The following is a 72089-nucleotide window of genomic DNA, read 5'->3' as shown; positions in this document are numbered from 1 at the left end:
GCTGCCCGCTCTCGCCTCTTTTGTTTGACCTGGCATTGGAGCCTCTCGCAGTGAAGATCAGACACACTACACAAGGCCTCAAATTAGGGGACAAGACATTGCATTTGTCACTTTTTGCGGATGACATGGTGTTGTACATCCAAGACCCCAGACTCAACATCCCACTACTAATGGATATTATTAAAGACTTTGGCCTGATCTCTGGCTACAAAGTCAACACTGATAAAACGGAGCTAATATGGTTATCTTATGCCAACGATATACCTGACCTCCACTACGACTTTTGAGTAGCGGGGACTACTTTTAAATATCTAGGAGTTAAACTCTCGAGAGATCCGGCGAACTGGTACGAAATAAATTACGCGCCCCTGAAAAAAGGTGCCTCAGATCTGACTAAACACTGGATGGGACTACCATTGACTGTTTCAGGCAGAATAGCTCTCATCAAAATGGTCTTATTTCCCAAGCTGCTCTACATAATGCAGATGTTGCCACTTCTTATACACAAGAAGGACTTGCTTTATTGGAAGTCACTCTTTCTGTCTTTTATCTGGGCTAGGAAAAAACACAGAATTCACTCCACTAGAATGATGAGCGCAGTTCCCTCGGGAGGTATGGCGGTCCCTAATGTTGAGCTCTATTGCTGGGCAGCACAGGCGAAATACGCTCTAGACTGGTTAACGGGAAATAGTCATTTCACAATGCCAGAACTAGAGCGACAGGTGGTTCAGCCATGGTCGCTCTCTGTTCTTCCACATCTTAAGGCTGATAAGCTAGACAAGTCTCTGCTACATTACCCCCTCATGTCACAGCCTTTACAGGCATGGAGAAAACTATGCAGCAAATTGAAATGTAGTCATGAAATATCGAAGTATTTACCCTTACAGGGGAATCCACATTTCGTGCCAGGCATGACCACGCAGACATTCAAGACCTGGAAATCCTTGGGACTAGACAGGGTGTCCAAGCTGTTGGAGGGCACTGGGAAAACTATATGTACTTTCTCACAACTCCAAACAACTTACAATCTGCCACGTACGCACCATTTTGCCTACCTTCAGGCTAGGCACTACGTCTTGGAGTTGGTTAACTCAGATGATTTCCCTGAAACTAACAGTGCTGTACACCAACTCTGCAGTATATACTCTCAGGGTTGCACTTCCATTTCCCCAATATACCAGATATTGTTGGCCCCCACTAACGGACATACCCTGGAATACCTAGGGGAAAAATGGACTGGGATTCTGAATGCTCCTATAGCCGAAGTACAGATCCAAAATAGTATTGAAAATGTTCGGAGAGCCACCTTGGCGATGAACATTAGAGAATCTCACACAAAAATCTTGCAGTCCGCCTATGTGACTCCCCGCCAATACAGAAAATGGGAAAGGGATCACACGGGGAATTGTCCGAAGTGCTCTAAGGCACAGGAGTCCTTGTTGCATATGCTATGGGAGTGCCCCAGGCTGAAGAAGTTCTGGGGAATGATTTGTCATTGGCTACGTTCCCTGAACATACAAGTGGCAACGCTTACACCACAAATGGTAATATTCCTGGATACACCTGAGCTGCCCAGAAGTAAGACAGCTTTTCTACACAATGTTATTCTCCAAGCGAGGAAAATGATTCTGAGGTACTGGATAGATAGACGTGCGCCAACCCTAGTGCAGTTAAAAAATGAGATACATGCACAGCTGATACACGAACAGGTAGACACTATGGGAGATGTAGCAAACCGCACGGCACGTTTCATGAAGAAATGGGACACTTACTTACACTCACTACATGCTCCACAATTGGTGAGAATTTTATACCCCATTCGCAATTCCGTATATCTGTTGGAAGCTCAGCTACGAGGAGAATGGAAGGTAGATTTTGCAGAACAGTAAATAGAGAGATATCACTTCTTTAGTGAAAACGGGATGGGAGGTGAGCGGGGGGGGACTGACACCCGGGGGGAGGGAAAAGAGCCGCCTGGCTGAGTAATAGGCTATATAGGGGAGGAGGGGGAAAAGGGGGGGGGAAATGTTAAAAAAACTGTGAGAGATATGTCATGTTGATGTAAAACCAATTGATGAATCAATAACAGTTTGATATTCTGTAACAGTATTCTATCCCTGATGACCTCTGACTTCCCAGGTATAGGGAAATGTTTTCTTTTCTTATGTTTTGATTCATGTTATGTCTCTTCGCTGAATAAATAAAGAATTTAAAAAAAATTGTCCTGAAGTTAGAGAGCATCGGGTTTTGCTTGCACACAAACAATTTACTTGCAACTTGTAATATGCATGAGCGAAAGCACTATATGCCATACCACTTGTTATCTGGCCATGCTTTGTTATTTTTTTTTGCACAAAAAAGAAAAGCCCCTGCAGGCTGCCTGTTATCTTAGTGCCTTTTATTAGCTTTTCCCAGCCAGACAATGCTAGTTCATGTGTGCCATATATATATATATATATATATATATATATATATAACATTGTGCTTACTCCCGTGGAATTATGCAGGAACCAGAACTAATTGGCTAAAATGCAAGTTTTTTAAAAAAACATTGAGATAAGGGGGAAGTTTGTAGAGGCTTAGATAGAAGGTAATCGCAGAGGTAAAAAGTGTTTTAATATAATATAACCGTGTCGGTTATGCAAAAACTGGGGAATGGGTAATAAAGGAATTATCTATCTTTTCAAACAATACAAATTTTGAAGTTTACTGTCCCTTCCCCTTTAACTTTCCTATATACCCATATCTATCCCTCTATTTATCTATCTATCTATCTTTTTTTATGCATATAAATGCTCTGATCAAGTATGGTTTTCTGTACCAAACACAAAGGATTACTAGGTACCTTTTTTATAACTGTTTATTTTTGTCAAACTTTTAATACAATTTCAGTAAATGTTCACATTGTTATAATATATGGCTGGCGCTATATTGTCTTGAGTTACTTTCATAAAGGGGGAGTACAGATGCCAAGACTATATGGAGCCTTTTGGTTTATCATACTACAACATAAAATAATTCTCATTTTATAACAAACCTATAGATAGTTTCCAATGAAATGCTTTGTGTACTTTTCTCTGGTAGGTGAATGCCATGAAGATATTAAAGGGACTAAATGGAGAACTCAATTTGGGGCAAATAGCACCAAGATGAAAGATGGCACACATGGAATAGGTAAGTGCATGGGTTTTATGATGCTGATGGTTCCTCAGAGCACTCTGCAACAAAAATTATATATAAATGTAGGATAAAAAAAGAACAATTTTGCAAATTCTTTTACATACATAAATGGTAGGATTATGAGTGCACGCAAGTTAAATTGTGCTCGTATTACAAGTTGAAATTAAATACGAACATCTGTTTCACAAAACTAAAAAGTGTCACAAAACATATCAAATATACATTTTAAAGTACAGTTACACTCATAATAACACCATCTAATAAAATTAATTACAAAAAATATCGCACAAAAAATGTATGAAAGCCCAAAGGTATGAAACTTCAGATGTAAGAAAAAAAGGCATGCTAAGGGCTTTAACATAGATATTCATACATATTTATGTCTAAAAATGTATATATTTATGTATGTATATATATATATATATATATATATATATATATATACTCACAAGCCACTTTATTAGGTACACCTTGCTAGTACTGGGTTGTACCCCTTTTGCCTTCAGAACTGCCTTAATTCATTGTGGCATAGATTCAACAAGGTGCTGAAAACATTCCTCAGTGAATTTGGTCCATATTGACATGATAGCATCACACAGTTGCTGCAGATTTGTCAACTGCACATCCATTATGCGAATCTCCCATTTCACCACATCCTAAAGGTGCTCTATTGGATTGAGATTTGGTGACTGTGGTGGCCATTGGAGTAGAGTGAACTCATTGTCATGTTCAAGAAACTAGTTTGAGATGATTTGAGCTTTGGGACATGGTGCTTTGTCCTGCTGGAAGTAGCCATCAGAGGATGGGTACACTGTAGTCATAAAGGGATGGACATGGTCAGCAACAATACCGAGGTAGGCCGTGGCATTTAAACGATGCTCAATTGGTACTAAGGGGCCTAAAGTGTGCCAAGAAAATATCCCCCACACCATTACACCACCAGCCTGAACTGTTGATTACTGGCAGGATGGACCTGTGCTTTCATGTTGTTTAATCCAAATTCTGACCCTACCATCTGAATGTTGCAGATGAAATCTAGACTTTTCAGACCAGGCAACGTTTTTCCAATCTTCTATTGGTCAATTTTGGTGAGCCTTTGGGAATGGTAGCCTTAGTCTCCTGTTCTTAGCTGACAGGAGTGGCACCCAATGTGGTCTTCTGCTGCTGTAGCCCCAATGCTTCAAGGTTCAACGTGTTGTGCATTCAGAGATGGTATTCTGCATACCTTGGTTGTAACAAGTATTATTTGAGCTACTGTTGCCTTTCTATCATCTTGAACCAGTCTGCCCATTCTCCTCTGACCTCTGACGTCAACAAGGCATTTTCATACTTTGCATGAAAATCCCAGTAGATCAGCAGTTTTTTAAATACTCAGACCAGCCTGTCTGGCACCAACAACCATGCCATGTTCAAAGTCACTTAAATCACCTTTCTTCCCCATTCTGATGCTCGGTTTGAACTTCATCAAGTCGTCTTCACCACATCTAGATGCCTAGATGCATTGAGTTGCTACCATGTGATTAGCAATTAGTGATACCAAGCAATTGAACAGGTGTACCTAATTGTCATGGACTGCTTTCCCTTTAAATTCTTAAGGGCATCTCCCATCAGTTGCCTATAAAGGGATCATGTTTTCCCTATGTGCTTGCTTGATTGAGAGAAATAGGGATAGTTAGTTGTTAGGACTCATATCTCTGTTATCCTGTTATATCTACCTGGATTCCGTTTTTACCTAATTTGAAGCTCTCTTTAGACTTTATCAACTTAGAACTTTCATTTTGTCTAAAGCTTCCACTTTAATCCTAAGTTTGTATGAAGGAAATAGGATCACTGACCATTTCTCTCACATAGCAGCCTGTCAGCTGAAACTTCGTCTCACTTCCACTATCCTGTGACGTCATCGAGCCGCAAACGCTTCACAGCAAACCTCCGACCGCTCACAGCTTCAGCGTGCATCGCACTCTCTCTACAGCCACTAAAATCCGGTTATCCCCTCTGCCTAACTTCATCTGTGAACGTGGATGGACAACCCTACTTCAAGCTTTAACCCAGATTACTGTATTCTTCATCAACATGACTCACTGTCTGAAATCTTCACTTAAACCGCAAGTATCATTAGCTCTGTGCCACAACTTCTTGTCTGCTTGCTTTTTACTGCGGCTCCTCCTCTTGCCAATACCATTAGCTACTTATGCTTAGATGTTGCTTGACATTGTAAACAGACTCTGCTCTATAACAATATCCTGCTTTACCGGACTGTGCTATTAACTAACATCATACAGCTATAATTATTGCAAAAGCATATTATTAACCCAAAGTTGTTCTATGTTTGCAAACTAACTGACTTTCTTGTAAGCTAAAAGCATTAATCCAAAGAGCTTCTATTTCTATATTTAGCCACTACAAAAGGCACATTTATACTTTGTTGCAATCTCGTTCTATAGCATTAGTGAAAGATAACGGATTGTTATAGTAAAAGTGTCAGAATCTTTATACCAGAAAATATTGCTATTTACTCACAATCCTTACTCTACAGTAAAATAGAGTACAGGAGTTCCTAAATAGCTACAAATCTAACTATATTTCGACACTACTCTAAAGTTATAAGACATAATTATAACAGAATAATCAAGCCTAAAAAACAAACCTCATTTTGTAAACGAATATGGATCCTGTGGAGATGAGCAATCAAATTGCCTCTCTAAATTAAAAGGTTGATATTCTGGCTCAGGACCTAACTGACTTACAAAATGAGAATAATACACTCAAAAGAGTTCTTAACGAATTCATAACTCAAAAGGCTACTGAATTCCCTGAACCACAATTAAACCCACCCATCACTTTCTCAGGTGATCGCTCCAAATTCAGAGAATTCAGAAATGCCTGCCTTTTAATGTTCTCTTTAAGACCAAGAACATATCGTAACGATAAAATTAAGGTATGTACCACCATATCTTATTTATCTGGTGAGCCCCGGGCATGGGCTGATAGGTACTTTGAATCTGACGACCCAATGCTTAATTCGCTTGACAATTTTTTTCAAAACCTGGCTGTCTTGTATGAGGACATAAATAAACAACAAACAGCTGAAAACAATCTACGCTCCTTGAGACAAGGAAAAAGAGCTGTAGAAAACTACATTGCAGAGTTCCAACTCTGGGCAACAGATTCAGAATGGAATTCAGTAAGTCTGAAAAACTAGTTTCATCTGGGACTCTCTGAGCATCTCAAAGATGATCTCTCAAAAGTAGACTTCCCTGAAACTTTAGAAGCTCTAATTAAATTGTGTATAACAATGGACCGTCGCTACAGAGAGAGAAGACAAGAAAGGCTACAACCAGATTCAAGCACCAGAAAACACTTTCCAGTCACCCAAGACAGGTCTACCACTTCTTCTGTCCCTATGAAGATAGGTGTTATTAGAGGACCTCTGTCCAATGAAGAAAAGCTAAGAAGACGATTAGCTAAACTGTGCATGTATTGTGCTAATAAAGATCACAAAGTATCAACTTGTCCTCTACTCATCCGTCTAAAAAAGAGTAAGATAAATGTTATGACAGTTAAACCTACCCTAAACAGTATACTCATCTGTCACTTAATTTGTTGGCCATAATTGATTCTGGAGCCTATGGGACATTTATTGATCAAGCATTAATGTCACTTAATAAAATACCTTGTGTGCAAAACACCACTCCACTGTTTGTGCGTGTTGTTGATGGGTCACAATTCCTTAAAGGTCCGATAACTCACCAGACCATACCCATACTTACTATCACTGACACAGGGCATAAAGAATTCATTACTTATGATGTAATCCCATGTTCAGTACACCCAATTATCCTTGGGTATCCCTGGCTGCAAAAACACAATCCCACCATAGATTGGGCAGCTAATAAAATCACATTTAGTTCAAATTACTGTACCGAAACATGCTATCCATATGTTACTATCAATCATATTGACCCTCTTTTACCCACTGAATATAAAGATTTTTCAGATGTTTTTAACCTTAAAAAAGCCAAAGTATTACCGCCACACAGACAGTTTGACTGTCCCATAGAAACTAAACCAGGAGCCATACTACCTACCAATCGTATTTTCCCACTTTCACAAAAAGAGCTGCAATATCTCAGAGAATATCTCGATGAGAATTTGCGTAAAGGGTTTATTTCACCCTCTTCTTCACCAACTGCTTCAGCCATATTTTTTGTAACAAATAAGGATGGGACACTGCATCCAATCATTGATTATCAAGCTTTAAATACTGTCACTATAAAAAAAAAGTACCCTTTACCGCTGATACCGGAACTATTGGAAGGACTGAATGGAGCCACTGTATTCACCAAGCTTGATTTGAAAGGAGCATACAATCTCATCCGAATGAGATCAGGAGATGAATGGAAGACCGCATTTAAGACAAGGTATGGATTATATCAATACAATGTTATGCCATTTAGCCTGACTAAATCTCCTGCAACCTTCCAACATTTCATTATTGAAATATTAAAAGATTTAATGGACATTTGCGTAGTAGTGTATCTCGATGATATTCTCATATACTCTAAAAATATTACAGAACACAGAAAACACGTACGCTGGGTCTTTCTACATTAAGAGAACATCACCTCTATGCCAAAATGGAGAAATGTCAATTCCATAAAAATACCATAAAATTTCTTGGATATATAATCTCCCCGATGGGTATACAGATGGATCCTGAAAAAGTCAATGCTATCCTAAAATGGCCTACTCCTCACACTGTTAAATCTCTGCAGAGATTTTTAGGATTTTCTAACTTCTATAGAAAATTAATTTCTGAATATTCTACTATAGTACAACCACTAACTCGATTAACAGGAAAACAAAGATTCAAGTGGGATGAAGACACTGATAAAGCTTTTCTCCTCCTCAAAGAAAAATTCATCATAGCTCCCATATTATGTTTACCTGATCCAACTCTAACATATATCTTAGAGGTGGACGCTTCCAATGTGGCCATAGGGGCTGTTCTTTCACAACATGAAAAGGATTCCTTGGAACTACATCCCGTAGCCTTCTATTCCCACCTACTTAACTCAGCAGAAAGAAATTATTCTATAGGTGACAAGGAGCTACTGGCAATCAAGTCAGCCTTGGAGCACTGGCGTCATCTATTAGAGGGAACTATAACACCATTTAAGATATATACAGATCATTGTAACCTTCAATATCTAAAGAAGAATAAAACACTCTCGTCTCGTCAAGTACGATGGGCTCTTTTCCTGGATCGATTTAACTTTGTATTACAATACAGACCAGGAAAAAATAATATTAAAGCAGATGCACTCTCCAGATCTCTACAAGCCTTAACAGAGGAGGAAGAGAAAATAAGCATCATTCCATCATATAAAACCCTCCCAGTAATATCAACACTACAGGCAGAGATCTTATCAGCTCAACAGACAGACTCTACTATTCCTAAAGACTGTCTTAAGGATCCTGAAACTGGTCTTTAAACATTTTAATTTATGTACCACCTATCTTAAGAAAACAAATTATGCACCATTATCATGACTTACCGTTGTCTGGACACCCTGGAATAACCAAAACCTATGATCTCATAAAACGTAATTTTTGGTGGCCACGACTAAAACAAGACCTTCATCTCTATGTTACAAATTGTCGTATTTGTTCAATGAAGAAGAAAGAACATAATAAACCTTTCGGATTACTTTCACCTTTACCAATACCTGAAAGACCCTGGTCAATGATAGGTATGGATTTCATAGTGGAACTTCCCCCATCAAATGGTTACACAGCCATTTTAATTGTGATAGATCATTTGACCAATCTAGCTCACTTTATACCTATAAAATAAACACCTACTGCTCCTACTACTGCCAAACTGTTTATATTCCATATCATGAAATTACATGGATAGCCTACATCCGTTGTAACCAATCGTGGATCACAAGTCACATCCAAGTTTTGGAGAAATCTATGTGTACAATTAAAGATCTCTCTGAAATATTCAACAGCTTTCCATCCACAGACTAATGGGTTGACTGAGAGGTTGAACCAAACCCTTGAACAATATCTCAGGTGTTATGTCTCCACACAGCAGGACAACTGGGCAGATTGGCTTTCGATGGCAGAATTTGCCTATAACAACTCAGTCAATAGTTCAACAGGTATATCTCCATTTTTTTCCACTTATGGATATCACCCCACTACCTTCCCGAATATGGGATTTAACTCAAATTCCCCAGCAGTCTTGGACTACTCAGCTAAAATTAGAGACATTTTACTATCCTTACAAAGCCACCTAAAAGTTGCTAAGGATACTCAAAAGTCCTACTATGACAAAAAACATGCAACTCCTCCCTCATATAAAGAAGGGGATTTGGTATGGTTGTCCACCAGAAATATCAATTTCAAGGTACCAAGTAAGAAAGTAGCATCTCAGTTCCTGGACCATTCCCAGTTTTGAGGGTTATTAATGACAATGCAGTGGTGTTAAAACTACCTGACTCTCTTCATATTCACCCTTCATTTCATGTTTCTTTATTGAAACCGTTCAGAGGGAATGTGAACACTACAGTTTCTGATGCATTAGCCAACACATCATTGATCGAGGATGATAAGGAATATGAAGTGAGACATATTCTGGATTCTAGGATCCATCGTCGGACCCTTGAATATTTGGTTCACTGGAAGGGCTACGGCACCTCTGAAGATTCATGGGTTCCTGTGAAGGACTTGTATGCCCCATGTTTGCTGGCAGCTTACCACTCACGTAATCCCCTGAAGCCTGGTCCAGGACTCCCTGGGTTGGGGTCTTGACCGGGGGATCTGTCATGGACTGCTTTCCCTTTAAATTCTTAAGGGCACCTCCCATCAGTTGCCTATAAAGGGATCATGTTTTCCGTATTTGCTTGCTTGATTATTGAGAGTAATAGGGATAGTTAGTTGTTAGGACTCATATCTCTGTTATCCTGTTATATCTACCTGGATTCCGTTTTTACCTAATTTGAAGCTCTCTATAGACTTTATCAACTTAGAACTTTCATTTTGTCTAAAGCTTCCACTTTAATCCTAAGTTTGTATGAAGGAAATAGGATCACTGACCATTTCTCTCACATAGCAGCCTGTCAGCTGAAACTCTGTCTCACTTCCACTATCCTGTGACGTCATCGAGCCGCAAACCCTTCACAGCAAACCTCCGACCGCTCACAGCTTCAGCGTGCATCAAACTCTCTCTACAGCCACTAAAATCTGGTTATCCCCTCTGCCTAACTTCATCTGTGAACGTGGACGGACATCCCGACTTCAAGCTTTAACCCGGATTGCTGTATTCTTCATCAATACGACCCTTGTCTGGAATCTTCACTTAAACCATAAATATCATTAGCTCTGTGCCACAACTTCTTGTCTGCTTGCTTTTTACTGCGGTTCCTCCTCTTGCCAATACTATTAGCTACTTATGCTTAGATGTTGCTGGACATTGTAAACAGACTCTGCTCTATAACAATATCCTGCTTTACCGGACTGTGCTATTAACTAACATCATACAGCTATAATTATTGCAAAAGCATATTATTAACCCAAAGTTGTTCTATGTTTGCAAACTAACTGACTTTCTTGTAAGCTAAAAGCATTACTCCAAAGAGCTTCTATTTCTATATTTAGCCACTACAAAAGGCACATTTATACTTTGTTGCATTCTTGTTCTATAGCATTAGAGTAAGATAACTGAATTTTATAGTAAAAGTGTCAGAATCTTTATACCAGAAAATATTGCTATTTACTCACAATCCTTACTCTACAGTAAAATAGAGTACAGGAGTTCCTAAATAGCTACAAATCTAACTATATTTCGACACTACTCTAAAGTTATAAGACATAATTATAACAATAATAAAGTGTGTGGTGAGTGTATGTATGTACATATGTATTTACTATTTATGTATTTATATGCCTATATTATGTATTTACATATATAAATACATATGTTCACACCCACACCCACACACACACACACATATGTATATATATATATATATATATATATATATATATATATATATATATATATATATATATATATATATGTCAGGGTGCCAGGAATCCGACTGAGACAAGAAGTGCAAAAATAATCACACCTTTATTAATAACAAAACATAATAAAAAAGACCACAAGTAAAATACAAGCCAGGAGTCAAAACCAGAGCTGGTAGTCAGACGAGTCAAGTCAGGAGTCAAAGCAAATAGTCAGACGAGCCGAGTCAGGAGCCAAAGTGAGTAGTCAGATGAGTCAGAATCAGGAAAAAGGAGAACAGCAGAGTCAGGAACAAGCCAGGGATCCGGAACCAGGAGGAACGTCAGACAGCCAGGTAATACACAGGAACTGGAACTCACAAACAGGTCCGATACAACGCAAGGGCAAAGCATACTGAATAGAGGCCCTTTAAATAAAAAGTGATAACATCACAATTCTGAGACTGCAACCTGTCTCACATGGATGATGTACTCAAGTCTGGCCATAGAAGGGTGTGCAGGAAATCAGCAGCATCACACACTATGCACCAGAGTCAGCAAGAGAGGTAAGTAAAATGGCTGACAGCAGCACATGGCAAACAAAGCAGGGAAAAAACCCTGACAGTACCCTCCCCTCAACGACCCCTCCCAAGCGGGAGGACAAAACGCTTATTGGGGAAAGGGGCATGGAAGGCTGCTGACCGCATATTCTTCATAGTTGTCAACAAAGATAGAATGGGGACGAGGCAACACAGTGGTAAACCGATTACAAACCAATGGTTTCAAGAGGGAGACATGAAAAACATTCGAGATGCGCATTGCAGGGGGAAGGTCAAGAGCGTAGGCCACAGGATTGACCCATTGGAGTATTCGAAAAGGACCAACATAACGGGGAGCCAGTTTATTGGAAAGCACCTGAAGGTTCAAGTTGCGGGAGGACAGCCAAACCCTCTTACCAACCTGGTAGGAAGGCGCGGGCTGATGCCTACGATCAGCCTGGAACTTTTGGTGCTGCATAAAGTAATGAAGGCAATCCCGAATCTGCAACCACGTGGAACGGAGTTGTCAGAGATGCTCCTCCAAAGCTGGAATACCCTGAGACATGAATGAATCAGGCAACAAGTATGGTTGAAACCCATAATTCACCATGAACAGGGATAACTTGGAGGAAGCATTAATATAGCACTATTACTATTACTATTACTCTGCCCAAGGTAACAATTCAGACCAATTATTGTGGTGATCTGAGACATAGCAACGGAGGAACTGTTCCAGAACTTGATTAGACCATTCCGCAGCCCCATTGGATTGAGGGTAATATGCAGAGGAGAAGGAAAGCTGTATCCCCATTTGAGCACAAAAGGAACGCCAAATCTGGAGACAAACTGGCTACCCCCGTCCGACACTATCTTCTTGGGAAACTCATGTAAACGGAAGACCTCCCGGGCAAAAATTGAAGAAAGCTCCTGAGCGGTAGGCAGCTCCTTCAAGGGAATGCAATGTGACATTTTAGAAAAACGGTCAACCTCCATAAGGATGACAGTATTGCCATTAGAAACAGGATACTTGTAAATGAAGTCCATGGAAAGATGTGTCCAAGGACGCTCACCATTAGCTATAGGTTGAAGAAGACCCACTGGAATACGTCAAGGAGTCTTATTCTACATTGCAAAAACTTAGGAGGAGGCAACGTATGCAGCAACATCAGAACGAAGACCTGGCCACCAGAATTGTCGAGTGACAGACCAAATAATTTGGTTCTTCCCTGGGTGACCTGCGGCTTTAGGATAGTGGTTTACACACACACACACACACACACTTATGTCGTCTAAATACACCACAACACACTGTTGCAACATATCTCATAGGACATCATTAATAAATTCCTGGAAAACAGCAGGAGCATTACATAGGCCAAAGGGCATTACAAGATACCCATAATGCCCACTCCTGGTGTTAAATGCTGTTTTCCATTTGTGGCCCTCCTTGATTCTAACGAGATTGTACGCTCCTCTCAAATCAAGTTTAACAAAAACCGTAGCTCCCTTGAGGCGGTCAAAGAGTTCTGTAATGAGTGGAATAGGGTAAGCATTCTTAATGGTAAGATGATTAAGACTCCTATAATCGATGCATGGTCTTAACTCGCCACCCTTTTTCTTCACAAAGAAGAAGCCAGCCCTTTCAGGAGAGCAGGATTTGCGAATGACTCCCCGCGACAGAGCATCGGCAACAAACTCCTCCATAGCACAAATGTCCGCAACAGACAGAGGGTATACCGGGTCCCGAGGAGGAATGGTTCCGTGTTGCAGGTCTATGGCACAATCGTAAGACCGGTGAGGAGGCAACGTACCGTCACGCACCTTGTCAAAAACGTCTAGGAACTCTCGGTACTCCTCTGGCAATTTAGATACCAAAGAAGCGCACAAGACTTTAATTGGTTTCGTGATTAACGAGTGCGGACTGAAGGGACCTGCCATCAATGGCCTCAATAGCAAGCGGAACGGACCGAGGCAAAACAGGAATGGAGTGCTTTCATACAAAAGCACTGTCAATGAAATAGCCCGCAGCACCGGAGTCAACAAGAGCCTGGGTGACTATGGAGGAGTCCACCCAGGAAAGGACAACCGTGACCAAAGGTTTCTCCGTTAGCGGTTCCGGGGACGAGGATAAAGCACCCAAGGTCTGCCCCTGACAGGACATTAGGTGTGAGCGTTTCCCGGCCTTGTAGGACAAGACTTAAAAAGGTGGCCCTGTAACCCACAATAGAGGCAGAGACCCTCCCTCCTCCTAAAGGCGCTCTCTGCCATGGAGAGATGCGCGAATCCCAACTGCATTGGCTCAGCAGTACCTGGTGACTCAGGAGGCATGGGTGGGAATGAACACGTAGGAGACAACGGAACAGGGGGCTTCCGCAAGCGCTCTTTGAAAGAGGGCCTCTCTCTGAGTCTGTCAATTAGGATAAAAAAAGACACCAATGCCTCAAGATCCTCTGGTAAATCTCTGGCAGCAACTTTGTCTGTAATTGCATCAGAGAGCCCATAAAAGAAGGTGGCAACAAGGGCTTCCTTGTTCCAACCAACCTCTGTGGCAAGCATATGGAACTCAATGGCATACTGAGCAACATATCTTGTACCTTGCTGAATGGACATGAGTCGTTTAGCAGCAGAGGAGGAGCGAGGCGGAGCATCAAATACCCTTCGAAAGGAGGCCACAAATTCAGGGTAGTTTGAAATCACAGGTTTATTAGTCCCCCACAAGGGATTAGCCCAGGCAAGAGCTGTTTCAGAGAGAGTGACGAGATGAGAAATCCCACCTTAGCTCTGTCAGAGGGAAACACCTGAGGTAACATCTCAAAGTAAATGCCCACCTGGTTCAAAAACCCTCTGCACTGAATAGGCTCGCCTCCATATCGCTGAGGTAAAGGTGCAGAACCGGACATGCTCCTGGTAGCACTAGGTGCAGCAGTGGAAACAGGAGCAGCCATAACTTGCGGGACACTTTGGTCCAAATGTGCAGTGCGAGTCAGAAGGGTTTGCAGGGCTAGTGCCAATTGATCCAAGCGGTTAGCCTGTTCATCCATTCTGGAAATGATGGTAGGTAAAGGTGGATTATTAGCATCATCAGGATTCTTGTTCCTTGCGTAATGTCAGGGTGCCAGGAATCAGACTGAGACGAGAAGTGCAAAAATAATCACACGTTTATTAATAGCAAAAAATAATAAAAAGTCCACAAGTCAAATAACAAGCCCGGAGTCAAAACCAGATCTGGTAGTGAGACGAGCCGAGTCAGGAGAGAGGTGAGTAAAATGGCTGCCAGCAGCACATGGCAAACAAAGCAGGGAAAAAACCCTGACTATATATATAGCCCTTTGTAGTTAAGTAGATGAAAACATGTAAAAGCATATTTATGCAATATTCATATTTAATAAATTGTTATATTGTGTATTTACTGTAAATAGTTCCCTTTCCAATGGTATGCACATAGCAGAATATGTTCTAAGTATTTTTTTAAATAGATATTCATATATATATATATATATATATATATATATATATATATATATATATATCATATATATATATATATATATATATATATATATATATATATATATATATATATCTGCATATATCTATATATAATCATATATAAAACATGGAAGGGAACTGCACTCCAAGACCGGATCAGGTACACATACTGTGACTCAGCAACATCCAGCCCTGGGTGCTAAATGGCACTCCAAAAAAGCTGTGATGTCACCAGAGCCACAGGCAGTTAACCCCAGTCCAGAATCGGTGCAAGAAACAAGGGGGATTACAAATAAAAAGTAATACAACACATAGAAACACCCAGCACTCACCAGCTAGCTCACAGCTAAGATAAAATCACAACTGGAAAGGCTAGTTACCGCATCTGGCCAAATGGGAAAGCTCAGGCACCACGTCAAGGTCCTATCCATTGCCTGAGTCCCTAACACAGCCACATCATCATGCAAGCTCACAAAGCCAAACAAACTGAGAACAAAGAAGGGGTGCACAGGTGGATGTAATCACCCATAGAAAATACAAAACATGGAAGGGAACTGCACTCCAAGACCGGATCAGGTACACATCCTATGACTCAGCAACATCCAGCCCTGGGTGCTAAATAGCACTCCAAAAAAGCTGTGATGTCACCAGAGCCATAGGCAGTTAACCCCAGTCCGGAATGGGTGCAAGAAACAAGGGGGATTACAAATTAAAAGTAATACAACACATAGAAACACCCAGCACTCACCAGCTAGCTCACAACTAAGATAAAATCACAACTGGAAAGGTTAGTTACCGCATCTGGCCAAATGGGAAAGCTCAGGCACCACGTCAAGGTCCTTTCCATTGCCTGAGTCCCTAACACAGCCACACCATCATGTGAGCTCACAAAGCCAAACAAACTGAGAACAAAGAAGGGGTGCACAGGTGGATGTAATCACCCATAGAAAATACAAAACATGGAAGGGAACTGCACTCCAAGACTGGATCAGGTACACATCCTGTGACTCAGCAACATCCAGCCCTGGGTGATAAATAGCACTCCAAAAAAGCTGTGATGTCACCAGAGCCACAGGCAGTTAACCCCAGTCCGGAATGGGTGCAAGAAACAAGGGGGATTACAAATAAAAGTAATACAACACATAGAAACACCCAGCACTCACCAGCTAGCTCACAGCTAAGATAAAATCACAACTGGAAAGGTTAGTTACCGCATCTGGCCAAATGGGAGAGCTCAGGCACCACGTCAAGGTCCTTTCCATTGCCTGAGTCCCTAACAAAGCCACACCATTATGCGAGCTCACAAAGCCAAACAAACTGAGAATGAAGAAGGGGTGCACAGGTGGATATAATCACCCATAGAAAATACAAAACATGGAAGGGAACTGCACTCCAAGACCAGATCAGGTACACATTCTGTGACTCAGCAACATCCAGCCCTGGGTGCTAAATAGCACTCCAAAAATGCTATAATGTCACCAGAGCCACAGGCAGTTAACCCGAGTCCGGAATGGGTGCAAGAAACATGGGGGATTACAAATAAAAAGTTATACAACACATAGAAACACCCAGCACTCACCAGCTAGCTCACAGCTAAGATAAAATCACAACTGGAAAGGTTAGTTACCGCATCTGGCCAAATGGGAGAGCTCAGGCACCACGTCAAGGTCCTTTCCATTACCTGAGTCCCTAACACAGCCACACCATTATGCGAGCTCACAAAGCCAAACAAACTGAGAACGAAGAAGGGGTGCACAGGTGGATATAATCACCCATAGAAAATACAAAACATGGAAGGGAACTGCACTCCAAGACCGGATCAGGTACACATCCTGTGACTCAGAAACATCCAGCCCTGGGTGCTAAATAGCACTCCAAAAAAGCTGTGATGTCACCAGAGCCACAGGCAGTTAACCCGAGTCCGGAATGGGTGCAAGAAACATGGGGGATTACAAATAAAAAGTTATACAACACATAGAAACACCCAGCACTCACCAGCTAGCTCACAGCTAAGATAAAATCACAACTGGAAAGGTTAGCTACCGCATCTGGCGTGCTCAGGTGGATGTAATCACCCATAGAAAATACAAGACTCATCCGGTCTTGGAGTGCAGTTCCCTTCCATGTTTTGTATTTTCTATGGGTGATTACATCCACCTGTGCACCCCTTCTTTGTTCTCAGTTTGTTTGACTTTGTGAGCTCGCATGATGGTGTGGCTGTGTTAGGGACTAAGGCAATGGAAAGGACCTTGACGTGGTGCCTGAGCTTTCCCATTTGGCCAGATACGGTAACTAACCTTTCCAGTTGTGATTTTATCTTAGCTGTGAGCTATCTGGTGAGTGCTGGGTGTTTCTATGTGTTGTATAATCATATATATATATATATATATATATATATATATATATATATATATATATATATATATATATATATATATATATATATATATATAGAGAGAGAGAGAGAGAGAGAGAGAAAGAGAGAGAGAGAGCTATAGATATGTATTGTACCAAAAAAAAATCATATATATATATATATATATATATATATATATACAGAAATATTTATTTATGAATAAATAGCACATGTTCTGCTATGTGAAGAACATTGGAATGTCAGGTTAGCTCACTTGACAATATGCGTTCACCATCTGTAAGGATCTGGCATCTGCCTTCATATGGAACTGGAGCACTGATCGCAGTCTGGTTCTAAATGCGGGCAGATACCTGGAGCTCAGGATCTTAACAGCTGAGACTACAAGAGCATCCTGCAGCTAAGACGTATATATACATTGTGTGGTACGATAAGTAAAGTACCGCACAACATATATATAGAGGAAACATTTTTTAAACAACTTTCTAATTTACTTCTATTATAAAATTTTCTTCATTCTCTTGGTATCCTTTATTGAAGAACCACAATGCCCTACTGGGAGCTAGCTGAGCACATCAGTAAGCCAATGAAAAGTGGTATATATGTGCAGACACCAATCAGTAACTAGATCCCAGCCTAGCTACTAGGTATGATTTTTAACAAACTATAAAAAGAGAACTAAGCAAATTAGATACTAGAAGTAAGCTGGAAAGTCGTTTAATATCATATGCTCTGTCTGAATCATGAAAAACAAAATTGGGTTCCATGTCTCTTTCAATTATCCCCAAAGAAACCCTACACTAATATGAGTTAAAATAAGGTAATCCCCTCATTCAATTCAATAGCTCATGTGTTTATCAGGTGACCATCATGTAGTAATTACCTAAAGGAGTCTTATGAATACATTGTATATGACATAGTCAATAATGACGTCCATTTTAGAGCTAAAACTAACTTAATTTTAATGAAGGTATTTTTTTAGGTATAATGTGATAGACATGAACATGGTAACTACCTTTACACAAAATATTTTTTTTTAGAAGAACTGGACAAAAAAAAGGGATCACAAAGACGTTAATTCCATTTTCTACTGGGATACATTCAAGTAGATTGCTACGAGATGAACAATATGGCAATGACTATAACCTCATAGCACTATAAGCAAATTGAACATAAATAAGGGTTTGGTGAGTCCTTTTCAATCCTGCTTACACTAAAATGATATTCAGCAATAGAGAATACCTTGCAGAGCAAGCAATATTATAGTGATAAGGGTAATACTTAAAGGGACATAAACCCCAACATTTTTTTTCATGATTCAGAAAGCGCATATAATTTCCAATTTACTTCTAACCCACACTGGTTAAGCCAATAACAAGAGGCAAATATGTGCAGTCACCAATCAGCAGCTAGCTATCACTAGGGCATTGTTGTTATTTAGCCTACCAAGGTATCAACAAAGGGCATCAAGAGTCCAAAACAAAAGAGATAATAAAAGTAAATTGGAAAGCTGCTTAACATTGCATGTTCTTTCTGAATCCTGAAAGATTAATTTTGCCTTGACTGTTCATTTGAACAGTTATTTTCCCAATAACATTATGGAAATTAAAAATAAAAGTATGTATAGCAAATGTTATATATCAATAATATTTGATATGCTTATTTAATCTAGTTAGAAGTGGGGTATATACATATACATTTTCAGAATTATTTGTTTGCTTTTCCTTGAAGGTAAACATTCCTTATTCTTTTTCAAAAACTCATATTTATTCTTTTGTAGTGCCATGTAATGTTTATTGTACTCTCCATTAAATGTATTTATGTTAAACATTACTGTAGCTAAGTCAGATGACATCATTTCCATATTTTTAAAATATCTGGGTACAAGGAACAATCACTCTAGCTGCTCATAAAAAGTTACCATAGGAGAATCTGCCAATAGCCCTTACACAGATCTATGGTGGTCAGATAGCATCCCCTAGCAATACGGTCTTGTAATTCGTCTACCCGGGGCATCGGGTAGGCGTCAGTGGTAGTCCTTTCGTTGAGCCGCCTGTAGTCCACACAGAACCGGGTGGTCCCATCTTTCTTAAGTACCAGGACTACAGGCGAAGTCCAAGGGCTATCAGAGTGCTCGATGACTCCCAGCCGAGCCATCTCCTGTATCTCCTTATGCATTTCTTCTCGGACTGCTTCGGGGATACGGTAGGGGGGCTGTCGCAGGGGATTCTGTCCAGGGGTCTCTACCTTATGTACAGCTAGGGTAGTGTAGCCGGGCTCTTGGGAGAATGTCGCCTGCTTCTCCCACAGAAGCTGTCTGGCCTGTACCTTCTCTGTAGGGCTTAACCGGTCCCCTAGCTGCACAAGACTAGTGAGGTCAGTCTGGGGGTCCTTCTCTAGTAAGTCGGGCAGGGGTAAATTCTCTGGGTGATCTGCAGCAGGGGCACACACTGCAGCGACATCCTCTGGCCTCTCCTGATCCTCATTCAGCATGTTCACATGAAAGGATCGCTGGATCTCTTCATCTGCACAGCTGGCTATAATATAGGTAGTATCACACACCTGAGCTAACACCTTATATGGGCCTTGCCAAGATGCTTGCATCTTGTTGGTCCTCACAGACTTGAGCACCAAAACTTTCTGTCCAACCTGGAAGACCCGCTGTCGGGCACCCCGATCGTACCACCTCTTCTGTCTCCCCTGGACCACCTGGAGATTCTCCCTTACCATCAGGGACAGTTTCTCCATGCGGTCCCGGACTTCCAGGACATATGGCACTATGGGGGTCTCCTCCTGCTCTGTCTCTCCCTCCCAGTGTCATCTAATGAGATCCAGTGGTCCGCGGACCCTTCTCCCATAGAGTGACTCAAAGGGAGAGAACCCAGTAGATTCCTGGGGCACCTCTCTGTACCCAAATAACAGATGAGGCAGGAATCGCTCCGAGTCTCTGCAAGCGTCAGTAAAGTTCCTCAGCATCTGTTTGAGGGTGCCATTAAAGCCCTCGTAGAGACTGTTAGTCTGTGGGTGATAAGGCGAACTGACCAGCGGTTTAATGCTGCACACCTTCCACACAGCTGCTGGGTGAGCACAGTGGTAAACTGGGTCCCCTGATCAGAGAGAATCTCCTTAGGGAACCCAACCCTAGTAAAAACCTTAACCAGGGCATCAGCTACTGTCTCTGCCTCTATATTAGACAGTGCTACTGCCTCTGGGTAACGAGTGGCATAGTCCACCACGGTGAGAATATACTTCTTACCTGATGGACTAGCTCTGGCCAGTGGACCCACAATGTCAACGGCTATGCGGGAAAAGGGTTCCCCAATGATAGGCATAGACATAAGCCTAGCTTTTGGGTGATCCCCCCGCTTACCCACATGTTGACAGGTGTCACAAGTACTACAATATACCCGCACATCTCGGTTAAAATTGGGCCAGAAGAAATTTTGGGTGATCCTATGAGCTGTGCGGCGGGACCCTAGATGTCCAGCTAATGGTACATCATGCCCAATCCGCAGAATCTCTTGCCGTTATTTTGCAGGCACCACCAGCAGCCGATTCCGCGGAGGGGCAGTACTTTTTTGGGAAGGTTTAGGGATTCTATATAGCCTATCCCCCATCCCCTCATAATGTTCCCCATCTACCCCCTCTTCTCCAGCATCTGCCCTAGCCCTATACTTCTGAAGGGTCGGATCCTCCCAGGTTTCCCTCCCGTACGTCTCTGGTGTATCCCAGCCTAAGGGGGCCTGATCTAGGGTACAAGTCGGGGAAGAGAGTCTTACCTGGGTCTCAGCAGCAGGTGGGTTGGTCTCAGCGGCATGGGTCTGGGCACGGGTAGTCACAGGGTTAACATCAGCGGGACCCATTGGAGCATAGGCAGAAACAAGGGGGGCCAAGTCATTTCCAAGGAGAACATCAGCTGGTAAGTTCTTCATGACCCCCACATTCACATGCCTAGCTCCCACTCCCCAATCCAAATGTACCCGGGCAACAGGTAGGCAGAACACAGTGCCCCCTGCTACCCTCACAGCCACAGTGTCTCAGGTGTGCTGGTTCTCGGACACCAAGTTCTTTTGGAGCAAGGTCATGGTAGCACCAGTATCTCGTAGACCACTGACCTTCTTCCCATTCACTTTAACCAGTTGCCTGTGCTGTTGTCGGTTATCCCGATGCTTCATGTAGGATGCCCCAGCATTCTTCCTCCTCTACGCAGTGGGCAGCAGGCTGAGGGTTAAGTGGGTTTCCGCCAGCGGGTCTCCTCCAGGACTGTGCTTGGCTCGCTGTGTTTTGGGGGACACTCTGGTCTTTTGTGCCCTAGTTGCTTACATCCAAAGCACCGAATAGGTTGTGAGTAGTCCCGTGAGTTGAACCGGGCTGTCTGAGGATAGTTTGTGGCTGAAGGCGGTGTGGTAGAGCAGTGCACTGGGGGTTGGTAACTGGTAGCTGCTGGGGTGACTGTGGGTCGGTACTCCACTCTGGCAGGGGGCTTAGTGGTAGCAGTGTCCAGTTTGAGGGCATCTGTATACTCATCTGCCAGGCGAGCAGCTTCATGCAGTGTGGAGGGTTTACGGTCCCGAACCCACTCTCTAACTTCTGCGGATAACTTGTCGAAGCAATGTTCCAACAGGAATAGCTGCAGCACCTCTTCCCCAGATACGGCTTGGCACCCCGCCATCCAGTGAGCTGCTGTGCGGTGCACCTTACATGCCCACTCAATTTAGGAATCTCCAGCTAATTTAACAGTGTCTCTGAACCGCCTCCTGTATGTCTCCGGTTTAATCGCATTCCTGGAGAGCAGAGCCTCTTTTACAGCATTATAATCCCTGGCTTCCTCATCTGGAATGGCCCGAAAAGCCTCACTGGCCCGGCCGGATAATTTTCCGGATAATATTGTGACCCAGTCCTCTGCGGGTACCTTGTGTAGTGCACATTGCCTCTCAAAATCCGCAAAGTACCCATCAATCTTTCCTTCTGTTTCCATGAAGTTTTTTAAAGCTGCAAAATGTACCTTTCTCTTTTCCACTGGGGTTGCTGTGACTTGGGCTGCTGCAGCACTGCTTTGGTGAAGTAGGTTGGCATCCACAGATGCTATGACCCGGTCGATAATTTCGGCAGTCGGGTTGGGGCCATAATGTGCCGGTCTTCTTTTAACCGCCCAGTCAAAGCTTGCTTCTTCGGGAGTTCTGTCTGATATGCTGGGCTCATTGGTTCCTTCAGGCCCTGGTACTCCATCCATCTCGGTCAGTATTGTAATAATCTCCCTCTTCAAGAAGTCGCTTTTTTAAGTCCTGTAACAAGCAAACTGTGTTCTCTGTCTGTCTGCTCAGTCTGATTATTGCTGTGTGTGCAGTAACTCACAATTATTCCTTGAAGCAACACTTTCCCTTCAACTTTACTTTTCCCAGACTTAACAGTATAACAACTCACTGTACAGTTGTTCTAGCAGGTCTTTAAGGGTGGCTCTTTTCAGCCTTTCATATTGTATTCCCATTAGGTCCGGATGTGTAGTTGCTTTTCTGGGCTATGAGGACTAACCCGTCGCTTGCCACCAATTGTAGCGGAGAGGCAGTAGGATCCGCTATATCTTTTAGTTAGGCAGAAAAATCCTCATATTAAAAATCTTCTCTAAATAATTCAGTCCAAGTTTAAGTCTAAATCAGCTATTTATTTTGCTTCTAGCCACTGCTTAACCTCTTAAGGACATATGACGGAATTTTTCCGTCATAAAACAATTGAGCAAACAGAAAGCTGTGTCCTTAAAGGGTTAAAACTGGTGCAACAACAATAACTGCTCACAACAACTGTCTAAGACAATACAGTTATTCAAAACTGAAGTTAACCCCTCCAGTACTGTTGGATTTGCACCCTGTACATATAATGGGCACAGGGTGACTTAACATAATGCCTGAATCCATAATCCGTAGGGAGGTTGACAGAGGGGTCTGTCGCAACTCCTATTATCATTTTTTCTTTGTTCTCTTGTTCTCTTTATTTAGAAAGCAGGAATTTAAAGTTTAGGCACCAGCCCATTTTAGGTTTAGCAACTTGGTAGCACTTGCTAATTGGTGGCTAAATGTAGCCACCAATAAGCAAGCGCTATCCAGGATGCTGAACCTAAAATGGGCCGGCTCCTAAGCTTTACATTCCTGCTTTTCAAATAAAAAGAACAAAAAAAAAATTGATACTAGGAGTATATTTGAAAGTTGATTAAAATGAAATGCTCTATCTGAATCATTAAAGGAAAAAATTGTGTTTTATATCCCTTTAAGAAGGGTTGACAGCAATCAGTTAGTGTGACCTCGTTAAGGAGCTATCTGGTTTGGATAAAATACTATATACCTTGATGATATTATTTTCAATGAATGAATTTCAGAAAAAGGATATACAAATAGTTTAGCTTATAAAGAACCTGTGCAATGCCTCCCCCTGCTTTTGAGTGACCAATCATGTAAGAACAGGGCCTGTCAATCACCCTGAGCAAATGTGTTTAGCGTGATTTACCTCTGCTGTCTCAAAATTGACGGCGAGGGTAAGAAGCAGCAGTTTTAGGACTGCTGTTTCTTAAATTTAGGTAGCAGGCTTGCATAAACAAGGACTCCAAAGCAGAATCCGATGGGGCCAATAGCATGCATTTCAGGTGTATTATAAATACAGTACAAAATTGATGATATTTGTTTAAAGGGCTATTAAACCACACGTTTTTCTTTTCGTACTCAGATAGAGCATACGATTAAAAACACAAATTTCCAATGCACTTCTTTATGTAAGTGGAGCAATCATTTTTTGTTATTTGCGTTCAAGGTAAAAAATAGTGCTCTCAGATTAGCACTGGTAATATAAGTTAAAAGTAAAAAGTTTGTCCGCAAGTGAAATACACAACTTTGTCTATCTCCCTCTCCACATAGACTTCTATGGGGCTAAAAAAGCCCTTTATTTGTATTGCTTGCGCACTAACCCCAAACTGCTCTAGACCAACTGTGCTAAAGCCGAAGGTGGATTAGGAATACTTCAAATTCCTATGTTCTTTACTAAGAAGAAGAGATCAGCAGAAACAGGAATGGAAGTGGCACACCCAGGAAGCAGCTTATATAGGATGTTTGGAAAGTGAGAAATAAAGAGGGCGACTCCTAGTGCAGATCAGTAAGTTATATTAACCCACTCACTGTTCCCAACAGATGGATACTCACAAGGTGTAAAGCACACTATAGTGCAAATGAAGCATGCTGGGTATATTGCAGTGGCCCAGCGCACATCAAAACCAAGGTTGTGTTCTGCTCAAGAATCTTTTTGGCGATAAATGATGAAAGGAGACTCTAGTATAAAAGATTGCTTTATAATCCAAATATTACATATTTTATCACAGATAAAATATGCAAATATCATCAGTAAAACACGCTACGCGTTTCTCAGCGCTAACCACGCTGTTTCCTCAGGCAGGTAATACTGATATACTGATATGTGACTGAAGTCTCGTATTTATGTAACTACTAGCCAATGTTGTTACAGAAAACACCCTGGTTACACCCTTTAACACAGGTGTTAATGCGATTAATTACATTACACATTTGTGGAAGCCAATGAATACAATATGTTTTCACTCATTCTAAGATAAAAACAAACTATAAAAACAATAATTCATAGCATTATTTACATACATAATTGTAATTCAAAATATATAAAAACAATGGAACTCTCACTTAGCCCTAAAAACAATAAATAAACGCTTTCAGTATGCACCATATATTATGTGCCGAGAACCACATAAAAATATATATATAGTCACCTAATGTCATTGTTCGTTTGAAGATCAGAACACCTATTATTGTTTAGATTGCATATATTGCACCGAGCCTTTTGTTTGCATTAAGTCACTATTATCTGATTTTACAGACTGAAAATATATCGAAAAATATATATACCTCGGAAATACTTCCCCATTGTAGCATTGTAGCCAATTAGCGTGGCACTACGGGAGGTGTCTGAGCCAATGGTTTTGTGTTTTACGTACTGTTCCGATCTACGCAATGTTACAGATAAACTACTTTTAATCCAATTGTTCCCACCTCAGCCTAAGCATTTTATGTTAAAAAATGCTGACTAGAAAAGAACACTAGTGGGTATATTAGACAAACAAACATGTTGTAGCGCCGTGTTACTAAGGAGTTGCGCAACTGAACAGCCAATCAAAATCGAAATAATGCTAATGTAGGTGTGTGAATCTGTGAATCAATGGCTACACATTCCCAAAGCCGTTCCGTCATAAACAATTGAACAAGTGTGCTTCTTTTGATCAATAATACAGCCACCGTAATTTTAGCACTTGAATTAGTACAGTGCTTCAGTAGCCAAACAATGGTAATAAAATAAACCTTTTAGCCATATAAAAATGGAAACTAAAATGTGGATTCCTGTTAGATATGGAGATATCCCTATCGTCTAAGCTAAAAGAAGTGATCTATGTGAAAACAGTACCAACCTATATCTCTAATCTGACACTTTATGAAGAAAAAAAACCCAATATGAATCAAAAAATGTGCTAAAAAATATATGTACATATGGATAATTGATATCATATCAATAGTGTATCATTCTAAAAAGTAACAAATAAACAACTGACATTAGTGTGTGTGGTGCTATTATGTGATAAATGGTAACCATATGATAACCATAAAAGCTACAATTGTCCTATCTAAGCTATATAAGCCCCTCAGGTAATGGCCATTGGCCAATCACTAAAGTGCTGAAATGATTATATATAGCCGACTATATACTCTAAAGGACAGAATGACCACTATGTGATAGGGAAATTTTAAATAAGCCTAATGAACATATGGAAAGCAAACCAAATGACTAGACACAAATTGATCTATGTCTATCTAGTAAATGGAACGTGGACAAGTATAAAAACAGCAAGTGAAATAATTTTGATAGATAGTGGGTTTAATCTTGCAAATCTCTGTGAGACTTAATACATTAATGTGACTATGAAAAATATGAAAGTATATATATATAAGTATTGGAAGACATGTGAAACTACGTTTAAAAATGAAATGTATGTAGTGTGTTGGTACGCAGATAACCAGGACTCTGGTTATTACAATGTGACAAAAGTGGATGTGGATAACTAAAATAGCAATATGAAACTCATATTGCTATAGTGCAAATATATATATATATATATATATATATATATATATATATATATATATATATATATATATATATATATATATAAATATGTACTAAATCCACTAAATATGATCATAATAAATAATAAAGTATATATATATAATAATAGAGTGTTGACGTGTGTATATGTTTATTGTATTAATAAGATGGCAAAGTGTAAAAAATCATTACTAAAACAAATATGTGATTATCTTTAGAAGGTAGCAGTGTCTATGACCTCATTGAGGCCCTCTGGATACAGATAACCAAATTTACATATCCAGAAGGTCTATCTTTGACGAAGTCTAGACATTCCGTTTTGTGAATTGATCAAAGGAATAGTTTCCAATGGAGTAATGTTCATGAGACATTTGTTTGCGCCATGTATAGTGGAGTGGTGTCTGGAGTGCTGTATTTATCTGATCCTCTTAGAATACATCTAAGATGTTCTGACCATCTTTGTCTGATTTTTCTACAGGTGCGGCCTAGATACTGTAGACCACACAAGCATGTTATACAATAAACAATATATGTGGAATTGCAGGTCATTTTTTGTGTGAGTTCAAATGATTCTCCCGTTCTATTGGATGTGATGATCTTTAAGCCATTAGTAATGTATTTGCACATGTTGCATCTACTTTTATTGCATCTGTACGCTCCTATTAGGGGTGACTGGTTATAGATTGAGAATACCAATAGTGTGTTGTTGGGGGCAATAGAATTTTGTTTGCACATCACTACTTTGCTCAGTGCTAGTTTTTCTTTAATCGTTGGTGCTCGTTTAAAAGTACATTGGGGTTTTTCTCGGCACGTAATATATGGTGCATACTGAAAGCGTTTATTTATTGTTTCTAGGGCTAAGTGAGAGTTCCATTCTTTTTTATGTATTTTGCATTACAATTATGTATGTAAATAATGCTATGAATTATTATTTTTATAGTTTGTTTTTATCTTAGAATGAGTGAAAACACATTGTATTCATTGGCTACCACAAATGTGTAATGTAATTAATCGAATTAACACCTGTGTTAAAGGGTGTAACCAGGGTGTTACCTGTAACATTGGTTAGTAGTTACATAAATAGGAGACTTCAGTCACATATCAGTATTACCTGCCTGAGGAAACAGCGTGGTTAGCGCTGAGAAACGCGTAGCGTGTTTTACTGATGATATTTTCATATTTTATCTGTGAATTGTTTTTTAATATTTGGATTATAAAGCAATCTTTTATACTGGAGTCTCCTTTCATCATTTATCGCCAAAAAGATTCTTGAGCAGAACACAACCTTGATTTTGATGTGCGCTGGGCCACTGCAATATACCCAGCATGCTTCATTTGCACTATAGTGTGCTTTACACCTTGTGAGTATCCATCTGTTGGGAACAGAGAGTGGGTTAATATAACTTACTGATCTGCACTAGGAGTCGCCCTCTTTATTTTTCACTTTCCAGACTGCAGAAAATTTCGATTTCCAGGAGGAGCTGCCCTTGCATTGGTGCACAGTTAACTGGGACACTGCTGAGTTCCCAGACCATCCACCTAGGCATTACCTTTGCCTTCAGAAATTGTGAGTACTATTCTACTGTATGAGAGATTACCCTATTTTTATTGGCTACACTAGGAGGCGTCATTTCTCTTCTTTTTTATAGGATGTTGATTGAGTAACTGCCTGCAGCTGACAAACAGAGCCTGCATCCTTCAGTGGCTCAGGATGGAAGGCAACTGGCTGGAGACCAGAGGTCCCAGTACTAATTTCAGGCACAGGGGTGACAGATACAGTTACTTACAGACACACAGACTAATAAACAAAAAGAAAAAATAGCTATACTGGATATATAGAAGTGACTCCTGACCTGACCGTCTGTGGGTGGGCACTCCATACAGCTTGTTTAAAGTTGTTGTGCTATCGATGGAGGCTGAGATGGTCACTGCCTCTCTCCATGCATTTGCAGCAAAGGTCAGAAAATTTGGCACATTTTTTATTTTTATTTTACTTTCACATTTTCATGACACGTGAGGCTCTACCTCCACTGATAGCACATCCCTGCCGTATATAGCATATTCGGTTGAGGCTGGTTCAGTGGCATCAGTGGCCCTTGGGAGTCACCATTCCCTGAATATTGCTCGCCGTTGCAGTATTTGAAAAAATCTGTGTGTGGTTTTTCGGTCTGGAGTACACTGTTCTTGCAGGAGATATGAAGCTCTGCTGCAGAAATGAGATTCTTAAAATAATCTGTAAATCCTGCATACCTATTACTGTCAGTTTGCAATGGCTGAAGGCTCTTCCCTTTATTGTGTGCTCAGAATGTACAGCCTCTTGATTCCCAGCAGAAAAGGTATGTCAGTTATTAGACTATGGGGCAGAAGCCCCGTGTTTCTGGCGAGCATTCAGGCTCGCCAGAAACACCAGTTATGAAGCAGCGGTCTAAAGACTGCTGCTCCATAACCTGTCCACCTGCTTTGAGGAGGTGGACAGAGATCGCCGCAATTCAACCCGATCGAATACGATTGGGTTGATTGACACCCCCTGCTAGCGCATTCAGCTGCTGGTGCAATGCTGAATGCGGAGAGCATATTGCTCTCCGCATTCAGCGAGGTCTGTCGGACATTATCCGCAATGTCAGATCAGGTCCGACAGGCCTTTCATAAATAGGCCCCTATGTCTGCTTACAAAACTTTGTTTTCTTACAGACTTAGTTTTATTTTTTAGTCTGCTCTGTCTTGCAGCCATGTTTTTTTGGTTATGGGCCTAGAAATAATACAAGCATTTTTTCAATATACATGTATTAGCAAAAATGCTTCTAGTAAAATCTACAGCGGTTTCAAAAGCGTATTCTCTATGCAAATAAATAGATTTCCAGCCTCCAGGATATAATTTAAAAGACCTTTATTTCTTTTTCACAGGGTTCGTAAGAAATACGACAACATTTCAAACCACACACTGGTTCTTAATCATGTCTCAGGTCTCAGGTCTCATGTCTCATGTCTCATGTCTCATGTCTCATGTCTCATGTCTCATGTCTCTGAGACATGATTAAGAACCAGTGTGTGGTTTGAAATGTTGTCGTATTTCTTATGGACCCTGTGAAAAAGAAATAAAGGTCTTTTAAATTATATCCTGGAGGCTGTAAATCCATTTATTTGAATTGGGACTTGGCTAGTCCTGCTCCTTGCCACAGGACAGAAATATACTGGTGCTGTCTCCCACACTACTAATTGGAAGTATTTTTTATGCACCATCCTTTTAGACACAGCACTTGCTCAGAGAGCATAAGGTGCTTGTACCATCTGGTAATGACTCAATTTTTTAATTGCTCATTTATTACAAGCTCTGAGCTGCTGTTTTTAAAATGCTTGTGCGCTAAAAATATCTATCTATGCTTCACATGCACGTGCAGAGAAAAATGTTAACACTAAAACAGTGATAAATATTACTAGAAGCATTTTTACCAATACAAGTTTATTGCAATTATGTTTCTATTAAAATATGTAATGCATCAATGTGGATTTAAATGTTGACCAAAATGTCCCTTTAATAATGCAAGTGCCCTCATTTTTGATTGCTAAGATTGTAAATTTGAGCTGTTGAATTTTCTTAGAAGTGTTTCTTGTCCTTTTATGATTTACCTGGCTCAAGGCTTTAGTCTGTATGACATCTCATCTTAGTTACAAAGGGAGTAAAGCTGTTTAGGTGGGGGGTTTTAGCAAGAATTGCATTTTATGGTTTACCCTATGGGGCCGAATTATCAAGCTCCTTCAGGCTCGCCGGAAACAGATGTTAAGAAGCAGCCGTCTACAGACTGCTACTCCATAACTTGTCTGCTGCCTCTGAGGCTGCGGTCTTCAATTAACCCGATCCTACACGATCAGGCTGATTGACACCCCCTGCTAGCAGCCGATTGGCCACAAATCTGCAGGGGGCGGCATTGCACAAGCAGTTCACAAGAACTGCTTGTTCAATGATAAATGCAGACAGCGGTATGCTGTTGGCATTTATCAATGTCTGGCTGACATAATACGCTACATCGTATAATGTCTGCTCGCAATATGATAAATTGGCCTCTAAAGGTTTTTTCTACAGAGGGTATTATACAATTTTCTTACTCAGCTTGTTCTGAATCATAGCTTAGGATATCCAGGTACATATTTTGACGTCTGTTGTTTATTCTTCTGGTAGCAAGGTGTTTATATTTGGATTTCCTTTTTCTTTCATAGTGGTAGAACTATGTCTGGAGACTGGTCCTCTTCTTTCTCATGTACTTATTCAAGTGTTATAAAGTTTGAATATAGATAACATAATTCCCAATCTATTTTTTTCATCAAGATCTTTTGGACATATACACCTACAGGCTTTGCTATAGGGTTATTTTCATACACTTTAATTACTTAGTGCTGCAAAAGATATTTACCAGTTCTGTATTTATTTTTTGCAGTTCCTGGCTAGAATGAAACATTCATTTTGTTGCCTTCAAAGTTCTCTTTATCTATGTCTTAGGATAATGAGTTTCCTCATAAGACCAAGTTCTGAGCTTATGTCTCACTTTCCCTCACACGTAGGTATTTTTTTTATGAGAACGAGTGTTTTATTTAAAGTCTATGGCTTTTAGCCAGATATTGTACAATCTGAAAGGAACAGCAATATAGCTTAGGAAGTTAGGTGACATGTCTTTTTTGTTCGAATTCTTTTTTATTGAGGAGATGTAATTGCATTATACAGAGAAATAAATACATAAGTAATACAGACGTAGCACAGTATGATTATAGAGCTGTCGAGATAGATGTGACTGTACAAAGTATGCAATTTTTAAAATGAAAAAAAAAATCTGCATAAACCAGTGAAAACCTAGAAAAGTAGTGAGAGATAGACAGTAAAATATGAGACCTTTGTTCTATGCTGATTCAGCTACAGATTTTAGCTAAAGCCCTCATTTTGATTATAAAAATAAAGGGTTATTATACATATATATTGTAAAGAGGATATACAAAGGTTTTTTACATCTCACAGTTAAATCTCCATGATTCCTCAATTTTCACTACATTATTAGAAAACAGAAAAATAGAACTGTATTGCAGCTACATCAAAAATTGAACCAATGGCATGTCCCGTATAGAATTAGTAACTTCCCCCAATCAGTTATTTAAAATTCCATGCCTCTCTTTAATTATACACAAGCAAAGTGGTACAAGTTTGGTTTAGGAGCCTGACTTGCCTCTGAAATGAATAAGTGACTGTAGAAATAAAATGAACGAAACATAGAACATAATATAACATAAAATTGGTATCCAACAGGGCTATAACTGAATAACTTTCACAAATGTGGCTAAAGAAATGAGGGTAGCATATCAGCAAGATTACACAAATATCATCCCTACATTTATACCACCCAGATAAAAATATCAAATGTTTTATATATTAGCTTATGGGTATAGCAAACTGATTTAAGAGATTATAATGGAAAGAAAAACTCTTTAATGAAATAAAGATCTGTCAAATTATTCAATCTGTCAAATTATTCAATCTGTCAAATTATTCAATCTGTCAAATTATTCATTGGATTGTTTAACAAATTGAGTGGCTTTGCTAGTTAAGATTGATCAGTATGGAAAAAAGGATAAATTACAGGGTTCCAGGCTACCGAAAGGCTATGTTTCCCCATGGCAGCTTGTTTACAATGAGAGAACAAACAACGCAACAGTAGATCTCATCTTAATATTAGAAGAGCATTAACATACACTAGTAGGCAAGCCAGATTACATTAAATTTACTGTGTAAAAAATCATTAACAATAACATTGGTTTTAAATTATGAATAAGCAATGTATTATCAGACACAAGGCAACGTGGAGCAAATACCTCCTGCATCTATGTTGTCGAAACCACACATTACCCCACACTGCACCTCATGACTTTACTCGTCTTAAGTAAGTACAACTTGGCGAGAAAAGCATTGTCATTTTCATGGCATAGTTCCTGAGCCTCGCAGTTGTATCACCAAAGAGGTTTTAGAGTAGTGCCTGTAGTCTCCATTGAGATGTGAGCCATTTTTACTGGACCAAGCTCAGAAGAGACTGAGCCACAACAACTTCAGCCAAGTGCTTGAAGCTGAAAACTTCAAAGCTGAGGGCATCTCTGTGGTTTGAGCAGCCAGATCCTTAATTTCCTCCAGGTGATTGAGCACAGTAGAAATGTCAGGTGAGTGATCTCCTTTGTGTGTAGATATTTGGCTAGTTGAAGGTTTAAATGTTGAGGTGTCTGATGGAAGACCTGCCTGAGGATTGAATGACCCTACCGCTGAACCTCCGTTGTTAGCTCTGCACAACAGGTGATCAGCCAATCCACTTAAGGCATAAGAAGTGCTAGAGCTGCCATCACAAGATCTTTGTTGGTATACACTCTGTTGTTCACAAATAAAACCATTGCTTAACTGACAAAAGTTCATGAGCACTTAAAAAAAAAGAAAGTTTTCCAAGAATATTATCCATTTGCAAGAGCACTTGATGGCAGCACTATTTCTTGCCATGTTGTGTTCCAAATGCCTACCTAGGTATCTCTCAACTTATTTTATAATAGAAGTAAATTAGAAACTTTTTAATCTTTTATCTTTTAGACATTGACACTAGGGTCATAGCCTAGATTTTGATAGTCTGACACTCTAACACTTTACTTCTATTCTTAGATTGTAAAGTTCTGCTTTGTTTTTCTGGAGAAACATAACAATACATCCTAAATTTGGTTCTCATATTGTTGTCTGGAGTAAATACAATTTTTCCTAAAGAAATTACATTTTTTCTTTATGTACATAATATCTTTCTTCATGGTAGACTCCTTTATGCTTTGCAAATACTAAATACTTCTTAAATGTTATCTGTTTATATTATTTTATGAATAAACTAGGTATTTTACACTTGACTACTTCAGTCCTCAATTAGATATACAATACATTATCCTATTAACTAACAGTAAAAGGATTGTAAATTTAATCCAGGCAATAGCCATATACTGGGTAGTTTATTTTGTAGCTTGCAAGCAGCATGTTGAAAGTCATTTCATACGTTTTCTCATTACAAGTTAGGCATAGTCCAGTCATCTTCAAAGAACTTTTGTTAGAGATAGATTTTCTTTCATGTAATTGGCAAGAGTCCATGAGCTAGTGATGTATGGGATATACAATCCTACCACGAGGGGCAAAGTTTCCCAAACCTCAAAATGCCTATAAATACACCCCTCACCACACCCACAATTCAGTTTTACAAACTTTGTCTCCTATGGAGGTGGTGAAGTAAGTTTGTGCTAAGATTTCTACGTTGACATGCGCTTCTCAGCATTTTGAAGCCTGATTCCTCTCAGAGTACAGCGAATGTCAGAGGGATTGTGGAGAGTATCACCTATTGAATGCAATGATTTTCCTAACGGGGGTCTTTTTCATAGGTTCTCAGTTATTGGTCGTAGAGATTCATCTCATACCTCCCTTTTCGATGATATACTCTCATATTCCATTACCTCTACTGATAACTGTTTCAGTACTGGTTTGGCTATCTGCTATATGTGGATGGGTGTCTTTTTGGTAAGTATGTTTTTTATTACTTAAGACACCCCAGCTATGGTCTGGCACTTTATGCATTTATATAAAGTTCTAAATATATGTATTGTACTTGTATTTGCCATGAGTCAGGTTCATGTATTTCCTTTTGCAGATTGTCAGTTTCATATTTGGGGAAAGTTAATATTGAGAAATATTTTTCTTACCTGGGGTTTAGTCTTTTTTTCAATTGACTACTTTGTTTCAAATTGCAGGCTGACTTAGGCTAACGGGTGCGCCAAATGCTACACTTTATTGCGTCATTCTTGGTGCGAGAATTTTTTGGCGCGAAAAGCAAGTTCGTCATTTCCGGCATCGTAATTGACGCAGAGGTTTCACACAGGGTTGCTTCATTAGTGACGCGAGTGTCATTTCCGGACATGGTTGGCGCAAAAAAAAATTTTAAGTTACGTTGTGCATCATACTTGGCGCCAAACTTTTTTCATTATTTATTTGCCCCATTGCTTTGTCTCTTGCCTTTTTCTATGTCAGAGGGCTATGCTATTTGCATTTTTTCCCATTCCTGAAACTGTCATAAAAGGAAATTGATAATTTTGACATTCTGCAAGATGTCTCAATCTGATCCTGCCTCAGAAGTATCTGTTGGAACTTCAATGCCTGACATCGGTTCTACCAAAGCTAAGTGCATTTGTTGTAAAATTGTGGAGATTATTTCTCCTAATGTCATTTGTATTAGTTGCCATGATAAACTTTTACATGCAGATAGTGTGTCCATCAGTAATAGTACATTGCCAGTTGCAGTTCCTTCAACTTCTAATGTACATGATATACCTATGAATTTTAAATAATGTGTTACTGATTCTATTCAGAAGGCTTTGTCTGCATTTCCACCTTCCAATAAGCGCAAGAGGCCTTTTAAAACTTCTCATAAAGTTGATGAAATTTCAAATGACCGACAACATAATGAATTATCCACCTCTGATGAGGATCTATCTGATTCAGAAGATCCTTCCTCAGATATTGACACTGACAAATCTACTTAATTATTTAAAATGGAGTATATGTGTTCTTTGTTAAAAGAATTACTTTGGATATTGAGGAAGCTAGTCTTCTTGATATTAAAACCACTATTTCTGATATGATTTCCAGGAATGGAATAAGTCGGGTACTCCTTTTAATCCTTCTGCAAGGTTTAAAAAATTGTATCCTTTACCAGCAATTTCAATAGAGTTTTGGGAAAAGATCCCCAAGGTTGATGGGGCTATTTCTACTCTTGCTAAACAAACCACTATTCCTATGGAAGATAGTACTTCCTTTAAAGATCCTTTAGATAGGAAGCTTGAATCTTATCTAAGGAAAGCCTATTTATATTCAGGTCATCTTCTTAGGCCTGCAATTTCTTTGGCTGATGTTGCAGCTGCTTCAACTTTTTTTTTATATTATCAAAATTGATGTTAGATCCATGTCTTTAGCTATTTTAGCTAGAAGAGCTTTGTGGCTTAAATCTTGGAATGCTGATATGACATCTAAGTCTAAATTACTATCTCTTTCTTTCCAAGGTAATAATTTATTTGGTTCTCAGTTGGATTCTATTATTTCAACTGTTACTGGTATGAAGGGAGTTTTTTTGCCTCAGGATAAAAAACCTAAGGGTAAATCTAGGGCTTCTAATCGTTTTCGTTCCTTTCATAAAAATAAGGAACAAAAACCTAATCCTCCCCCCAAGGAAACTGTTTCCAATTGGAAGCCTTCCTCAAATTGGAATAAATCCAAGCCTTTTTAAAAAAACAAAGTCAGCCCCTAAGTCCGCATAAAAGTGCGCCCCTCATTCCAACTCAGCTGGTAGGGGGCAGATTAAGGTTTTTCAAGGATGTTTGGGCAAATTCTGTCCAAAATCAATGGATTCAGAGCATTGTCTCTCAGGGGTACCGAATAGGATTCAGAGTAAGACGTCCTGTGAGAAGATTTTTTCTCTCACGCATCCCAGTAAATCCAGTGAAAGCTCAGGCTTTCCTGAAGTGTGTTTCAGACCTGGAGGTTTCAGGGGTAATCATGCCGGTTCCTTTTCAGGAACAAGGTCTGGGGTTTTATTCAAATCTATTCATTTTCCCAAAGAAAGAAAATTCATTCAGACTAGTTCTGGATCTGAAAATTTTTAATCGTTATGTAAGAGTACCAACATTCAAGATGGTGACTATAAGGACTATTCTGCCTTTTGTTCAGCAAGGACATTATATGTCTACAATAGACTTGCAGGATGCTTACCTTCATATTCCGATTCATCCAGAACATTAACAGTTCCTGAGATTCCCTTTTCTAGACAAGCATTACCAATTTGTTGCTCTTCCATTTGGCCTAGCAACAGCTCCAAGAATCTTTTCAAAAGTTCTGGGTGCCCTTGTCTCGGTAATCAGAGAACAGGTTATTGCAGTGTTTCCTTATTTGGACGATATCTTGGTACTAGCTCAGTCTTTACGTTCTGCAGAATCTCACACGAATCAACTAGTGTTGTTTCTTCGAAAACATGGTTGGAGGATCAATTTACCAAAAAGTTTCCTTTTTAGGTTTCCAGATAGAATCAGTGTCTATGACTCTGTCTCCAACAGACAAGAGACGTTTGAAATTGGTTGCAGCATGTTGGCACCTTCAGTCTCAGTCATTCCCTTCAGTGGCTATGTGCATGGAAGTTTTAGGCCTCATGACTGCAGCATCGGATGCGATTCCTTTTGCTCGTTTTCACATGAGACCTCTCCAGATTTGTATGCTGAATCAATGGTGCCGGGATTATACAAAGATATCACAATTAATATCCTTAAATCCCAATGTTCAACACTCTCTGACATGGTGGTTAAATCACCAGCATTTGGTTTAAGGGGCCTCTTTTGTTCAGCCAATCTGGACTGTGATCACAACATATGCGAGTCTTTCAGGTTGGGCAGCTGTCTGGGGATCTCTGACAAAACAAGGGGTTTGGAAATCTCAAGAGGCGAGATTACCAATCAATATTTTAGAACTCCATGCAATTCTCAGAGCTCTTCTGTTTTGGCCTCTGTTGAAGAGAGAACTGTTCATTTGTTTTCAGACAGACAATATTACAACGGTGGCATATGTCAATCATCAGGGTGGGATTCACAGTCCCCAAGCTATGAAAGAAGTATCTCGGATACTTGTTTGGGTGGAATCCAGCTCTTGTCTAATTTCTTCGGTTCATATCCCAGGTGTAGACAATTGGGAGGCGGATTATCTCAGCCGTCAGACTTTACATCCAGGGGAGTGGTCTATCCATCCGGATGTGTTTTCTCAGATTGCTCAGATGTGGGGTCTTCCAGAAATAGACCTGATGGCTTCTCATCTAAACAAGAAACTTCCCAGATACCTGTCCAGGTCCAGGGATTCTCAGGCAGAAGCAGTGGATGCGCTGACACTTCCTTGGTGTTATCAACCTGCTTATATCTTCCTGCCTCTAGTTCGTCTTCCAAGAGAATGATCTCCAAAATCATCAGGGAACAATCATTTGTGTTGCTGGTGGCTCCAGCATGGCCCCACAGGTTTTGGTATGTGGATCTTGTTCGTATGTCCAGTTGCCAACCTTGGCAACTTCCATTAAGGCCAGACCTTCTGTCTCAAGGTCCATTTTTCCATCAGGATCTCAAATCTTTAAATTTGAAGGTATGGAAATTGAATGCTTAGTGCTAAGTCATAGAGGTTTCTCTGACTCAGTAATTAATACTATGTTACAAGCTTGTAAATATGTCTCTAGGAAGAGTTATTATCGAGTTTGGAAGACTTACATTTCATGGTGTTCTTCTCATAAATTTTCTTGGCATTCTTTTAGAATTCCTAGAATTGTACAGTTTCTTCAGGATGGTTTGGATAAAGGTTTGTCTGCAAGTACTTTGAAGGGACAAATCTCTGCTCTTTCTGTTATTTCACAGAAAGATTGCTACTCTTCCTGATATTCACTGTTTTGTACAGGCTTTAGTTCGTATAAAGCCTGTCATTAAATCAATTTCTCCTCCTTGGAGTCTTAATTTGGTGTTGAGGGCGTTACAGGCTCCTCCATTTGAGCCTATGCAATCTTTGGACATTAAACTACTTTCTTGGAAAGTGTTATTCCTTTTGGCTATCTCTTCTGCTAGAAGAGTTTTTGAGCTTTCTGCTCTTTCTTGTGAATCTCTTTTTCTGATTTTTCATCAGGATAAGGCGGTTTTGCGGACTTCATTTAAGTTCTTACCTAAGGTTGTGAATTCGAACAACATTAGTAGAGAAATTGTTGTCCCTCCCTTGTGTCCTAATCCTAAAAATTCTTTGGAAAAATCCTTACATTCTTTGGATGTGGTGAGAGCTTTGAAATATTATGTTGAAGCTACTAAAGGTTTCAGAAAGACTTCTAGTCTATTTGTTATATTCTCTGGTTCTAGGAAAGATCAGAAGGCTTCTGCTATTTCCTTGGCTTCTTGGTTAAAGCTTTTGATTCTTCAAGCTTATTTAGAGTCGGGTCAGGCCCCACCTCAGAGAATTGCAGCTCATTCTACTAGATCAGTCTCAACTTTGTGGGCTTTTAAGAATGAAGCTTCAGTTGATCAGATTTGCAAAGCGGCAACTTGGTCCTCTTGGCATACATTTACTAAATTCTACCGTTTTGATGTATTTACTTCTTCAGAAGCAGTTTTTGGTAGAAAAGTTCTTCAGGCAGCTGTTTCAGTTTGATTCTTCTGCTGATGTTTTAAGTTTTTCTTTTTTTCATGAGAATAACTTATATTTTGGGTTGTGGATTAATTTTTCAGCATATGGTTGTTTATTTTTATCCCTCCCTCTCTAGTGACTCTTGCGTGGAGTTCCACATCTTGGGTATTTGATAACCCATACGTCACTCGCTCATGGACTCTTGCCAATTACATGAAAGAAAACATAATTTATGTAAGAACTTACCTGATAAATTCATTTCTTTCATATTGGCAAGAGTCCATGAGGCCCACCCTTTTTATGGTGGTTATGATTTTTTTGTATAAAGCACAATTATTTCCAGATTCCTTTGTTGATGCTTTTTACTCCTTTCTTTATCACCCCACTACTTGGCTATTCGTTAAACTGAATTGTGTGTGTGGTGAGGGGTGTATTTATAGGCATTTTTAGGTTTTGGAAACTTTGCCCCTCCTGGTAGGATTGTATATCCCATACATCACTAGCTCATGGACTCTTGCCAATATGAAAGAAATTAATTTATCAGGTAAGTTCTTACATAAATTATGTTTTTTTCTCTGCACCGTCTTGAATATTTTTCTGATATTTGTGCATATTTTTTTTGGTCTTGTGTTTTTTTGTCCACCCTATTTTTATATTAAGCATTGGTAGTCTCTCATCTGGTCATTGACAGCTAGGTAGGCTAAGATAACAAGAAATCCATTAAGCACACATTTTTATATCTTAGCATAAATCCTAGCTAGCACTTACCAGGGATTCCCTACCCTATTGTCCTGTCCCATCCTATAATGAGCCTAACTAGGAATTACAAGGGAGGGAACAGTATCTCCTTATATTTAGGTAAAAGGGGCATAGTATGTTTCTGCCTATGCCCCCTGGAAAGGGGAGCCCTCACCTGGTAAGAGTTAGCTAGGGTATAGGCTAAGATATAGACATTTCTGTTTTTATGGATTAATTTCTCGTTTAATCAATATAAATGTTTTGTTTTTATAAAAATTGTGTATCTTTTAATGTAATATTTTATTTTAACATCTTTTACTTGTGTTTAGAGAAAAAAAAAATAACACCCCACTTTACTGTCAGGTCTCAATTTGTGCCAATTCTTCTAGTGCTATTTAGACTTTAGTTTGATTGTAAGCCATAACTTTCAAGTTGGAATATCAGCGCTATTTAGTGCGTTCATGACATCCTTTGAAAGTAGTGTGTGTTGATTTTCTCAGGTAAATCTGATTTACCATTGAATTGATCGCTAATTTTAGTGCTGTTTATCGATACTGCTTATCGCAACCCATGCAAGCACTAGCTTGCAACTTGTAATCTTGGCCTATTTGTTTTATTTTGTGTTCCTTTAAATGCAATGAAACTTTTATCACTCAAATGGTTAATGAAATGCAAATGCAAAAATTAAACTGAATATGAATATATTGTATTAGAAAAAAGCTATTTGTTGTAGTCATAAATCTAAGGAAAAATTATTTATTAAGTATACTTAATGGGGTCAATTTATCTAAGTGCGAGCAGACATGATCCGATATAGTGGATCATGTCCGCTGTACATTGATAAATGCCAACATCATACGCTGTCCTCATTTATCATTGCACCAGCAGTTCTTGTAAACTGCTGGTGCAATGCCACCCCCTGCAGATTCACGGCCAATCGGCCACTAGCAGGGGGTGTCAATCAACCCGATCGTATTCAATTGGGTTGATTTCTGTCTGCCGCCTCAGAGCAGGCGGAAAGGTTATGGAGCAGTGGTCTTCAGACCACTGCTTCATAACTTCTGTTTCTGGCGAGCCTGAAGACTCGCCGGAAACACGAAGCATCAAGCTCTGTACGTAGCTTGATAAAATGACCCATAAGTGAATAATATTAATAATCTTCTTCAAAGCTAGGCAATAAAATGCAGAAAACACTAATGAAATAAATGATTCCAATTATTTTTATAGCTTTTATAATGTCTTATATGCTAAAAACTACTATTTAGATTCAAATCCAAAACACGCTAACCAGTAAAATGAGTATGTTTTAAAGTTTAATTTAATTATTTGTGCTCCCATGAAAAAAAAAACTAAATTAAAGTTTATTGCTTTTGATTTAATAAATAGTACAGAACAGACATTTACCCTAAATCTTCTACATTAGTATATATTCATAACATGTGATGGAAGCAAAATTATATCTTCAAAGACATACTTTAAAATACCATAATTAAACCTATGCTTAATATTAGAGGACAGACCTGCAAACAATTTTCTTTTTCTTTTTTTTTCTTTTTTTAATATAAAGTTTGCATTGTATGCTTGCATATTCCAAAAGTGTTGGTATCCGTAAATAGCAAAATAATAACATATTGTCTTTTAATTCTCTGCAGAATGGTTTTAAGACCTCTAACATATTCAAGCTGGTAATGCCACATGATAACTTAAAAGAACACCATGAATCTTTTTAAACAAATATCAAATGTCTTGCTGTACAAAGCTTATAAAATGGACTGAGGTAAAGGCGTCCTGCAGGGGCTTAAAAACAGGCAGATATTTAGAATTTTAGATGTTATATAAAAAGTATATTAATATAACACTATTAGTTATGCAATGCTCGGGAATGGGAAGTATCTTTTAAAAAAATAAAGATTTGGGAGTATACTGTCCCTTTGAAGGGTCAGTGTACTTGATTTTTTAAAGTTTAAAAAGATAGATAACACCTTTACTACCCATTCCCAGCTTTCCGTAACCGACATTGTGATTTTAATATACTTTATAACATCTAAGAGTGCCTGTTTCTAAGCTCCTACAGGCCGCCCCTAACCTCAGAGCTTTTTTTTTTAGCTTTTTGCAACCTTGCACTACGGCCAGACAGTGCCATATGTTTAGTGTGTCATATAGATAACATTGTGCTCACTCCCGTAGAGAATGATAATTGGCTAAAATGCAAGATTGCAAAAAGCTAAAAAAAACACTGATATTAGGGTCAGCCTACAGGGTTTAGATACAGGTAATCATAGAGGTAGAAAGTATGTTAATATAACCGTGTTGGCAATGCCAAACTAGCAAATGAGTAATAAAGGGATTATCTATGTTTTTAAACAATAACACTTTTCAAGTAGACTGTCCCATTGTTATTAAAATTATTATTATTATAAGGAATAATATGCAGAACTATTACATTAAAGGGACACCAAACCCAATTTTTTATTCAGATAGAGCATGCAATTTTAAACAACTTTCTAATTTACTTTTATTATCAATTTTCTTCATTCTTTTGCTATCTTTATTTGAAAATGAGGAATCTAAGCTTAGGAGCCAGAAGATTTTTGGTTAAGCACCTGGACAGTGCTTGCTGCTTAGTGGCTAAGTGTAGCTACCAATCAGCAAGCACAACCCTGGATGCTAAACAAAAAATTGTCCTGCTCCTTAGCTTAGATTCCTGTTTTTTCAAATAAAGATAGCAAGAGAACAAAGAAAAATTGATAATAGGAGTAAAATAAAAAGTTAATTAAAATTGAATGCTCTTTCTGAATCATTAAAGCAAAACATGGGTTTAGTATCCCTTTAAGTTCTTGAATAATTAAAAAAAAGGCAGAACCTGTATAAAATTAGACTTTAAAAGCCCATTTATCAAGCTGTCAGCTTGCAGTTTGTGTGTCATCTCACTTCAAAATCTGTGCACAACTCATGATTGAAACTTAAAAAGCAAAGGCCCCTATTAAAAATCATAGGGCACTCGAGGCATTGAATATGCAAATGGTCATTATTCAAGTTCTATTACTCTCAGCCTTTTTTACAATTAATGAGCTCTTGTGCACTTTTCAACAAGCTGTTTTTAACGTTAGTTCAATCCATATGTTCATGTGTATATCCGTGTCTAGACTGAAAATTTACATTAGCCATTTTTAGGTGGCAGACACAATAGAAATCCACAGGGGATCCAGGCAGATATCTTGAATCATAAAACTGGATTGTCCTTGATCTGTATAAAAATGCATATTACTTTATTAGTTGTGATTGGGCTGACCATAAGATAGTCAAGAAATAAAAATAGAATTTAATAAATATCATGCTAGCTTTCTATATGAAATTAAAGGACCAGTAAATACAATTGCATGCATGATAAAAAGACAATGCAATAAAACAGTCTGAGCTTCAAATGAGTAGTAAATTTTTTTCTGACAAATTTCAAAGTTTGGTCTATTTCCAATCCCCCTGCGTCATGTGACAGCCATCAGCCAATCACAAATGCAAATACATATATTCTGTGAATTATTGCACATGCTCAGTAGGAGCTGGTGACTCAAAAATTGTAAAAAATAAATAGACTATGCACATTTTTTTAATGGAAGTAAATTGGAGAGTTGGGTACAAACATTGTTGCTGTTTTTGTTCCACAGGGCACATTTCTGGCTATTATGGTCGGTTTTCTATGAGAACTGTGCAGGTACTCATCTATGAAAAGTTATCATTGATTCCCTGTTTTTCTTGTTAAATTTGACATAATCTGGTCTAATTTTTTAATAACTATCGCCTAGATTACAAGTTTTGCGCTATAGAGGGTGTGAAACGAACGCAACAAAAGTTGCGTTATTTCAGCCTCCATAATGCTGTCATTGCAAGTTTCTAAAAAGCTGCCTTGTGCGTGGGATATGGTGGCATTGAGCTCCATACCGCACTAAAATCCAAACGCTGCTTTGACGTGCTCGTGCACGCTTTCCCTATCAATGGGGAGAGAGTGTTAGAAAAAAACTAACACCTGAAGCGCAGAATGAAAAGCTCCATAATGCAACCCCATTGATGTCTATGGGGAAAAAAAAGTTACGTTTAAACCCTAACATAAACCCCACATCTAAACACCCCTAATCTGCTTCTCCCGACATTGCCGACACCTAAATAAAGTTATTAACCCCTAATCTGCCGCTTCGACCCATAAATTACCTATTAACCCTTATTCCGCCACCCTACTGCATTGCAAACACTATTTAAAATGTATTAAATGCAAATCTGCTGCTAATTTTTATTTAGATTTATAGTAATAATATTAAAGTTAGGGGTGTTAGGGTTAGACTTAGGTTTAGGAGTTAATAACTTTAGTATAGTGGCGGCGGTGACGTTGGGGGCAGCAGATTAGTGGTTAATAATATTTAACTAGTGTTTGCGATGCGGGAGTGCGGCGGTTTAGGGGTTAATATGTTTATAATAGTGTTTGCGATGTGGGAGGGCCTTGGTTTAGGGGTTAAAAGGTAGTTTATGGGTGTTAGTGTACTTTGTAACACTTTAGTTATGAGTTTTATGCTACAGCTTTGTAGCGCAAAACCCATAACTACTGACTTTAGATGGCGGTACGGATCTTGTCAGTATAGGCTGTACCACTCACTTTTTGGCCTCCAAGGCAAAACTCGTAATACCGGAGCTATGGAAGTCCCATTGAAAAAGGACTTTTTGAAAGGTGCGGTAGTTACGTTGCGTTACGGCCAAAAAAGTGTGCAGTACAGCTATTCTGACAAGACTCGTAATAGCAGTGGTAGTGAAAAAGCAGCGTTATGAGGCTTTTTCACTCATAATGCAAAACTCGTAATCTAGCAGATTGTTCAAAGGAATGTTGCATTATAGGTGAAAAAAATACTATATACAAAACTATACATAAAAACAAAGCATGCACAGAGCTGGCCAGCCTTTATAAATTCATACGAAACTTCATATAAACATATAGTGTGAAAATATAATCTTTAACATAAGTGAACAAAACTCTCTAAAGTGCATACAGAGGTATACACGAAATAGAACGCAATGTCCCAAATCTGAACAATTTTTATCTTATAGTGACAGTTCATCAAAAAGTTGCCTAACCAGCCCAATATCTATATCTCATGGATAATATCCGAGGGTACAATACCTCCATAATATTGCAAAATGTATCAGATTAAACACAGCAAAATGTCGAACAAGACACCTGCAGTGCAGGAATTAATGGTAACCGTAGTTACCGTTGATTGCCACAGATAGAAACAGAAACATCAAAGCATACGGAAGATTTCATTACCGTCTCGTGAATATGATGTTCTCTGTAAAACAGCTTACGTTAAGGGAGCTTGTCCGTATTATCCTCCAAAATTCATTTCTTTAGACTCTTAGTCCAGCGCAACATACCCGCATCGGGCCATATGTCAGCGTTCAGCTGAGTACGGGGAGAACCCCAGGTGTGAGGTTGTGAGGTTGTCCAGACATGCATGTTCGGCACTCCTTTACCGGTTTCCCCTAGAGAGATGGCTTACATTGCGTAAACTATTCCTTATGGGGCAGGTGTCACTACACCTCTTGATCCGGAATATGACTCTTTCTCACTTACTCCAGCAGCTGTTTCAGCGGCACAGGGTTTCAATTTCCCCCAAAGTCTCTTTCAAATTAGCATGTGTCCATGGAAATAGCATTATCCAGTGGCTTGGCAGCAAAATGTGCAAGTTTGTCAGGAATCTAAAAAAACAAGAAGAAACAGAAGCGCCACATGGCCCAATATTGTCTGGTCCAGAAGATAGATATGTGTGAATATACAGTATAAACTCACATTTAAGAAAGCACTTCAAGTAGTGCTATCACAGCAGTCTGGGATTTCTATTAGTCACCCAGGAGACCAAATTCCGGTATAGATGTGGTGTCTAGATAAACAACATAAAAGGACAAAGGTGCCTATATGGCCTAGTATTGTCTTGACACATATGAGTCAGTGAGTTATTGAATAAGGTACTCACATTTGTTGTAGCATCTCCTTTGATGCTATAGAGGCAGGATGGGATCAATATGGTCACCCACCAGACTTAATCAAGGGCCTGCTGGATACCAGGAAATCCAGCAACCTCCAGTGATTCAGAGAGAGGCCCAGTGCAAGGGGCTCCTCTCAGCGAAAGATTATGTAGCAGCAAAGAAATAATAGCAAGTGTCCCAATATAAAAAGAGTTTTATTTAAAAAGATAAAAACAAAGCTACGCGTTTCTCAGCCCAAGGCTGTTTCATCAGGCATTCATAGTATATTCACACATATCTATCTTCTGGACCAGACAATATTGGGCCATATGGCGCTTCTGTTTATTCTTGTTTTTTTAGATTGCTGCTTTGGATCCCGGCCTGGATCTCCACAGATAGCTGCCTGTGCTCATCTCAGTGACTTTCCATCACCACTACTATTACTACCAATATAGGACCTACTGTCTTCCACAAGCTTGTAACACAGTGTATTGGACTAATCAATTTACACAGTGGTAGCTCCACATTAGAGTGTTGATTATTTGTATATTTCTGTATTCTGGTTGCTGATATTTCTATCTTATTTCTTTCTCTTAGGAGGTATATAGATTTTTTGTCACCACTAATATTGTGTGTTATATATATTACCACATCTTGTCTTTCTGTTAGGATGTATATATATATTTTTTTTTTTATTATATATAGACTAACTAGTCTTTGACTAGTATAGACACAATATCATTCTCCACTGAGGTTTGTACACTAATTGGTTAATTAATATTACCCTGACAAGACATTTGTTATATTCCTTGATAGGGCGCCCCCTACTTATTTTTGCAAGTTTGTCAGGAGCTTGCCTACGCACGTTTCACCCCCATATTGCTCCAACAAATAGGGACTTCATTAGGGCTATTTTTTTGTTTTACAGGTGCTTCCTTTTGTACCTGTAGGCCCTACCTACATTTATGATGTCATTATTAGCATCAATAAACACATTTAACATAAACTAATAATAGCTAAATCATTTATAAACCAACAACCAAATAAATAAAACGTAATGCATAGAAATGTATATATTAAAAGACATTCACTCCATCGAGAGAAGGCAATGGGAACCCATTAAAATGATAATGCAAAAGCACTGGCACCTTTTAACCTATGAAAAGAAAACCAAGGAAAAGGTGGGGCCTTTTCCCTTGATGGTAGCACGAAAATCGCCAAACTTGAAAGACAGATTACTCAAAAATATGTACACTAAAAGTCCATGTATGGCCGATTGGCTAAGGAAAGATAAGGGAGTGAAAGGCAACTGCCCATGTGGCTAATGTGTATACTGCCCCTACATGGAAAAAGCAAAAAAATTCTCTGCAAGAGGGGAAAAGGCTATTGATATAAAATATTTTTTTTCTATTGTAATTCTATAGGAGTAGTGTACTTGATACATTATTCATGCCCCAGATTCTATGTGGGAAAAACAAAAAGGGCCCTAAAAAATAGGATCCAAGAACACAAGGATGACACTACCATAGCAAGATATTTCACTTCCTATCACCAATCCAGTGCCTCATTGCTAAAAATCATGGCAATAGATAAAGGGATCATGAATGGTAGAGGAGGGAATAATGATATAGTGTTATTGCAAAAATAGACTCGCTGGATCTATACTTTAAAAACAAGATACCCTAAAGGTCTGAACAAAAAATTTGAGTTTGCTTCCTTCTTATAACAGATCATCCATGTATATAATATATATAATATAGGAACATAGAATATCTTTTATGACATCATGATGAAGTATATCAAAATGTCTTAGTGTAATTATGTGCATAATGTTTTTTATAATCTTTTGTATTTGTTGGGGGTTAGAAATATGATCATATATGTAAATATGCCTTCTCACGATGGAGTGAACGTCCTTTAATATATACATTTCTATGCATTACATTTCATTTATTTGGTTGTTGGTTTATAAATAGTTTAGTTATTATTAGTTTATGTTAAATGTGTGGATTGATGTTAATAATAACATCATGAATGTAGGTGGGGCCTACAGGTACAAAAGGAAGCACCTGTATCACAAAAAAATAGCACTGATGAAGACCCTGTTTATTAGAGCAATATGGGGTTGAAACGTGCGTAGGCAAGCTCCTGACAATCTTGCACATTTTGCAGCCAAGCCACTGGCTAATGCTATGCCCATTGACACATACTAATTTGAAAGAGACTTTGGGGGAAATTGATACCCTGTGCATCTGAAACAGCTGCTGGAGTAAGTGAGAAGGAGTCGTATTCCGGATCAAGAGGTGTAGTGACACCTGTCCCATAAGAAGGAGTTGACACAAAGTAAGCCATCTCTCCAGGGAAAACCGGTAACTGAGTCCCGAACAGGCACGTCTGGACAACCTCATATCCACACACTTGGGGTCCTCCCCGTACTCAGCTGAACGCTGACTTCTGATGAGGTATGGCCCGATGCGGGTATGTTGCGCTGGACTAAGTGCCTAAAGACACGGACAAGACCCCTTCACGTAAGCTGTTTTACATAGACGGTAATGAAATCTTCAGTATGCTTTGATGTTTCGGTTTCTATCTGTGGCAGATACGGTTACCATTAATTCCTGCACTGCAGGTGTCTCGTTCGACATTTTGCTGTGTATAATCTGATACATTTTGCAATATATCAAGGAGGTATTGTACCCTCAGATGTTATCCATGACATTTAGATACCGGTCCACTTTTTGATGAACTGTCACTGTAAGATATATTTTTTCAGATTTTGGACATTGTGTTCTATTTCTGTATACACAATGAAGCCTATTTATCAAGCTGTCAACCGCAAATACACTGGAATTCCGCAGTGTAATTGTGGCGAGCCTGATTCCCCTTATTTATCAAAGCCCTCAGTCCGACACAGATCGATGCTTACGTAATTACAGATTTTCCGAATGCAAATTCTGCACTATCTGACAACTTTTGCTAGATAACAAATAGCTAACAGGTACGCTTGCCAGTATTCTGGCCCAGCGTACCTGGTTTTCAATCTGCCGCCCTGGAGGCGGCGGATGCCATAGGAATCAATTGGAGTCTGAAAGCAGCGAAAGCTCATGTTCGCTGCTGCCCAATATCCTATTGATTTCTATGGTAGAATAAAAGTTATGTTTATACCTAAGACCGCCCCGACATCGCCGCCACCTACATAATGTTATTATCCCCTATTCCGCCGCTCCCCAACACTGCCGTAACATAATAAAGTTATTAACCCCTATTCCACCGCTCTCCGACATCGCCGCCACCTACATTATACTTATTAACCCCTAATCTGCCACCCCCTACACCGCCGCCACCTAAATAATACCTATTAACCCCTAATCTGCCGCCCGACACCGCTGCCACCTACATAAAGTTACTAACCCCTATCCCGCCGCTACCGGAGCCCATCGCAACTAAATAAATGTATTAACCCCTAAACCCCTGGCCTCCCACATCACTAGCACTAACTAAGCCTATTAACCCCTAAACCGCCAGCCCCCCACATCGCCATAAACTAAATTAACCTATTAACTCCTAAACCTAACAACCCGTTAACTTTATATTAAATATTAACTCATCACTATCTTATAATAAATTAAAACTTACCTTTAGATTTAAATTAAACTATATTAAACTACTAATTAACCTACCCTAACTGTTATACTACAATTACATTAAACTATATTAAACTATTAATTAACCTACCCTAACTATTATACTAAAATTACATTAAATTACATTAAACTAATAATTAATCTACCCTAAATGTTATACTAAAATTACATTAAACTACAAATTAAATTAACAAAATTACATATTTAAAAGCCTAACCCTACTCAAATAATTTAAATCTACTATTAAAAATTGCAAATTTACAAAAAACTAATAACTAAGTTACAAAAAATAACAAACACTACGTTACAAAAAAATTAAACACTAAGATACACAAAATAAAAAATAAATTATCAAATATTTAAACTAATTACACCTAATCTAAGGGCCCTATGAAAATAAAAAAGCGGACAGACATCACCGCAATTCAACCAAATCGAGTAAGATCGGGTTGATTGACACCTCTCTGCTGGCGGCCGATTGGCTGCGATCTGCAGGGGGCGGCGTTGCACCAGCAGCTCTTGTGAGCTGCTGGTGCAATGCTGAATACGGAGAGCGTATTGCTCTCCTTATTCAGCAAGGTCTGGCGGACCTGATCCGCACAGTCGGATCAGGTCCGCCAGACTTTGATAAATAGAGGCCTTTATGTTTATATGAAGTTTCGTATGAATTTATTAAAGGGACCTATAACACCTTATAAAAATTGTTTAAACTAACTTATGCTTACTAATAATAACAAACTAAGCATTAATCCATATCCTTGATGCTCAGTTTACTCTAAACAGTTCAAGAAGAGTGTCTTCAATCAGACTGCTGATCCAGCGCTTGGTAATGCTATGTATGCCGCCATATTGCCACACGGGCACAGCAGTCATGTGATGTGCATGGCAGATAATGGTATAAATAAAGTTAAGAGGATTATCAAAATGCTCCCTCATTGTGGTGCTAATCAAGCGCTGTATAAACATCATATGTGCCTCATTCATATAAATAAACATTCAATTTGTGCATTCATTGTTTTAAAATCAAAGCACTGTGTTTTTTTTCTGTGTTAGAAGAAAGAGGAATGTTTATTTTTGCAAATAGCAAGCTACACGGGGAGGAGGAAGGAGGGGGAGAGTAAATCTTATAGAGGTGTGACAATTTATGGACCTAATGAAATAATCTATATTATAAAAAAAATAAAGTTGATTTTACAAGAATTGCATACATAAAAATCATTGAGAAGCTTGCACACCAACATGTACTGTTTGCTTAACATGTGGAGTCCTCCATGGGCTTGCTACCACAAGGGTCCAGTCACTCCCTTACTATTTTGCACGGGGAGGAGGGGGAGAGGCATGCTCCGTGTGAAGAAGGCAGCTGAATAACGATGTATTTACATTTTACTACAAGATTTATGCACTAAGTGTAAGTATCTTTTTAATGTCTAGTCCGTAAAATGTTTGAAGTACTGTGTTATACAGCTGCCTTCTTCCCATGGAGCATGCCCCTCCTTCCTCCTCCCCTCTCCTCCCGGTGTAGCCTGCTAATCTATGGCAATAAGTGCATAAATCTTGTAGTAGTCGAATGTAAATACAGCGTTATTCAGCTATGAGCATGCCTCTCCCCCTCCTTCCTCCTCCCTAATCCCCGTGTAGCTAGCTATTAGCAAAAATAAACATTCCTCTAGCTGTGGAGACGTATTTCTTCTAACACCGAAAAAAAACACAGTGCTTTGATTTTAAAACAATGAATGCACAAACTGAATGTTTATATATATATATATATATATATATATATATATATATATATATATATATATATATATATAAATGAGGCACATATGATGTTTATACAGCACTCGATTAGCACCACAGTGAGGGAGCATTCTGATAATCCTCTTAACTTTATTTATACCATTATCTGTCATTCACATCATGTGACTACTGCCTGTGAGCAACGTGCGTTACAACATTGCAGGATACATAGCAGCATTGAGCTCAGTATCACCATTCTGTTTGACAACACTCTTCTTGAATAAACTGGGGGTAAGATGCACAGATTGCCTAAATATCCCTTTTTTTCTAGATTTGGAGTACATTTATGAATTAAAAGCAGAAGTTAGTTTGCAGAATTTGCAGCAGGTGTTTAGTGTCCCTTTAAGGCTAGCCAGCTCTGTGCATGCTATGTTTTTATGTATAGTTTTGTATATAGGAATTTTTTCACCTATAATGCAACATTCCTTTGAACTATGTTTGTTAACTTAATAAATTGGATCGTTTTTGATTAAAAGAGTGCTGTATCCCTTCGCTTTTTTCAGGATCTTTTTAAAGTCCTGTATATTCTCTCTTTCATTGTTACAAATTAATTTTTTGAGGGTCTGCACCAACAATGCCTTTGCATATTAGATTACATTAGAACTAAGACTAATCTCTCAGTTCCTAGAGTCATCTCTCTTCCATTTTTTGTATATACTCCTTCTGTGTATATATATATATATATATATATATATATATATATATATATATATATATATATATATATATATATGCATAATAAAGGTTATAGGGACAAAAACCTCATCATGTAACAATTCCTGTTTATATAATATAGTAAAATGTAGAGTATTTAAGATGTTTACGTAAGGTAAGTCACTTAATTATATTTAAAAATAGTCCTTCTTTAAAGGGACACTAAACCCAAAAAAAAATTTCATGATTCAGATAGAGCATGCCATTTTAAGCAACTTTCTAATTTACTCCTATTATCAATTTTTCTTCATTCTCTTTATTTTTATTTGAAAAAGAAGGCATCTAAGCTTTTTTTTGTTCAATACTCTGGACAGCACTTTTTTTATTGGTGGATGAATTTATCCACCAATCAGCAAGGACAACCCAGGTTGTTCACCAAAAATGGGCCGGCATCTAAACTTACATTCTTGCATTTCAAATAAAGATATCAGGAAAATAAAGAAAATTTGATAATAGGAGTAAATTAGAAAGTTGCTTAAAATGTTATGCTCTGAGGGGGATCCGGTTCCGGTGGAGGAGGAGCTACACAGCAGTGGCTCAGTTTGGTTCTCCAGTCTGTTGGAAATTGGCGGTGATTCCCTCGCGTTAACCCCCTGCTTTGGGGCTTACCCTTGACAGTTACATCACCTACTCCGGAACCCTAAGCAGTGGTCTACCATCCCACCGCTTTAACTCTAAGCTACTTTCTTTTTACTTTCCCCTTGTCTCACATAAGTACTAACTTGGCGTCTGCTTACTCGCTAACAGACCCAATTCTACATTCTTTTACGGACAGCCCTACTCTGTCAGCCTGCTTCCGTCTGCAGTACCAAGAACTCCAACGGACTTTTGACCCTCCCCCCTCTCTGCACTTTTTTTACCTCTACTGGCGAGCTTCACATCGGTCTGTCTGCTTCTGGCCACGGCCCGCCCGGCGGGTCTTGTTGTGGTGGGCTCGTCCCTCTCCCTCCCCACCGGTGCTGCGCGGGGGGAGACGGGCTTGGATATCTGTGTGGCCCCGCTGTGCATCTTTTCCTCACGTTGTGACGGCCGCTCGGTGCAGCGCCGCCCACTCCCCCCCCACCGGTGCTGCGAGGGGGGAGTTGAGCGCGGCTCTTGACCTGGAGGTCGTTTTCGTCGGATGACGTCTTTGCTGGCCTGGTTCAGCAATACAGCAAGTGGGAAGCACCCACGGAGCGAGACCAACCTAAAGCTACTGCAGGAGGGGGTGAGTTTGAGTCAGCTTGCCTGACAAAGAGCTAAATGAAAGGTGAATAAGTGAATTGGAAGCAGGTATTGACAGCAATAAGGGCCTGCTTAGTAAATTAAGGGACAACTTATCCTTCATTCACACAAGGAACATTATCAGTTAAAACGTAAAGACTGTGAAAGGCTAATTATTAGAAGCCTGGATGAACTGTTGTTTATTTTTCCAGCCGTTAAGTTCCGGGGCTCTTGGAAAAAGCCTCCTTTCCTGTTTTGTCCTAATTTTCTTGTTTTAAATTCTTTTTTTGTCTGAATATTGCCGGCTTCCAAAATATCATTGTCTTTATTGGTATATTTGACAATTATCTCCTGTTTTTCTCTCCTTCTCACCCCCAGTTCTTGTTATCACTGTTCTGTTGGAACAACTGATGTCCCCAAGGTCTATTTAATATATCTGTACTAAGGTTTAACTTATTGGGCAATTTAAAGCCCTTATTAAAGGGAAGGTGGAGGGTGAGAGGAGGGAGTGAAGTGGAAGTAAATTGAGAAAGGGTAAACTTGAGCCTGAGCAGGTTAATAAAGAGGGTTTATATTTAAAGTACCTTTTGACTGCCTGCAACATACCTACTCTCTGATGAAGTTACTGAAAGGTTTCTGTTAAATTTTGGACTTCTCAGATTAACCTCAAATAATTCACCCCCCCAACAAGCATAAACTTAGAATTTAGTCAAGTCACATTCCTTGAAACCCTCTACCCTTCGATTTTCAATCTTTAATAATTTTCCTCATTACATATTGTATTTGGCCCTTCTAGAATAAATTAGGCTACTTACTATACTGACCAAACCCGTCTCCCATTTGTATATAATCTACTACACAACCTATTTGTTACATACGGCTCCCACTTCAATCTTACTTTATTGTAACTTTTTACTACACTTATTAATCTTAGGGTAAACTTATAGATTCTCTGTTTGAGGATTAAGGGAAGCCTTACTCCTGGCCTCCCGCCCAATAGAGGCCATTAGTTAAATTTAGTTTATCTACCTAAAATAGCAGGGAGACTGGGTAAACGAGGAGAGGGAGGGAAGGGAAAGAGAAAAGCATTCTTTTTCTTTTTTCTCTCTTCTTTGCTATAGGCGGTGATTGATGCATAGTTTGCACTTATAGGTTTTCTAGGCCTTATTTTTTCTCAGGCTCTATATTGATTTAAAACAACTCCTTGATTCTGCCCCCCTTTTTTTTCCGCCGCCATCGGTTGCGCGACCGAGCCTTACTCACTTCACTGGGCTAGCCCCCTAATTCACCCTTTTTTTTTTTTTTTTTTGTACACCGATAAGAGATTGTTTCACTGATATTATTGTCTCACTTCCCTCACTTCCCACCTTCACCTCCCCATGATAATATTCACACAGTAGGCACGGGCAGGAACTCCCCCAATATCACTTTCCCCCTCCTTCACCATTTTCCTTTTTTTTGCGCACATATTGGCACATGGATAAATTTTTTCACCTTCACCCTAAGACTCCCTCGCCAACGATGGCAGCAAGACAAGAGACAGAAAAGTAAAAAATACCGCAGACACTCTGTCTGAGTCTCAAACATCCGCCATATCACCTCTTGCACCTGACACCTACAATATGCAAACACTGGTTACCAAAATTTCAGAGGCGCTGGCACCAAACTTTGATCTACTTAAGGCTGAGATTAAGCAAGACCTTGCATCACTCTCACAAGAAGTCAGGCAATTCGCCATTAGAATTGGCGAAGTTGAACAGAGGGTCTCAGATTTGGAAGATTTAACCACACTACATACTACTAATTTAGATGCAGTTAACCGATCTATCACTACAATACAGACTAAACTAGAAGACCTTGAGAACCGTGCCCGCAGGAATAATATAAGGATAATTGGCATACCAGAGAACGGGCCCCACGAGGACCTAGCTATGTTTGTTTCAGAAACAATGCCACAACTTCTTAAACTTCCACCTAACTACCCAAGGATCATAGTTGAAAGAGTCCATAGGCTAGGTAAGCCCAGGCTAGACAACAAAGGGAATTACAGGCCTAGGCCGGTAATAGCAAAACTCCTGAATTTTCAGGATAAAGTCACATTGCTACAACTTTTTCGTAAAAATCAACCTATATCCTTTAATGGATCGGGGATTCTCCTCTTCCAGGACTTCTCTTCTGAGACGTCCTCCAGGAGGAGAGCCCTTGCCCCAACATGTTCCAAACTTATTCAGCAAGGATATCAGGCCACTATTACCTACCCAGCAAAATTAAAATTGATACTAGGCACAAATACCCATGTCTTTAACTCTTTACCAGAAGCTGAACATTTCCTGAAAGAATCAAACTTGTTAGATAAACAATCATCTGAGTAAAGCAGCTCAATAGCTCCTTCTCAAATTAACTTATGTGCTGTGATGTTTTATTTCTTTCTCCTTTTTGGTTTCCTTCTCTTCTTTCTTTTTCTCTCTGTATCAATAGTAATTGGACTATTGAAAATTTTCTTTTTTTTTTTTTTTTCTTACTCCCCTTCTCATCTTCACTCTCCTCGCCCACCTCTTTCAGGCAGCATTTCATCTTCCTGAATGGTAAATTTTAATTTAGGATCATGGAATGTGGGTGGGATTTCCACCCCCATTAAAAGAAAATCCATCCTTATGCATTTGAGAAAATTAAAAACCAACATAGCATTTCTACAAGAGACCCACCTGACTCCAGAAGAGTCTTTAAAACTCAAATCTACGTGGGTGAGGGAAATCTTTTTTTCCCCAGGTGTTCGAAGGAGGAGAGGGGTGGCTATATTAATCGGAAAACAAATAGATTTAGAGGTCATTTACAATGAGGCTGACTCTCAGGGCAGGTTTGTCCTGTTAAAGATAAAAATTGGTAAAGAGATTTTCACTCTTTGCAACATCTATGCCCCCAACAAATTGGCCCCAGCTTTTTGGTCTAAAATACAGGCTAAGATTCTTTCCGTGCAAGAGGGTCATCTGGTTCTGGGTGGAGACTTCAATATGGCTCCTAACTGCCCGTTGGATAGAATGAGACACCCAACAAAATTGCTCAAACAAAAGAGAGATAATCTAGAAGCAAAAATATTTAAATCAATTAAGCAGAATCTCGCAGTAAAGGACATTTGGAGATGTCAAAACCCAGATGTTAGAAATTTTACCTGCCTCTCCAGAGCCCACAAGACTATGTCCAGAATTGACCTACTTCTTATCAGCGATTCTCTATGCAAATTTGAAGTAAAAACAGGCATTCTTCCCATCTTTCTCTCAGATCATGGTCCAACATACTTGGAGTTTCAACTGAGTCAGTTTATAAACAAACCTACTCGTTTTATTTTTCCCTCATTCCTCACAACGGACTTAAAATTTAAAAACTGGCTTAAAATTAAATTCGCCGAATATGTCCAACATAACTCCCATTGTATGGACTCCCCTCTGCTCTTCTGGGAGGCAGCGAAGGCTGTCCTCAGAGGTGAAATAATAGCTTACAGTGCAATGAGAGTGAGGAAAATAAGATTGAGAGAAAAAGAAATCACCAACTCAATAATCAACTCCTACAACTCTTATCTCCTGAATAACTCGCCCAGGAATTGGGCAAAATATATTAGAGCCAAGAACACTGGGGACGCCTTCGCTGTCTTCCGGGAGACACAGAGGGATCTAAAACTTCAAGCCAGGTTATACAGATTTGGGAACAAATCGGGCAAGTTGCTTGCCAATCTAGTAAAAAAAGAAAAAAAATCATCTGGAATAGAAACTATACAACAAGAAGGTAGTCTCTTAAAGAAACTTGAAGAAATTGCCCAAGCGTTTACTACTTATTAACAGGACCTTTACTCACACAAGAGCTCGGATCAGCTTAACGAGAGGCAGTTTTGGCAGAAAATCTCCTATCCTAAAATCACATCTGATCTACTTGAAACTCTCAACGCTCCAATACGGGAGTCTGAGATTATAAAAATTATTTCAGATCTTCCCCCTAACAAAACACCAGGTCCAGACGGCCTGCCCAACGAGTTCTATAAAATCATGAAAGACAAGCTAGCCCCCTATCTTAACAATCTTTATAATAGTATCTATGCTAAGGGAGAGCCAGTCGCTACTTCTTTCACTGCTTCTAATACAATCTTAATTTTAAAAGGGGGAAAGGATCCTTCACTCAAAGAGTCATATAGACCGATAGCCCTCTTAAACGTAGACTATAAAATCCTAGCTTCCATTCTTGCCAATCGCCTACAGCAACCACTTACTAAAATTATACATCCAGACCAGGCCGGATTCTTATTTAAAAGAAATTCATCTGCAAAAATTAGAGAAGCCCTGATCGTAACTGAATACTTCAAATCAGTCGGGGCGTCGGAGGGCCGGGGGGAGAGGGAGGTTTCTGACTTAGCTGTTGTTTCAATCGACGCAGAGAAAGCCTTTGACTCCATTCATTTTGATCATCTTTTCACTTCCTTGGATAAATTTGGATTCAAGGGCGAATTTATAAGATTTATTAAAAATCTATACAAAGATCCATATACAAGATTGATTGTTAACAACAATATTTCTCCACAGATAACCCTCGGAAGAGGGACCCGACAGGGATGCCCCCTTTCCCCCCTGCTCTTCGATGTCTCAATAGAGCCTTTGGCGATCATGGTCAGACAACAACTGCCCGGAATTAAAATTGGTGATAAAGTCATAAAAATAGCCCTCTATGCAGACGATGTTTTACTCTATCTTTCAGACACCCAGTTTAGTATTCCAAAATTCTTAGATATCTCTATTAGATTTGGATCTTTCTCAGGCTATAAGATTAACCAAGCAAAATCTGAGTTATTATGGCTAAGGAAGAATAAAAACTCTCTTCCTAATATCCCTTTCAGCCTGGCAACAGATTCCTTCCGTTATCTGGGAATTTCTATTGCCTCGAATCCAACGGAGCTCTACGATCTTAATATTACCCCAATTCTAAACATCTTAAGGGAGAAACTAAAAAACTGGCAGGGCCTCCCATTATCTATCTCTGGTCGGATAGCCCTTTTTAAAATGGTTTTACTACCAAAACTCCTTTATGTATTACAGAATACCCCAATATTATTACTGGAGAGGGATGTGCGCCTACTTAACAGCGCACTCAGCAAGTTTATCTGGCAGGGGAGAAGACCAAGGATATCCCTAAAGAAACTATCACTTTCAAAAGAAAACGGAGGCCTTGCCCTGCCTAACATTCGTCTTTACAATTATGCTTTCCTGATGCGAGTAATAGCTGATTGGATCTCTAACAGTAACTATGTAACTAACAATCTATTAGAGGGAGCCATAAGTCATCCGTACATCTTGTCAGCATTAATTCACTGTCCTCCTAAAGAACTACCTAAAGAAATTAAAATGTTTAAATCCCTTTTCAATCCAATAAAAGCATGGTGGAAAGCAGGGGAACTCCTATCTCTAAACTGTAAAGTCTCACAATACTTACCACTTCGTGGCAATCTGAAATTCCCAGCAGGACTGAGGTCAACTTTATTCAAAATCTGGCATAATCAAGGTTTGGATACAGTGATAAGTCTAATAGATACAGACAGAAAATGCGTTAAATCATTTGAAGAATTAAAAAGAGAATTCAACATCAATAACAAGGATTTTTTCGCATATCTACAAAGTAGACATTTTGCCACAGGGCTTATGACAGACTCAGCCTGGACATGGTGTTTGGGAAAACTGGAAGGCTGGCTAGCATTGTACAAAAGTGGTCATAGATCCATTTCCCCATGCTACCAACTAATTAATTCAACCAAAGCGGATTTGGTGACCCAGAAACTTGCTCTACTATGGAACCAGATGACCCTCCATCACATTATTGACACTAAATTAATTCGCTTATCAATCCAGAAAATAGCTCAGGTCACTTTGTCAGCCACCTGGCGTGAGTCACACATCAGACTAATACACAATTCCTACTTTACCCCCAACAAAGGGAATATGATCCGTAATCGTGGGTTTAATAAGTGTCCAAAATGTGCACAGACAGCAGCAAATTTAATCCATATGATATGGGAGTGCCCTAAAATCAGACACCTGTGGTGGAAGCTAGAATTCTGGCTTACCAGAACTCTTAAAATCCCTATAACAGGCCTTACACAGGTACAAATTGTATTCGGGCTCCCAAATCATTCTGAACATCAAATAAATGATAACATTGTCCTCCTTTCCATACTAGCTACCAGATATCTTATTTTGAAAAAATGGAAGCTAAGAGTAACGCCATCCATCCCAGAGATTAAAAATTGCTTAAAAAAACAATGCCTGTTAGAACAAAGAGATACCAACTTAGATAACGAGGATGATGTTATACAATTTTTCAACAAATGGTCAGTATTCATCAGATCACTCCCGGATATGGAGATAAATGACCTAATTTTTCCATTCAGGAACTCCGAACTGGTCCTCTTGGGGGCCTGGTAGAAACTCAGATGAGAAAGTCGATCCACTCTATTTAGAGATACCTGTCATAGATCTTGCCAAGCATAGTTTCCTGATGGGCGGGGGGAGTGACTTGACTAGGAGGAGGATTCCCTCTTTCCCCCTTTTTTTTTTTTTTCTCTCTCTCTTCTCTCTTTTCCCTTCTCTTTTCCCTTCTTTCCTTATTTTTACCTAAGATAGGTTGTATAAGTTTAAAACTAACAAAATGTTCAAGTATGAATATAAATTTACTTTTTTTCCACTGTTCAAAATATTTAAACTGCGTCCTGCGTGACGCAATAAATTGTAGCGGTCGAAATTGTAAGACCATAATTGGGAAAATGTATGTGTCTTGTATGGTGTATTTTGTTGGAAATTATTTTTTCTTCTGCTAAATAAATAAAAAAAAAAATTTAAAAAAAAAAATGTTATGCTCTATCAGAATAGCAAAAGAAAAAAATTGGGTTCAGTGTCCCTTTAACTACACATTCCCTGTTGACCTTCCACCCCACTTCCCAGGCCAGCACTAAAGCCAATCAGAGAATGCACTGATCTGTACTTTTATAACAGAATGCATAGAACAGAGTGCTGGTGTGGTAAATTCATGTTTATTAAAGGCAGCTAGGCTAATTGCATTACTGTATGTGACTCTCTTAAACATATTAATCAATGTCATACAAACAAGGACTTACATGACAACATTTGCATCCCTTTAAGGTAAAGCTGTTAATATTGGTTTTTAAACTGGTTCACTTGTTGTTAAAGACACCCTTATAGCTCTGTTGACTCACAGTGGCTGAATGCATGAACATAAAACTAAAAATATTACATGTGCATTAGTTCCTTATTAATAATTGTTTTCACAAATAAATGATGAATATGACCACGGTCAGCAATATTCAGCAATTTTTGATGCCAGATTTATTAGTGTTAAATTAATATCCATACAAATCCTGATATCTGTTTGTTACACTTTATCACTAATTAAGGACTAGATTACAAGTAGGGGGGGTGTTAACTTCGCTAGATGGAGGCTTTTTGCGACCATCGGGTTGCGCTCATATTATGAGTTCAATGTAAAAAGTTAGCATGCAAGCGAAAAAAACCTGACTCAAACGCATTACCGTATTCAATGGAGCATGGGAAATGAAAAAACAAAACATACTTGCGCGCTAACTTGACGTGTTTATTCAAGAGCGCTAAACCCGACATGAAATCTGAATATTTCCTATTCCAATGTTCTTCACATACATATACATGTTTAGACATGTTTATGTATGTATCTCTATGTTAAAGCTCTTTGTAGACTTCATATCTTTGAGTCCTTACATTTTTTTAATGCAATTTCTTTAGTTAATAATGTTAATCAGACACCATTATTATGATTGTAACTGTATTGTCAAAAGTATTTTTGATGTTTTTTGTCCAAGTTTTTGTCTTGCGTAATAGTTAAATAGAGCTCTAAAGTTGCGCTAACCCAAAGCACGTTAAATTTAATGGACTCAAGAAATACATGTGATATTTCCGATGCGAAGAGACACAAAATACCCCTTATCGCCTACGTGCTACACTCATAATTTAGCCCTAATCATTCACTAAAAAGATATGAATGCTGCTGCCCGCTGCCATATTTGGCATAATGCACAGGCTTAAAAAATATAATTCTACAGCACAGGAGAATCCATTTTTCAAAAAATAAAAATGCCCCCTTTTAAAAAAAAGTCCCTTTAAGTATTGTAATGTATTACCTATTTTCCAAAATGTAATCAGTGATATTTATACTATGTCTGGAGCTATATAATTCAAGTCCTGCGTATTTGGATGAGAGATAAATATGCTTAACCAGTGTAAATGTCACAAAAACCTATGCAGGTAGAAAAACACTGAAATTGTATTCATTTAGGTTTTGCAGCCACATCAAGGGCTTGAGCGTTAACTGTGCTAGAAATAAGTTTTTTGCATGTCGGTTTGCGCTCGTATTATGAGTTGAAAATAAACTGTTTTTCCAACTGTTTACCCATCAAGCACAAAAAGCCAAATTTATAACATTGTGTGCGCGTTCACATATTCCATGATAGAAATCAATAGAGAAAAAAGTGGGAAAAAAAAAACTAAAAACCTTCTTGAGTAAAAACCTGATTGCATATCCTCATATGTTCCAGACATAAAAACATGAATATTTCCCATTCCAATGTTCTTCACATAAAAGAATATGTTCCATTTATTATTAAATAAATATTTCTAAATGTATCTGATGGTAATTTGGTACAATCTATCATCTATCTATCTATCTATCTATCTATCTATCTATCTATCTATCTATCTTTCTATACATACAAATCCTTTCTTCAGATTACCCACTAAGAGCCAAATGCCTGGGTGCAAAAATGTAACAAATATTTCTTCCAAATAATGACCTTCTCAACAGCAGACAAACTTTATTTTAACGTTTTCGGAGATTAACTCTCCTTCGTCAGAAATCTGATTTCGTTTGTGATGAAGGAGAGTTAATCCCTGAAAACGTTAAAATAAATTTTGTCTGCTGTTGAGAAAGTCTTGTGAGTGCATTATTTGGAATATATATATATATTTAGAGGTGTACTATATATGTATATATCTCAATGTTAAATCCCTTTGCCTTCCTTTTTTTTTTAACACCTGAGATCTCATATCATTGAGCCTTTATAACTTTTTGTGCAATATTTCTATGTGAATCATTTTTATTAGATAGTGTTATTATGAGTATAAGTGTACTTTGTAATGTATTTTTAATGTGTTTTGTGACACTTTTTTGTTTTGCAAAACAGTTAAACAGAGCTCAAAATACGTGGTAATCATTCTTATCGCTCGCACACAAACATTTGTGCTGCACTTGTAATATAGCCCTTAGTGTTCCATATGAGGAATACACAACTTTTTAAATGCTATTAAAATGTCATCAATGAATCTTTGCACAAATATGTGTAGGGGGTTTTGATGTTGCTTTGTCAAAAAATACTCATATGGCCATATTAAAAATGTCAAAGTTTTAATATCTTAATAACACAAATCTTAACCAAGTGTTTGTGTTATATAAAGTACAACACCAGGAAATCGTGACCAGTTACTTTTGAGAATTCCCTATTATATTTATCTCTAATTACAGCTGTTTAGTGTGTGTTATCCAGTCCGTTTATGAAACACATTAAAAAATAAAATTACAATAAGTGCACATCTAATTCCACTTACTTTTAATTTGTGTATGTATTTTATGTGAATTTTGAGACATTGCCACCAGTATACAACTGGAAAGATAAATCTCTAAATAAAATCCTTAGATAATATGATATAAACATCAGTAACATTCAAACATGGTCAAGAAATTCCTAATTTAGTCCTTTTTAAGAAGGTGCAACTCAAATTTTAAATAGAAAACTTGAACGTTAAGTTGCAATTTATGAAAGATACATAGAAACATAAAACATTATAGCTTAACCTGTAAATTATATACAGAAATGTGCAACATACAATCATCATTTCTACAAATAACAATTTCAGATACATTGCTTTGTACAAGTGCCGAATATAGAATCTAAATAGATTATAAATCAGAATGGAAAGTGCAAAGTTTAAATGTAATAAAACTTATATTACAAAATCAGGACTTTAAAGTAGTCTACAATACAAATTACAAAGTGTAAATGCAATCATTCTAATTTTATAGAGTACATTAAAGATAATAGCTGTCCTTCATGTTCCTTCCTGATTATTATAGGCATAGTTATTTTTATTGTATAGTGAGATTATATGCAAAAACGTTTTTAAATTACTTTTAAGAGTAAAATTATAAAATGAATAAAACAACATGTAAATTTGGATTTGGACAAATGCAAAAACATTTAAAAATCACTATTTTTGTGGTATTTTTGTATAAAAATATAAAACAAGACCCCCCCCCCCCCCCACCACCTTTTAAAGGGATAATCTAGTCAAAGTTAAACTATTATGATTTAGATAAGGCATCCAATTTAAAGCAACTTTCTAATTTACTCGTATTATCAAAATGAAGCCTAATATATGCTTTTCTGCTACACACTTAAAAGCATGAGTTATCTATTGGCATGCAGCTGACCTGGATTATAACATTTGCATGATAAATCCCTTCTAGTCTGCCTGAAAAAATAAAATGCTCAGCCAAAAGAAAAATTGTGAGGTCAGGCACTGATGTTGAACAAAACTGTCAGGATTCTGTGCAGGCCACTCAAGTTCCTCCACACCAAACTCTACAAACCATGTCTTTATAAACCTTAATTGTGTACAAAGATACAGTCATGCTGGAGCAGTAAAGGGCCTTCCACAAACTGTTGCCACAAAGTTTAATGTCTAAAATGACTTTGTATCCTATAGCATTAAAGGGACATGAAACACATTTTTTTTCTTTCATGATTCAGATAGAGAATACAATTTTAAACAACTTTCTAATTTACGTCTATTATCTAATTTGTTTCATTCTCTTGGTATCAGTTGCTGAAGGAGCAGCAATGCACTAATGGTTTCTAACTGAACTCATGGGTGAGCCAATCACAATCGATAAATATAATGCAGCTACCAATCAACAGCTAGATTATAGGTTCTCTGCTGTTCAGGAGCTTACCTAGATAAACCTTTCAGCAAAGGATAACAAGAGAAGGAAGCAAATTAAATAATAGAAGTAAATTGGAAAGTTGTTTAAAATGATACTCTCTTTCTGAATCATAAAATACATTTTTGGGTTTTCATGTCCCTTTAAGATAACCTATGAAACATTCCCTCCTCCACCAACCTTTACCATAGGCACTATGCATTCCGTTAGGTAACATTATTGTAGATTCTTCCATAAGACTGCAAGATATTGAAGCCTGATTCATCACTCCAAAGAACATGTTTACACTTCTCCAGAGTTCAGTGGCCTCATGCTTTAAACTACTTCCACTAACACTTGGCATTATTTATGTTGATGAGAGTCTTGTGTACAGATTGGCCATGGAAATTGATTTGTTGGAGGTTCCGATGCACAGTTCTTGTGTTGACTGATAAAGTTGGAAGAAGTGAAATGGAAGGGGTTAATCCAAACTATATTATTTCTGTTTTTGTGTAATTTATTCAAGTTGTTTGGAATTTACCTCACTTTCCCAGACTGATAGAATCATATATTTGGACAATGATGCCCATTTTTCAGAGTTTCCTCTAACTTGAGGTTGGAGTGTTCTTGTGTACTCTATATTGTACTAATTATCATTGTGATATTCTGTGTTTACTCTGTTACAATTATGAATATAGTTTTGGATCTCAATTGCAGTGTTGCATAAAATGAGTTTGTTCCACCTGAGTTTCTGTATTCAATGTGGATGAATACAGATTAACTATGAGTGAAAAGTTATTAAAGGTAAAAGTTAATCTGGGCACAATGTAACAACACAAAGGCTCTGGTGTTATAGTAAACAAAGTCTCTGTTAGTTCAGGCAAGGTGTTACCTTGTATCAGATAGTGTAGAGATGGAAACAATCCTATTCAGACTTGCTGACAGGCTGCTGACACACTGAATCAGAGTAGGCTGTACTGAAGCTGAATGAACAGAGAGTGATGTCACAAAAGGGTGTGTGGCTAACTTCCGGTTTTACAATCCAATTTTCCTCTTTGTAATTGCTTTGGTTTTCTTCTGATTAGTTGACATGTACTCAGGAAACAACCACTAAGTGCCAGTGGAGTTGTGGCAAGAAGGGAGCGCAAGATTTTGTAATAGGAAGGTGTGCTGTGAAATATGTTGCAGTCCAATGTAGCTTCAGAAACTGCAGGGGCAATAAATGCTGCAGTAGTAGAGAGGAGTTTTAATCCTTAGTTCAGATGTCCAAGTGGCTTAGAGAAAGGAGATTATGTTAGGTTTGTATCCTAAGAAACAACTGCACATACACCTGCTAGGAAGCAGTTTCAATACTAAGCACCTGTTTACAGGAAACAGGATACTCTTAAAGACAAAGTGGGAAGGGCTATGAAATGACTGACAGGAGACCTGACATGACCCCCCACCTAAGCAAGCTGTCCCACAGCTTGAGGCCGGGGACGATCCGGATTTCGCCTATGGAATTGTGCCACCAACTTAGGAGCGGAAAGATTAGAGGAGGGTTCCCAGGTGTCATCTTCCTCGGTGTAGTTCTTCCAGCGCACCAAATACTGGAGTTAGCCCCTGGAAATCCTAGAATCCACCAGACTTTCAACTTCATACTCCAGCAAATCGGAAGGAACTGAAGTAGATGAAGCATTTGGAGTAGATACTCTAGTTGGTTTTGCCGGTTTCAGTAGTGATACATGAAAGGTTGGATGAAGTTTTGATGATGGAGGCAATCTCAAAGTGACTGCATTCTGGTTAACGACCTTGGCAATAGGAAAGGGTCCAATAAACAGACTACCAAGTTTTTTACTGGGTACTTGCATTTTTAAATTCTTGGTGGATAACCAAACAAGATCTCCAACCTGATAGTTTGGTGATGGTCTTCTACGCAGATCATAGTATCGTTTTTGGGTCTCTTGTGCAGCAATTATGTTGTGTCGGATTTGTTTGAATATTTCAAGTAGTGAATTATGGAACTCATCGACCAATGGTGAAGGTGATGGAAGTGAATCAGTCAGTAGTATTTGAGGATGATATCCATAATTCGCAAAGAACGGAGATAATTTAGTTGAAGAATTGGTATTATTGTTATAAGCGAATTTTGCTAGATGAATGTGTTGAAGCCAATCTTGTTGATGTTGAGAACAATAGCAGCGAATGTACTGTTCAAGCCATTGATTAAGTTTCTCAGTTTGGCCATTGGTCTGAGGATGGAATGAAGTGGAATATCTATGGTCTATTTGGAGTTTGTCACACAATTTTCTCCAAAATTGAGAGGTGAATTGAGTTCCACGATCAGTGGTGATTCTACGTGGGATCCCGTGATATTTGACAACATGTTTCATGAATAAATCTGCGGTTTCTGTAGATGTAGGTAATTTGTGGAAGGGTATAAAGTGACCCATCTTCGTAAAGAGATGTATGACTACCAGAATGGTGTTCTGTTTGCCAGAAGGAGGTAAGTCGACAATAAAATCCATTCCAATATGTTCCCAAGGTTTGGTAGATGGAGCGATAGGCATTAAGAGTCCATAAGGTTTCTGTCTTTCTGGTTTGGTAGAAACACATACATGACAGGTGTCTACATATTTTGTAATGGACCTCCTCATAGCAGGCCACCAAAACTGTCTTGCTATAATTGCTATAGTTTTATTCACTCCGAGATGACCAGAGATGGGAGAATCATGGTACATTTTAAGTATAGGTTCAACTAATATGTCAGGTAGGTAAAGTTGTTCACCATGATAATATAATCCATTGGTATGCTTTGTTACCAAAGAATGTGGAATCTCTTTGTCGTCGGTAAGTGCTTTGCGTAAAGATGTTATGAAATCCTGTTGTGTTGACAGATGGATAAAACGTTCTGCTGGAATGATAAAAGATGGATTTGTGCTTTGTGTTGGTTTGGTATCCTTTCTTGACAAAGCATCGGCTTTGCCATTCTTACTGGCTGGTCGATACATGATATAAAAATCAAAACGTGAGAAGTAAAGGCTCCATCGAACCTGTCTTGCAGATAGTGTTTTGTTTTTTTGAAGAAACTCTAAATTTCTGTGGTCTGTGTATATGAGTATTGGAATAGAAGTCCCCTCAAGCAGGTGTCTCCAGTGTTCCAAGGAGTTTCTTATTGCCAAAAGCTCCTTGTCTCCAATGGAGTAATTCATCTCAGCAGCAGTCATCACCTTAGAATAAAAAGAGACTGGATGAATGGGGGAATCTATCATTTCTCTTTGCGAGAGTACTGCACCAACTGCAAAGTCAGATGAATCCACTTCTAGGATATACTGCAGCTTTGGGTTTGGAAAACGTAATATAGGTGCAGATGTAAAACAATGTTTTAGGTATGAAAATGTTTCGGCAGCTCTAGGTGTCCAACGGAACGGAGTAGTCGAGCTGATAAGTTGTGTGAGAGGTCTTGCAATCTTGGAGTAGTTTTTTATAAATTTTCTGTAATAGTTTGCAAATCCCAAAAAACGTTGCAATTCTTTTTTAGTAGCGGGTGATATGTGATATTCTGTGTTTACTCTGTTACAATTATGAATATAGTTTTGGATCTCAATTGCAGTGTTGCATAAAATGAGTTTGTTCCACCTGAGTTTCTGTATTCAATGTGGATGAATACAGATTAACTATGAGTGAAAAGTTATTAAAGGTTAAAGTTAATCTGGGCACAATGTAACAACACAAAGGCTCTGGTGTTATAGTAAACAAAGTCTCTGTTAGTTCAGGCAAGGTGTTACCTTGTATCAGATAGTGTAGAGATGGAAACAATCCTATTCAGACTTGCTGACAGGCTGCTGACACACTGAATCAGAGTAGGCTGTACTGAAGCTGAATGAACAGAGAGTGATGTCACAAAAGGGGGTGTGGCTAACTTCCGGTTTTACAATCCAATTTTCCTCTTTGTAATTGCTTTGGTTTTCTTCTGGTTAGTTGACTTGTACTCAGGAAACAACCACTAAGTGCCAGTGGAGTTGTGGCAAGAAGGGAGCGCAAGATTTTGTAATAGGAAGGTGTGCTGTGAAATATGTTGCAGTCCAATGAAGCTTCAGAAACTGCAGGGGCAATAAATGATGCAGTAGTAGAGAGGAGTTTTAATCCTTAGTTCAGATGTCCAAGTGGCTTAGAGAAAGGAGATTATGTTAGGTTTGTATCCTAAGAAACAACTGCACATACACCTGCTAGGAAGCAGTTTCAATACTAAGCACCTGTTTACAGGAAACAGGATACTCTTAAAGACAAAGTGGGAAGGGCTATGAAATGACTGACAGGAGACCTGACAATCATGATTTATAACTGAAAGGAAATAACTGCTGTTGGTTCAATTATATTTTCTTTTATTGTAATATTAGATAAATGCCCTTATTAAAAGTGCATGTTAAGCAAATGTAAAAAAGCTATGTAATTTATTATGTAGTCAGAATATACAATAAGTTGTCACCTGCCACACATGTTCTATATAGCTCATTGCTATCTACCGGCTGATGATACCAGAATAGAGAAATAAAATTTATCTGAGTCTGAAGTATTCTGGTGTTATGTCTTCCTGAATTAAAAAGAATATTACCCCTAAAATTGATGTTGCTTCCAGAGGAATTTGGGGATGTATATTGTGTGAAGCAAGAGAGAAGCGATTTTTACATGAATTAGGCTGAATTCCTTGGACACATGTAAAGTTTGTTCTTTGTATTCAAATGATCTAACCAAATTATACCCAAGGTCTCACAATTGTTTAAAATATGCATTGTGCTTATAAAAATTAACGAAATGGACATTACAAACATATTCAAGGTATATTAAGCTGAAAACAAAATTTTCTATCTACTTAAAAAAAAATCACACCCTTTTTTTAGATCATAGTACCGAGATTACATGTTTTGCGGGATAGCCGTAGCGTACACACCGCAAAATTTATGGGATCGTACCGTTATTTCTATACCGCCGGTATTACAAGTCCCCCTAAAACTTTCTTTTGTTGTGCGGTAATGGAGGAAAAATGGAGGAAAAAAAACTAACACCTGCGATTGCGAAATGGAGATCACATTATTGCATTCCCCATTGAAGTCTATGGAGAAGGAAAGTTTTGTAAAAACCTAACACCATAACATAAGCCCCTAGTCTAAAATAAAGCTATTAACCCCTAAACCGCCAGCCCCCCACATCGCCAACAATAAATAAAGCTATTAACCTTTAAACCGCTGTCCCCCCACATTGACAACACTAAATAAAGCTATTAACCACTAAACCACCGACCCCCCACACCGCCAACACTAATTAAAGCTATTAACCTCTAAACCGCCGTCCCCCCACATAGCGACAGACTAAATTAAACTATTAACCCCTATTCCTAACAACCCCTAAATTTAAATTAAAGTTACAAAATAACTACCTTAAATTAAATAAAAACCTACCTGTGAAATTAAAAAACCTAACCTTTAACTATAAATAAACCTAATATTACTATATAAAAAAAATAAGATACTAAAAATAAAAAACCTAAGTTACAAAAATGTAAAACTCTTAACACTAAGAAAAAAAGAAAACTAACATTACAAAAAATAACAAACTCGAAAAATACACAAAATAGAAAAATCTAACATTACAGAAAATAACAAACAAAAGTATCCAAAATAAAAAAGATATTCCTAACCATCCTAATATCCCATTTAAAATAAAAGCCACCCCAAAATAATAGAACCCCCTAATCTATAAATAATCTATCAATAGCCCTTAAAAGGGCCTTTTGTAGGGCATTGCCCTAAAGTTTTACAGCTCTTTTACCCAAAAAACTACAAAGTCCCCCCTAACATTACAACCCCCCCAAAATAAAAAATCTTAACTAAAAAAAATTAATCTACCCATTGCCATGAAAATGGCATTTGTATTGGCATTGCCCTTAAAAAGACATTGCGCTCTTTTAGTGCCCATTAAAATAAAAAAACCTAATCTATAAAAAAAAGCTACCACATAAATTAAAAAAAAATCCTATCACTAACTAAAAAATTGGTACTCATCATTCCTAAAGAGTGGCGATCCATCTGCATCCAGCGTGGAACCATCTTCAATCTTCATCCTGGCTGCACAGTCATCCAACATGGAGGATCCTCTTTATGCGGTCGTCCGCTGCACACTGAAGATTGAATGCGAGGTAACCATTTTATTTTGTGGTACCTTGCATTCCTATTAGCTGAAAATTTCAAATCAGCCAATAGGATGAGAGCTGCTTAAATCGTATTGGCTTATTTGATTTGATTCATATTTCAAGTTGAAAGTAAATGAGATAGCACAAGCGCAAACTAAGGCCTAGACTTAGAGTTTGGCGGTAGCCGTGAAAACCAGCATTAGAGGCTCCTAACGCTGGTTTTAGGCTACCGCCGGTATTTGGAATCAGTCAGGAAAGGGTCTAACGCTCACTTTTCAGCCGCGACTTTTCCATACCGCAGATCCCCTTACGTCAATTGCGTATCCTATCTTTTCAATGGGATCTTCCTAACTCCGGTATTTAGAGTCGTGTCTGAAGTGAGCGTTAGAATTCTAACGACAAAACTCCAGCCGCAGAAAAAAGTCAGTAGTTAAGAGCTTTCTGGGCTAACGCCGGTTTATAAAGCTCTTAACTACTGTGCTCTAAAGTACACTAACACCCATAAACTACCTATGTACCCCTAAACCGAGGTCCCCCCACATCGCCGCCACTCTAATAAAAATTTTTAACCCCTAATCTGCCGACCGCCACCTACGTTATACTTATGTACCCCTAATCTGCTGCCCCTAACACCACCGACCCCTATATTATATTTATTAACCCCTAACCTGCCCCCCACAACGTCGCCGCCAGCTACCTACAATAATTAACCCCTAATCTGCCGATCGCAAAGAGCCGCCACCTACATTATAGCTATGTACCCCTAATCTGCTGCCCCTAACACCGCCGACCCCTATATTATATTTATTAACCCCTAATCTGCCCCCCTCAACGTCACCTCCACCTGCCTACACTTATTAACCCCTAATCTGCCGAGCGGATCTCACCACTACTATAATAAAGTTATTAACCCCTAATCCCCCTCACTCCCGCCTCAATAACCCTATAATAAATAGTATTAACCCCTAATCTGCCCTCCCTAACATCGCCGACACCTAACTTCAATTATTAAGCCCTAATCTGCCGACCGAATCTCGCCGCTATTCTAATAAATGGATTAACCCCTAAAGCTAAGTCTAACCCTAACACTAACACCCCCCTAAGTTAAATATAATTTAAATCTAACGACATAAATTAACTCTTATTAAATAAATTATTCCTATTTAAAGCTAAATACTTACCTGTAAAATAAACCCTAATATAGCTACAATATAAATTATAATTATATTATAGCTATTTTAGGATTTATATTTATTTTACAGGTAACTTTGTATTTATTTTAACCAGGTACAATAGCTATTAAATAGTTAAGAACTATTTAATAGCTAAAATAGTTAAAATAATTACAAAATTAGGCGGAGCCTGACCACGCTGGAAGATGGTCACACACTAGGAAGGCTCCTGCTTCTTATACTGATAAAAACGCTTAAAATAGCTCAAATGCACTTCACAGTATCTTTAATTCAAAGGAACTGATCCAGCCTAACAAGAAGCTTCTATATCTGAGTATCCCCAGACCTGAGAACTACGGGAGTACTTTATTTAACACACCGCTCATCTGTATATTTCTAAATGGCGCCAATCCAGATAACAACCCTCCTAAGACATCCTTTCTTCCCATAAGGGCTCACCGGACCTCTTTTTTGCCACAGACGGGCTACACAGAGACCTCTTGCACACTTCTGGGACTATATATAACAGCATAGCACCTCGAGCCTTAACCGGCGATATCGCTCTGGCCTGGCTGATGGGATAACGCAGCTACTGGCCC

The sequence above is a fragment of the Bombina bombina genome, chromosome 3, assembly GCF_027579735.1.
Source record: "Bombina bombina isolate aBomBom1 chromosome 3, aBomBom1.pri, whole genome shotgun sequence".
Taxonomy (NCBI): Eukaryota; Metazoa; Chordata; class Amphibia; order Anura; family Bombinatoridae; genus Bombina; species Bombina bombina.
The sequence above is the reverse complement of the archived record's forward strand: the minus strand, read 5'-3'. Positions refer to the sequence as shown.